Consider the following 72,089-nt stretch of genomic DNA (forward strand, 5'->3'; position numbering starts at 1 on the left):
AACTGAAGTTGTTCTGCACCAATTAAAAGCAGGCCAATGCACTAAAATCCCAAGGATCAAGGACTTTATTTTACTGAACACTAAATTATCGGACGAAAGACTTGGGTTTTATGTCTACATAAAAGTGGGGTTATACGTCACAGCCCATTGTTTGGTTAAGTAACCATGTGATAAAATTTCACAGCAGAGAAGACAAATTTCAAAAGGGAAAGCCACCTCTAACCAAAAACATAATAGCAACTGCAGCACAATACGCACCACAGAATTAGACCAGGTGACAAATTTCCTTGCATTTCAGTGTATTTTATTCATGTGAGTACTATCAGCATGTGGAAAAAAGTAAAGAAAAACAGGCATTCATGTGCCAATGAACTTGGAAACCAGTACAGGCAGACAGGAACCTATAGATGTCTCATATAGTGTTTTCTTGTGCTTGTAAAGCAGATTCTCAGTTTGGTAAATAATATTATTGACAATAACTGAATTGTTTAAGAGAAGGAAATTCCCAGAAGTAAGGAGCCAAAGACTGACTGCAGTTCTTATATCACAGTAAAGAGATAATACAATCAATCTCTTTTCATTAGCAACCTCAAATGATTTTCATAAATTGTTTATAAACCTCTGCTATGATACAGCAGCACTTTTACAGCACAGATTAAATACAGCTGATTATAACAGGTCCAGAGACAGTAAATCAGCAACTGAAACAACAAGGGTAATTTCAAGATGTAATCAAGCAGACATACACTTTTCACTGGAAAACAGACAAGGAATAGTCCTTTGCAACACTATCTTCAGACTGAGCTCACGGGAGCGGTAATGCCTTTGACTGACAGGTCGTGCAAGTGTCATTTCAGAAAAGATTTGGATTCCAGAAAAGTTTTCCTTAGCATCCACAGAAATTAAACTGACTCTGCAACCCCACTGGCTCTCTTCATGATCTCCAGGGTATATCATCATCTTTTCTAATCCATTCCTTCACTTTCCTGCCTCTCCATCCTCAGCTCCATAAAATTCTCATGCTGCACAGCAATACTCGTTTCCCACTCCTTTTTATAATCTGGCTGATGGGCAGCTTGAGGTAGGGTTAGGGATGTAGTAGTCCCAAGGGAAATATATGGTGCCAGTATGTAAATACATGGTGACAGTGTGTCAAATGGAGATACTAAATAAAGTGGCTGTGATCTCTATGCTCTATGACAGAAATGTGATGAGTATGTGCAATACATGACTGCTGAGGAGGTTCATAGATTAGGCATCTCTCAGGATTTAGGGGGATTTTATGCCTCTTTCTGGACTTTGCTGCCTGGACAGACTCTTCCTCCTGGGCACCTAAGAACAGTCACGCTAGACACTGCCTGGGCCAGGTAGTCACTCTAAAGGTACTTTTAGTGTCATTTTCTTGAGGCTCACATGTCAAGCGATGCTTCTCTAGTAACAAATAAACTGTGTTTAGGTAAAACAAACTTGAGATGTCCAAGATTCACCTCTTCATAGCAATGTTCCTCTCCTTTCCTGTCTCTAACAGATCTAACATCTTCTTTAATGGAAGGAAATGAGTCAAAGACTGACTACACTCTCTACTCCTGCAGTAGTGTAAGGTTAGAGCAGAGCTAAGTTTTTTCACTTAATTACGTATCAGGAAATATTTTATAAACAATCCAGTAACATGTAACTCCTTATACGCCATTTTTAAAACCTGCATCAACACATTGTGTACATCTTGGCAACACAGAATTTTCTGGATCCAAAAGTAAGCACTGACTTCTTTAGCCTGAAATGAAAGTCACTGGCATAGGGAGGATAGAAACGTTATTATAAATGACCATTACAATTTAAAATGGGCTTTTTGGTTCTGTCACTGAATAACGTATGCTTTAAAAATGTTTTCTTATCAATTTACAGTTAATAATTCACTTTGTTACAGATAATAAACATGCAGAGAAAGATACTCTGGAAACAATGTTCTATCAAACTTATGCTGATATAGTCCATCCTTTCAGCAGAACGTTAGCTTACTTCAACATTGCGCTAAGGCCATCAAGTGATTTCAAAGTCAGATGCTGGTGTATGTTAGTACAGCTTGAAGTGTGAGTACAGGGACTAAACAATTGCCATCAGTTGAAAGACGACACCTTTGAACCGCTTTTATATTCCTAATTTTTAAATCGCTGTGTATCAATCTGAAAGCACATACAAGCATGGACACAGGCTGCATGCATGGATGGATAGAGTTTGGGATAAAATAGAATTTGAAAAAAATGGCATGGATTTCAGATTGTAAAGGCCAGAGCTAAATCTCTTTGGAGAATTCCATCTGCTGATTGAAGAGAGGAACAACAGGCAGCCCCCACGAATCTGGAAAATCTAATAATCCCAAAAGAGGGACAACAATAAACATGCATTTTTTTAAAGTGATCTGCTTATAACTAGGTTGACCCATTTTACTTGGGAAGAATGAACTTAGTAGACTCAGAAGTAATGCCACTTTAGAGCTTCTTTAGTACCGACCTGTGAATGCTAATGGAACCCAGGCTTCCACAGACCTCTGCTAGTGAGTTTTCAATGCTTTCCATCCCAAATTACAAACGTCCCTTACTACTCTAAGTAAGCCTTTCTTATGCAGACACTCTCCTAGTCACATACACATTAATAGTAAATTAGGTTTTAGTTTCTCACTTTCCAGAACTTTAACTTAATCTATGATGAAGAAAGATCTACTCAGTAAGGCAAGCTTTGTCTCTAGATACCATTTTTAAAGTTCAACAGAAGATAATTAACAGACTGAAAATGTCAGTAAAAGCTGAGACTGAGATGCTTCTATATCTCTAAACTTTGTATGTGAAAAATACTGCATTAGAGCTTACATTCTATCTCACTAAATACAGTTCTGTTGACAACCTGAAAGTTACTTGCAAATTTAGGGATTATAACTGAACTGCAAATATCAGAACCTACTCTTTTAGCTTTTCTTAGATTAAGTTATGTTCAGGTACGATGTTCTAGAAATGTTATTGAAATTACGATATTAAAAAAAATACTTGCATGTATCTGCACGGCCAAAAAAATCTTCTGAAATATTAAAAAGTAAACTAACCATAGATCACAGCATGGCTATGTAAGCCATTATCCAGAGAAGAGTGAAATTTTAATAAACATCCGTCATTTGCTTTTGGTAACAGATATTTTAGAAAAGATACACATGCTGTATTCAAATTATCACAATTTCAGAATACTTCACTGAAATCAGCATATAAAATGTTTGGAAGGCTATTCCTTAGTAGGCTGTTTCTAAACATTCGTGAGTTCAGTGGTTCATTTCTGAAAACATCACTAGGAATACAGTAAGATAGGTACTTTACGAGCCCTTTGTTTTCCTGATCATTGCTTCCATCACATCCCACTGCTCTTTGGTAACCTAATAAAAGACAAGAGCATTTTATTAGAATTCCATATAATAATTAGACATCCAAGTATTTGTCTGAATGTCAAAGAGTAGGTTAGAAGTTTACTACCTTCCTCAAGTCATTGAATTCTCCTGCCATAGAAACAAATTCACCGCCATCCATTCTAATAACCTAGACAAAACACAAACAGTGTATTTAACAGTAGTTTTTCCTTAGACATTTGCTAGCATTCCCTTGTTCTGAACTACAGAAGTAATTTATTGATTCAGATAAAAAAAACTCAAAAAAAATGAATTCAGTCATTTTTAAAAGTTTTTTCAAAGCTACTAACTACCATAAAATACAATCAAAATGTTAATCATGATTGTAAGGAATTTCAATTGATAGTTTGTTTTGCTTAATTTCTCAAATGCCATATTATAACTAAGACTTTAAAAGAATGCCAGCAAAACTCAAACCCTCATAAAGGTTGATCGTATAAACAAGAACAATTAAAACTTACTGCTCCATTAACCCAGCTTGCATAGTCACTGCAGAAATAGATACTAAGATTTGCAATTTCTTCTACAGTTCCCAGACGGCCACAGGGAATCCTCTCAACTAATCTCTTCTCAAATGTGCCTGTGGGGTCAATACGGCTAAAAGCACCCTGAGAATCAAGAGAAATATTTGAAAAAAATTGTTGTATCAGAAATTAAAGTCAGGCAAAGATTCCTTAGTATGGATGATCTGATCTGGAAGCTAACATTTGGGGATAAACTGCACTACATCATCTTTGTCAGTAGAAGGAAAAAAGAAGAAAGTAGGAAACAAAAAGGCAATTTATTCCTGTTGCACTGCTATGTGTTCACTGAGGGTGATAAACTGGAACAACACTTGCTTGGCCTAGTCACTCATCAACCACCCATGAAAAGAAAAGGGATTCTAGTAATCTTTCTTTCCGAAATACCTGACGAACACTTGACGAGCATCTGAGGAAAATAAGCGAGCCTTAAAACTACTGCACAGACAGGGGACAGGAACAAAGAGGCTAGGTGGGGAGAGGAAGGGGGAAAGTGCCAAGAATAAATTATACATGACACAGAATAAGGAAAACTGAAAAGCCAAAAACCTTAAGTTTCACTTAAATTGAAACAACAGCTAGAACTAAATGAAGACACTGTGAATTTTAATATCTGAACAGCTTAGAATGTCATGGAAAATAGAAAAGGTTTTTGTTGTTCCTTCTGGCTCCTCCACAAAGAAACATCTTGATTAGGCAAAGTCAGAAGCATGTTATCACTTTTATGTTAAGTTATGACAGTTATGACAGTTATGCACACTGTAATTTATGGCTCTACACATGCCATTTAAGTATTCTATAACAATATTTTTTTAAATGCCAGTTTACAAGCTTAACAGTATTGCATTTGTATTCTTCTTTCTTTTCCTATCATGCCTTACAACAGTGCTTTGCAAAGACAGGGGTATACCTCACAGCAGAATGCCTCAATTTTCTGATGAGACCTGCTTTATATAAAGCGGGTCTCAAGTTTTACAGTTTCAGAGAAACTTTAATTCAGAAGAGTGTAATAAATGCAGTAAAGTCTGCTACTTTATTGAGAATATACATTATCCCAGGTGTGATATACTCCATTAGTTTACATCTAAAACAACTGTGGGAGGTAGCAATACTGACATTTAAAGCAGGTTAACTGTCCAAAAATTATTACGAGAGTCTATAACTCAAAAGTGGCCTTGCCACATGACACAGTAGATGCTAAAAGTCTACATGGATTAAAAAAAAAACAGGACAAAAAATGGCGGGGAAAACCACCGAGATAATTACACTATGAAAAGGTATCAACTATATCAAAATCTCTATGCCATAGATTATCAGAGGCTGTAAAAATAACGAGGAAGTATCATCACATGTTTTTTTCTTAACTAACCTCTTGTCTAAGAATTCCCTGCATACAAGGCCTGGAGGATTTTTGGTCTGATCTTGTAAGGTTGTTTCAATGCCCTTACAATCGTGCTGATAGTAACTTATCTTTCTTTTCAGTTAGAAAAAATAAAATAAAATAAAATCCCAGTTATCCAGTGTAGCATCTAAGACTGAAAAGAGAAAAAAATTTTTAAAAGTAGCAGCACCCCCAGAAACCACTACAGTAAAACTAAGTAACTGTGAAACCTTTTTAGAGGTAGTAATAATATCACTATTAGTTGTTACTGCTTCTAACTTTCATATTTAGACTCACTGTGAAACAGTTCCTCCTCTCTCTTCTTGCAGTGCTGCTTAGTTTTTTTTTTCTTCCTATACCAGCTGGTCCAGATGACCTCCTTCAAACCCTTCAATCCTTTTCATTCATACCTAAGCTTTACATTTCCTCACTACCTTATTTTTTCCTCTTTCTAGTTTTGTGATTTTCAACAAAACTCATAAGACTGTGTCGTCATATACCTACAAAAGACCGTGAAATTTTGCAGTTAATGAAGCGTTTATAGCTTAGGAGCTCAGACAGAAATAGGCAGTTGTACTGCACCAAGCATTAAGAATTCACTTCACTTGACGAACTGTCAAGTTGGATGTTTTTAAGCAACAGTATGATTAAAGACAGATGAGAGTTTTATTTATATTAGTGTGGCAGAAGGGGCACTGGCAGGTTTCAAAAGTTTGAGAAATCCTATTTTACAGCATTTTACAAATGAAGTATTGGGAAGTAACGTTCAATATTACAGCATAGTTTTGGACTTCCAAGGAAATATTATTTCAATTTAAAGGTTATAGAAAAGGTTAGACCTTCTTAAAAGCAACTCTGTACTACACAAAGCACATCCAAGGTTGTGTTTCACTCCATGCTAGTATGTACCTTTGTTTTTATCGGACCTGGTTGAATCACATTGAATCTCATGCCATATTTACCCCATTCAGCTGCAAGAGACCTAAAAATTCATTAACAAAACACATCAACATTTTAACACAGTATTTCATAATGCTATTCAACCAAAAATATAAGCAAAACTGAATCAAATACTAAAATTTGATCCCTGAATCACGTGTTTTCACTTAATATTGTTTTGATGTTCTTAACAAAAACATTTGAGAAAAAAAGTCACATTCACAAACTGAGGAATTCTGATTTAATACGTGCATCATAAATAACAGCAAACTGAAGGAGTGATTCTTTCTCCCCACATAGCATAGAGGTGATTTGGGCACCCAAACTCCTTGCAGTTAGGCCCCTACCTTTCCTCTTGTACTTAAATCATCCTACGAGTATGACAAATTTAGCACAGTTCCCGAAAATGCTCTACCCATTGGGACAAGCGGACAGTTTTGCTTTATGGCAACACTTTCTTTGAATAAGCACTACTTTATATAAATCATCTGTTACAGAGAATTAATAAGCCGGGTCATAAAGTCTTTGAAAGGTACACACTTAAGTCACACTCAGCTCTATAAAACAAATTATGAATCATTTTTTTCTTTATTTTTTTCTGGATAAGGAATTCTACCTACTAAAAGGCTGCAGAACTATTCAACTGTTTTGGCTAAAGTGCAGAGGAGGGACTATTTGTTATCACAGACTGCAATACAGTTAATAATGATAGAAGTCTTTCCACGTGCTGAATAACATGAATATCTGTTACATGCTATGTAAGTATAAATGCAGACCTTGATTTAAGATAGTGATATGAAATATTTCTTTACGAAACTAGATAGGTGAACTAATAGCAAACTCTGCTGAAATATAAGCACACCTTTTAAGCAAGTGAAAGGCACTATGAACTTTTAACAGTTCTCCTGATTACTGTTTGCAAGTGCTGGTTTGCCTATGAGAGCTAGAGGGGGGATGGGGGAAAAAAACACAAAGAAATAAAAAAAACAACAGAATGACTGTGGTAACTCTGTAATTGAAATTCCATAGCCCGCTACTGCCAAAAGAAGTACTTCCACTGATTTGTCCTTATCCTTCCACACAACAACTTTGCAGTTTAACTTATTCTCCTGCACTGGCTCTGACAGTCATGGGATTTTTCTGAAAAATGTATCCCACTCATTAACCAGAAGGAAAAATTTCACTTTTCTCATCGAGTTTGTTTAACAGTGAATTAGCAAGTTTAACAGGCTCACTGCAGTCTGATAAGTGCCACAGCCCATGCAGGAGAAGGGGCAGAAGCAGGCAGCTAGGAACAAGCTCTTTCCCAACTGATTGTTGCCACTGGGAGACACAGTGAAGTGACATAATTGTTCAATTAGTGGAAAGTGTGGCTAAAGGGGATGGGAGTAGGAAACAACACAAAAAAAAAAACACACCCAAGTAATAAATTATTTTCCAACTTCTGTTGCACCTAGGAATTCAGAACTTTCTACAGTCTTTGTAAATGAAAAGACTTGTATCAAAGAAATGCTACTCCACCATCACTTTCCTCTTCTAACCATAGGAATGGTCAGGTCCAACACTTTCGGCTAACTGTTCCATTCCAAAGTACTGCCAGCGTTAAAAGGTTACTGAGAAGGCTCAGGTGAAACACCTAAGAAGCAGAATTCCTAATAATTCCTAATAATTATGTGTGTGTCTACACATGCATACGCTCACAAATTCACTCTGATAAAAATCATCACAATAATGACATTTAATACTTCCTTCTTTAAGAAGCTGTCAGCATACTACTTCCTTGCCTGGATACCAAAGGCAGGAAGGTTTTCTTACGATAGAGTGGAACGAGGTGAAGTATACCAGCTAGGTGCACTTTTATATACCAGTTACTGCATCTGAAGGATGTGAAGAACAAAAGGTGTTTTTGCTCTCTTACTCACTTGCTCATTGCTTCTACACCAGCTTTGGCAGAAGCACTTGGCACCACAAATCCTGAACCACTCTCTGCATAAATTGTCGTAATAGCCAGGAACGCTGCTCCTGGAAGTTGCAAAAACATTACAATGAGTAGATAAACAAAAACCGCATACAAAGTTCAAACTCTGAATTCAAAGTGAAAAGAGCAACCTCAGCAGTACAGAAATCTGCAGCTTAAGTGTCAGGGAAACCACTCTGGGTTTCAAAAAGATTTTTTGAACATCTACTCTTGGAAGTTTGTCTATTAAGCCTTTTCCTTTCTATTCCCCCTTTTCCATCAATTAAAATAGGTGTTCGTTAGGCTCCAAAATACCTCGTACAATCTGAACCCAGAGATTTCACCGACAATGAACACAATCAATCCACATAGCAGAAGTGCCTAAGACCTTACAATGTCTTTTCAAAAGCTACCTCAGCCTACTGGTTACTAACCAGGTATTTTGCCCCCAATTTCATCAATTCCTGGCCAGAAAGACTAAAAATATCAGTATGAAAAGTTAAGTATGGCATAATCTGAAAATTACAGAGCTTAGGTTTGAAGTTACCTTAAAGTTCACTGTACTGCAGAAAAAATATGCTCTGGGAATTCTCTGCTTTTTCTGCAGTAGAATATATGACAACGTTAATTTGAATAACTTTTAAAAAAAACCTTTTTCCTACTATTATCATAGCAAACTTCTCTCTAAAGATAAAATATAATTTACTAGAAAAAGGTTGTATCACCGATTTAACTAAAACATTACGGAACAGAACGAAAAACGTAACTACTCTTTTACAGAAGCCTGCAAATTCTGTTTGATCAATTATTAGCATGCACTTACTGTAACTAGGAAATGGGGAAGAAGGGAGGGCAGTTCACCACTTACTTGCACCACAGAAACCAAAATAACTGTTCCAGTTACTATATTTTAAAAATAAATTAATTGGAATAATTACCTAAGGGATATCTCTAAAACTATGTGCTTTACCAATAGAACGTATGTGACAATGAAGTCACACGAGACTCAGTTAAAGATTTACGGTTAAGTTACACAAGAGAACCTAAAGAGAACCATAAACAAGAACTAACAGATATGCCTGCAGACACCATGAAACAATGGACACTATTTAAAGAAAAGGAGGCTCCAGTAAGAGACTTTGAATGGAAAAAATTAACACCAACAAAAACCACAAACTAAATTTGAGGTTATCTAGATTTGATTGTTAACTAGGAATATTTTGTAGATTAAAAGAGATAATTTTTAAAATACAGGTTAAATAAAGAGAGGTGAACTCAATACAGAAAGCAGAATGACTGACACATTTACATAAGGTCAGAGTCATAAGACACATTTCAGGTCATGTAAAATTTTTATTTCTAAACATTATATCTGTTAGAAGGACACTATCTAACGATTAACCTCTCACTTTTTAAAACTTCAATGCATAAATAAATAACGTAAAGTACTAGCAGACTGCAATTCGTAACTGGTAATATAACCCCCTTTAAGCACATTAATAGAAACTGGAACCATACTGTAACTAGGTATTTGCCGTAAGACAAGTTCCTGCCGCTAAGAATTTAGTCTAAAAGCAGAACATTTATGCTACTTACTAAAATAGGTTTAATGTAGCTCACACTGGCGATATAAAGTTTGTGCTAGTGTTTTAGTGGCTGTCAAATGTATAGCATCCTGATAGATTAAACCTGCATTGGGTAGCATCTATAACAAAAGTGACACTTTCCACAGTTTCTGAAACTAAGGGCTTGCTGCCCAAAGGAAAAGGACAAGCAAGCAAGAGAAAATGAAGGTGGAGAACGAGAGATCAAGCAGGTGACACCTGATTTACTCGCAAAATAGGCCTTAAAGACAGCCTTATATACAAAGTCTTGCATACAGAATCCCCTGGAAAGAAGACATACAGGTAAGAGCAAGAGAAATTCATGTGTTTTGGAAGCTTAGAAGAGAAAGGAAGACAGACAAAATGAAGGTAAATGACTGAGACAGGATTTTGCAGAACTTGAAGCCAGAGACAAGAAGAGTAGCTCTCATTCAGCAGCAGCAAAGACAGACACCTCAAAGCTAGACTTCTCTTTACTATAGGAGACAATGCCGGCATATGCAAGGCCATACAGCAAACTATTGCAATAGTTTGCTATAATGACAGAGTGAGATAGAGTGGGGCATACGGATTTTAATGTGGAGAAACTGGCACTACAATGTTGGAAATTATACTTGTATGTGCTGCTAATGTATTTGGGAAATATCTTGTCAGCCAACCAAAACTGTTGCAGACTTGCAGAAATCTATATACAACATTAACTTTATGTTGTTATCATTAATATTGTGCAAACCCCAGTATGAAACATGGAGTTTTTTTTGGAGGCAAGTTTTGATGAAACTCAACTAATTCACCAGTTAACAAAATACAGTGCAAATACAAAAGGATTATTTTAACACAGTGGCTGTACCTATAAAACAAGCATAAGAAGTGAGGAACAATTCAGTTGTTAAGAGAAATATAGTAAAAATACAAAAGAATAAGTTTCTACACTGCGCTGGACCTAGAAAACAGGCATGAAAAGTGAGGCCACATGGAACATCAAAACATACCTCACTGCTTTAAATGCTACTTGAGAAGATAGCACTCGGGTCAAAAAACAAGAAAGCTCAATATTTTTCAATTTATAACTAGAAGACAAAGCAGAAAAAAGTAGTTGTTTGTATGCAATATGTGACATAACATACAAAGGCATACACTATTCCTCCCCTAAACAGAATAATCTGGGTCTATGTAATTCTGTGTGTGTATGTGGATGAGTGAGTGTGTATACACACACATACACATGGGTATATATAATTCTTTGGTCAGCTAGAATATCAAAGAACTACCATATTTTTACGGTAAAGGCAAAATATTGGATTAAACACTTAGTCTAGAATTAGAATTTATATTCAGGAAGAATGTTCAAAATGTAAGTAAAACCTAATACCAATTTCAATTTTGAATTTATTTTTCAAATTACCTCAAAGATAATATTCTCCAGTGCTCTTAGTCAAAACTACAGCTGCGATTTTTATTTATTTATTTAAGTCTAGTATGGAAATTCAAAGCGATTTCCTGAGTCAGAGTTCATTTAAAACAACGCTACATGTTCAGTTGCTTAATGAAAGCAACACAGATACAGAACAGAAAACAGAACAGAAATAATAGCATACATTTTAAACAAACTCTTATTCTTTAAATTCTGTAGATATTTTACAAGTAGTACAAATTGTGCAATCAAATTCTTACATTCAAACTCACGGTCTCTAGGTACAATTTTAAGGGTCGATCCTGCAATAAAACAATTACCAATCAGTATCACTGTACTACAGTTAAGTATGATTTTACTCAAAAAGAAGTTCTTTCTAGAAAAGATGTAAAATGTTAAATTTTTTTTTTCCCTCAAAATTGTCTATCATACATAATAGCAAGGAAAACTAGTAATAAGAGTGCTATTGATTGTAGTAAGACTGTTGCAATGCTTAGTTACTGTTTATCTTAAATTAAGATACCTTTTTGTACTTTAATAAGTTCCTTTCCAATTTCCAGAGTTACAAAGGCAGTACCGTTAAGCACAGTATCAGTTATTGTTTTCCATGCATTAGCAGAGAGTCGTTCAGAAGGAGAAACAAAGTTTCCAGCTGCATTGTTTATCACAACCTGAAATACACAAAGAAAAATCTGAAAGTTACACTAAAATTAATTCTTAAGCCTACTATTCAGCATTAGTACTTCCTGCTACTAATACTTACTAATTGCTCTAGTACTTAAGTACTCTAGTACTTAAGTATTTTCCATACTATCAGAGCAACATTCTAACAGGAAAGTTACTTCCTTCCAAGTTCTGAGGTCACATACCGTATTTCAGCCAATGGATGCACACAAATAAAAGCGTAAAGAAGTTCAGTTAACCCAATGACAAAAGGCTAATTTGCTGACTACTGCATACCAATAAGTCCAAACAGTAGTCCCAAAGAGAGTACTGTGATTTAATGAACTGCAAGTGGCTAGTACAAAACTTTTTTGAACAGATGTATACCTGTCTTGCTGCCTTTCCACGAACAGTACTTTGAGAGAGGGTACTTTCAATACGTCTCCTTCTTAGCCCTCCAGACGAGCAAGTTATATGTATTCTTTTAGGGGGACTAAGTATCACAAAAACAGTTTTTAAATCAAAAATAGTGTGGCCAGATCTTGTGTATTTATTAATAACATGAGGTGCTGAAGCAATAAAACGGTGTATTACTACTTCGGGAACGTCACTTAGATTCACGTCTCTCTACACACCAAACAAAGTCTTTGTCCTGAGGAACTTCTTGGCTAAATTAAGACATTAGAACTTTCAATAACAAAGGCAGCACAGAATATATTGCAGGAATATAATCACAAATAAGATACAACAGCCATAAATTCTACATACAGCTAGCAAATACAATTTAAATACCTCCCTGTAGTTTGAAGGACACTAGATATTTCAAAGACAGAACACACATGAACCTCAACATACTGAGGAAATGACTTGAATCGCTAAATAAACACAGCAGGGATAAAGATACAGTAATAAACCTAGTGAATTAAGAACAGCGTGAAATAATCTTTTAGGAATGTAGATAAATATGATTGCCAAGGAAATCTATACAAAAAAAAAAAGAATGACCGCTTTCTAACTGGGAATAACAACTGGTAGAACAAAGATGGAAGGAATAGGAAGAAGGCATTCACTTCATATTTTGAGATCTCACCTTATAGGCCCAGTGGCAATGATACCCAGACTTGCAATATTCATAAACATACCTGTCATCTCTGTCACTAAAAAGAGAAAAACTAGATAGAAAAACTGAATATTCAATTCACTCTGCAGTCTCTCAAATACACAATATATGTGAAATTAAAAAAAAAAAAAAAACAGGAAATGCCTGTAAAGAACAAGACATGAGGAACATTTATTCAAAAAACTACTAGTATACTGAAAATGTAACAGAGAGTGAGAAATCTCCTCCCTCTCCCTACACACGCAAAACCCGGAGACGATGACGTACTTTGGCCAAAAAACATAATATCCAGAATAACTGTGAGTTAATATGTTGATTGCCTATGTATCAGGACAATGAGCGAGTTTTACAGCAGTGCTATAGCACATAGCTATAAAATATACTTTCTTCACTTCAAAATCACCACACGTAACATTTCAGAGTTCTCCTTCATGTCTACAGGAAGCTATATGGTGAATGCAAATCATCTAGAGTACGCAGCTGCCAAACAGTTTTAAGTATCATTGCATATACTTTAGATCAACATTAATATCCTCGTCATGGTTTTTAATCTCCTAGCAGAACCTAAGTTGCTCCTATCACTATAAAATCAGGATTTAGTGCCTATCATCGCTTAGATTTCAATGCACCACCCTTCCTAGGGTGCAGGCTGTTAACAGCTCTATGTTTTGTGCCCAACTATTAAAAAATGCTTAGCTCCTGATTGTTCACTTAATTAATTCAAAGAATCCCATCATAGCTGTCCCATCTGAGACCATTCACTCGACTCCTGCTCAGGCTCTGGGCCTAACACATAGCTCATGCTGTATGTTGGCATACGTGCCAACGTTCCTGATGTATGCTGGGAGCAGCACCATTAGGCTAAACCCAAACCCAAACCCCCACACACTCCAGACGCCAGATACTCAAGGACAAAAAAGAATAAGCTCTGCTATCCTTGCAGTTTTATAAGCAACTGCTTGTTAACACCTGCTAAGACTAAAATTCTTTGGAATTAAGCACATTCTTGCCTAGTAACCAAAACAACCACTAGGGATGGTATAGACCAAACTTCCGAGCCGGAAGGTATGAATACATCAAGCTCACGCAAAAAGCCTAAAAATAGTTTGTTTCACACAGTACACTGTGCTGTAAGTTTGAGAGATCACAACAAACGGTGACACCCATTGCTTACAGAGAAGCTGTTAGTCCTTAAAATAAACACAACAATGTTCTGCCTATTTGGCCATTATGTATTTAAGTAACTATGGGAACAGAGCAGACAGTACAACTGCCAATGTCAGCTTTATCTTGAAGTACTGCCACTTTTTGGCTAGTGTGTCTTTAGATACCATTGCTTTTCTGCAATATTAGTTTTCTTCATATCTAGTATGCAGAGTATTTTCAATAATGAAGACTGAAGTTCCTCCCTTTAACTAGAACACTTACATCAGGATGTCCTGCCACTTGGATTAGTTCAGCAACAGCATTCTTAACGGAAACTGGATCTTTCACGTTACACTGGACTGGATAAACCTATACAATAACGGAAAGATAGCCGTAAGACTTCCAAGACGTTCATAAATTAAACAACCCACAGATGCATATACATGCATAAAAACTGAACAATACTTTAATTATAATAAATAAAACATATTCACAATTCCGCCAAGTTTACCTTATTCCCTGTTTTAGAAGAAATTTCTTCTGCTGTTCCTTTCAAAACATCAAGATTCCTAGAAACAAGTACACAACATATCACTGGATTTCAATTAAATAAATTTCAATCCCAATCAATACAATCTGAAATATGACTTTTTTTCTGAACAAATATGAGCTAAAACTTAAGATGTCATTTGTGCGTGTGCATGCACATATTGCTGAGTTTAGTGAAATCTTACTTTTAAAATAAAACTTATACATAGTTACTAATTTTCTGAAAGAAAATTACCCAAATCTTGAGTCCTCTCTCCTGGTTACTGCTACTGAAAAGCCACTCAAAAGTGACAACAATGAGAGTATTTTATGCTAGTCAAATGCAGTAAGCAAGCAAGCATGTATGCATGAACTTAATTTTAGCTACTACTCTACCAGCATTTTAAAAAGGAGATACATACTGAGACTTTAAATAAATATCTAAATCACTATCCGGAAAAACATCACCATGCTTTTATTTCAATTAAAAATTAGACAGATTTTCTTTACTGTGATGTTACTCAACACAATTTTAGAAAAATTATCTCCATTAAGGGAAAAATATAGCTGTCCAAAGTCTTAAGAATTAAAAGGAATGGCTTCAATTATTTCTTGCAGTTAAAACTTACCATACAGGGATCATCTGCAGTAATAAATTCAAAATGATTAATAACGTCCATTTCAATTTTTTGTTCTATTTTATGCCTTTGTGGAATTTACGTCTTGACTTTTTGGGTTGTTTGTTTTACCACCACTTTTCACGTAAGATTTTTCTAGTTTGTTTCTTCCTACTGCTGGCTACACAGCAGACCTAACCATAACAGGGATTTTAGAGTTAGATATTTGTAGATATACCAGCAGTTTTTCTATATTTATAATATAACACTATATTGTAACATTATAACTTAAAGTTTACTGAAATAAATAGAAGAAATTATTTTCTATACTTCTTCATAAAGTTTTCTTATTTTCTTCTTCAAAGCTGGACAAATAGATCAATTCAGCCTTCAGCATTAAATTAAAGCTCTAAAATGTGTTCATTAGTATTTACCGGCTTGCTATAACACATGTGGCACCTAAACTGGAGAGAGCTGTTGTCATCCCTTTGCCAAGCCCAGTTCCTCCACCAGTTATAAAAGCCACTTTCCCTTGAAATGTATGCGGTGGCAACATCACTTTTTGAAGAGGTGAAAAGAATGTAGCCTGCGGTGCACTGCTCTCTTGATGCAACACATTTGGCCCACGGCTGAAAAACTGCAAGAACAAAAAGAGCAAGTTTTTCTTTTGTATATACAGTTCTCATTTCTATATACAAGACACTATGCCTCCACTGTCATAAGAAAATCTAAGTTTGAGTAACAACCATAACTGCTTTCCTATTATTATTAACTAAATGTAAAGCCAACTACACCGCATTACACGAAACCACAGAGACCTTCAAATTAACACAAATACTAAACTAGTAAAGCACCAGAGCTATTTTATACTGTTCCATTCCAGCTAAGGAACTACTGAAAAAATATTGTAATGGTATTTTTTGTTATGTTGAATGTTATTCTTAGGTTATTCTCAGGTTATTCTCATTCCTGTTATTCTTATCTTTGGGACAGTAGCACTGAAGTAACAACTCAGAAATTCAAAAATTATTCAGAACAGAAAAGTTAAATCAACCAGAAGCTGTGGAAACACTTCAAAGTATGAAAAAATCCAATGCTTTTATTTGTGAAGTGCACAAAATTAGAAGAATACAGGCTATAACTATGTTTATTTTCTTTAATATTAATTTGTACTTGATTCTTGATGTGTCTCATTAAATATAGAAATTCTAGTGTAGCTTTACAAAGACTGCTTCTTTTGTACAGCGTTGCTAATAACAGCACACAAGTATTCCATACTCAGTTTCCTACTGACATCAGGAAGAAAGGTTATATCAAAACAGCACAAACCTTAAAAGTTTTTGTTCTGTTTATGAAATCCTGTTTTCAACACAGAAACTAAAAGATTGTTTTCAGTAGTAGATGAATAATCACAAATGCCACACCTTGTAACATACAGAGATGTAGGTTTATACCACCTAAAGCCGAGCTGACAAGCTGCATGCAAATCTTTCTACGTGATAATACACCTGCATGCAAGTAACACAGGCAACAAAAAGACCAAACAATCATGGAATTACACTTCTGGTGCAACAGTTTATGTTTCAATGAAATAATTAAGCAAAAACTAAGAACAAATAAGAGTTGTGGGCACACTCTAGAATAAAATTAAGAAACTAAAGCTTAAACTAAAGTTAGATTTATCTTGAAAGCAAGACAATCCAGTCAGAACTATAACACTTATATTAAACAAGTATTTCAGGCATTCTTTGTGGAATGTGGACTCCTCAGCTATTTGCAATGAGTTCTTGTATTACAAAAACAAACAAAAAAAAAGAGCTCTAAGACATACAGACAGCTCAAATGGAGAGTCTAAAGGACATCACAATATTTTGCTGAAATGACATAATCTACCGATCAGACTTGCCACCAAATACCTGTATAATATTTAAAAAAAAAAAAAAAGCTTCCTCCAATGAATATCAAATTTGCATATTTTTACTGACTACCAAAATATGTAGAGCCTCCAGAAAAAGGGTCCACAAAGGGTCTCTTTGGGGTCTTTCTTATTAGTCCCCTACTCATCTAACCTCTCTTTGCGTACGTCAGGAGAGAAGGGCTTCCTCTGGAGAACTTCACCTGCCGGCAGGGACCACGCACCCAGGTGGCATTCGGGCTCCCCTTGGCACAAGGGGACAGCCCTTGGCAGGGCTCCCAGAGCCTCCCGGCTCGGAGGCTGCGCTGGCGAGGGGGGCGGCCTGCGCCTCCTGCCCAGCGCTAGGGAAGCGGGGCCAGGAGCCTTCCCCCGGCGCTGGGCGGGGAGGCGAGGCAGCAGGCCGCAGCGCGCAGCGAGGCTGAACTCAGAGCAATAAACCACGACGACACCAGCAACGGGCAGCGCTGGTCTCATCCGGCAGTCCCCTCGCAAGGCTGCCCTAGCGTTAGCGGCTCGCACAGGGCGCTTCCTTGACAGGATTCGATCAATTTAACCGCTCTGGCGTGCTAGCATCCCAGGGCAAGGTTTTAAATTAAACCTCAGGCCTAAATAAAGATATAAAGAAGGTGGGAAACGTGGGCGGGTGGGACCCAAACACGAAAAGCGCTCACCCCGGGGATGGCAGTGAATCATGACATTACTGCCGGAGGCCCCATCCGGAGCCCTACAGGAGCCGCACAAGAACCCGCCTGCGAGAAGCGGCGTGCGGAGGCCGAGCTCCCCAGAAACGGCCTCCAACCACCCGCCGCCCGCAGGTGAGCCCCGGGGCACGGCACGGCTCGGCTCGGCACGGCTGCCGGCTGGGCGGCGGGACCCCGGCCCTGGGCGCCGCCCGAGCGGGCAGCGGCGAGCCGCGGGGCCCTCCGAAGGCAGCAGGGCGCCTGCCCCAGCCCCGCGACGCCCAGCAGCGCCTTACCCGCCGCGTGCCAGCGAAGCAGACGGCCGCACGGGCACGCAGGGCCGCCCGCCCCAGCCTCGCCGCCGCCATGTTCTCTGGGCGCCCGCGGAGCAGCCTGTGCCCGCCGGCGGGGGCCGGGCCCGCGCCGCCCCTAGCGGCCGCCTCCCGCCGCTGCCGCTCAAGGCGCTGAAGCCGGGGAAGCGGCGGGGCGCCGGCGGTGTCGCAGAGCGGGCCGGCCCGGGCCGCCGCCGCCGCCAGGACTGCTGCGACACCCTGGCAAAAATAAATAAAACCGGGGGGGCGGGGGGGGGAGCTATACTAAAATGAAAACCAGCATGCCACCTGCACGGCCGTTGTGCAGCGGGTAGGTACCGGTTCTTCCGCCGTCTCGGTAAGAAAGACTGCCCGCTCCTGTCTGCCAGTACAGTGTAGTCGCAGTACTCAGGAGCGGAACAAAAGGTTCGCAATTAAATCTTAAGTCCCTTCTGATGCTGGGAGCCCGGCGGTTTCGTGGCCTGGGGTGGGCCCTGAGTCTCGCCTGCGGCGAGGCCCACCGCCGTTCCGGTCCTCGGCGCTCCCGCAGGGTCTCCTTGGAAGGAGGCAGCTCTGTTCGTCCTTCCCGCTGTCAAGGAAAAGGACGTTCACGTGAGAACACGCCGCTTCAGCGTTAAGGACACGGACACGCAGGCGGCGCCGAGGTGGCAAAGTTTGTCTGTCCCGCAGCCCCAGGACACGTGCACGGGCTGAGGAGGAGCAGGTCAGCTGTTGGGCGGTCACCAGCACCCCCCCCTCACCGGTCTCCCAGCTGGGATCACTGCCACTAGCAAGGCCTCTCTCAGGCGCTCTTGCCACTTCTTGGTGAGTGTTTTCAGAGGAGAAAGGTGTTTGTTTAACAAAGAAAAGCTGTGGCAAAACAATCTGATAGTTGGGATTCTCAAATCTGATTGGTAACACGCTTAACTGATTTGGGGTGAGATTATTTGAAGCATATTTGCAAATCGCTCCCTGACAATAGCAGAAAACAGGATCCATGCCAGCTCTACAGAATATACCAACCACCTTTGACTTTGTTGTGAAACAAGGTTTAGTGGAAAGGTCAACATTCGCCTTTGTTTCATTTCCAGTTAAACCCTGTCAGTGGAACTCAGAAAAGGCCTGAGCATTTTATGAACATTAAACCATGTTAATCTACAGGGGATTACTTTGAGATAACAAGAATTTACCTATCTCCGTTGAGAACATAGACTGGCCAATTGCAAAGATAATGAATGGTTTCCACCTTTTTGTGACGCTTACCTAAGTTAGACAAAAACGAAAAGTATGCAGTCATACCCAATTATGAAGAAGCACAGAGTAAGAGGGGAAGGGGAGGAGCAGCATGGTTGCTACAAGCATCTACAGATTCTAGCAAGTTGCAAGTTTTGAGCAGAAAGGACCACACAGCTGAATCTACGCAGTTAGAAAACTCAGTATCAAAACATATCAGTGCATCTACACTATCGAATTTTGAATTAAAGGGAAATTGAATACATAATGCTGCGGAAGTTCAGAAGTATCAGAATTAAAATCATTAGGCTCAGTCCTCAGCTTCCTATAAATAAAATGATCAAACAACTCAACATTCAACATTCAGAGAAAAAAGTGTTGATATTCTTGTTTGTTGGTAAATTCTACAGCACTTACCAAGATAGATTATTACTAGTCTTATATACCATACAGCAGCTGATGAAGGAATAGAACCAAAACACTTAAGTAGCAGTTGCCACAGTATCATTATAGTAATTTTTCAAATGTCTGGTAGGTGTTAAAAGAGTCGTCGTAAGTTTTGAATTGGAATATTTCAACAAAATCAGAACACACTTGAGTCTCAGGAGACATGTAATCACTGAACAAAAAGGGAAAGGTAAAGGAAGGGAGTGAATGTTGTTCAAGAGATGCTACAAAATAAACCTTACACAATTTATGAAGCTTCACTGTAATGAAGCTAATAAGAGGAAACAAATTACAAAAGCAAATCTTTAGTGTAGAAACACAAAAACATGCCTGACTTCTACCTCTGAAAAAATTGTTGTATTGTCCTGGTAAAAGTGAACAAGGGGATATGACCAAACATAATGTCAGAAAGTGCTTATCAGTAACTTTCACTGCTAAGGTACAATTTCTATATCAGACCTGTTATTTTCTGGTAATAAGGGGAAAGTTGTCTCAAAAGACTAGGAAGCAGACACATTTTTAAAAATGGAATATAACTTTGATGTCTCAAATAACAGTAGTAATGTTGGTCTAGCTGTCACGATATAAAAATATAAGTGAAAGAAGACTCTCTGCATTTTAAAAGAAAATGAAATTCATCTAAATAAGCTATTGCTCTGCTTTACCAGTCTTACTTCTGTTTAGATGATACTCATCTGGGAATTTAGGAAGAGTTTAAGAATGGATTAACTGATCTATTAAAGTAGATCAGACGGTTTAGAGAAGAAAATGTCTGCATTTAAAAACATCCTGTAGGATAACCTGAGAAATTATAAGACTACAGTCTTATAATTATAACCTAATAACCTAATATAATTATAACCTTATAACCTAATATCTGTAGGGGAAAACAATAATTAAACCCAGTAACAGCTAGAAAAACATGATCTGAAAGTGTCTAGCAGTAGTCTTCTGTAAAGGTAATAATGTCTCAATAATCTCTTACAGGAATGTCTAACAGCTACAGGAATGTCTAAGAGCTAACGAATATGTAGAAGTCTCAGACGTAATTTTGACTTTTGAGGGTTTGGCCAAGTGTCGTTCACAGGGCTCAGGACACCTGAGTCTTCATTGTAAACTTGCATCCCTACACAGTCTCTGCTGCCCACTACATATTTAAAGAAAAACATAGCACTCAATTACAAAATTTAAAAACAGGCCAAGAGACCTTTGACAAAAAATGCTACTAAGAAAAAATCCTGTCAGGTACAGACTATCACAAACAAGGAGAAAGCAGGCACCCATAGGATATGAAGGTAAGGCAGACACACGTTTCTGTTACGGGCCAAATATTAATGATAGATTACCTCAGTATTCTGTTTCGATACTATTTTGCAGGGGTTACAAAACTGTGGTACTATTGCACTAGTTGTATACAAGTTAACCCTATATGCCGTATAAATATCTGAAAAGCCTCATTCTGCATGGGTAGTTTCTGAGCAAACTGAGTTTGGGACTCTGATGAATTGTTTATTTATGATCTGAAAAAAAGGAACCAGTAGAGAACCAATGAATATTGGAGGACACAGTTACTTAGGTGAGTCAGGATAAGAGAGACTGCAAGAAACTTGAAATAGCCTAGAAGGTAAACAAGTGGGAAAACATGACAGCAGAAAATAAAATAAAATCTGATATATGCAGGGAAATGGAAATTATAAACATTGTCATATGGTTTACAGGATTCATACAGTTTCTTATGATGATGATTTGTCAATCTGAAGTTGTGATCAGAAAAGTCAAGCCCATAGAATAAATAAGACATAGGATAATGATAATGAATAATAATACAAAGAGTACCTAAGTACAGTTATGTCAAGCTGAGAAATAGCCTCATTTAGGATACACTGTAAATTTCTGGTCACCCTAGCTCAAAACAGAAATTGCAAAATTAGGAAGGACTGAAAAACAAAGATGAAGAAAACTCATGCAAAATAGATTAAGGAGGCTTTGATCATTTATCTTAGCCAAGTGTAGGAGGGAAAATATAAAAAGGTATGTAAGTGAGCATTTAATGACACAAAGAGTACTTAAAGCATTACATGTGGAGATTAAATTTATGGAAATAACATTCTCGATAGACATCTCATATTTATATTTCCATGTGTTTTAAATAAATCTTTTCCTGTTAGAAATATTTTATCTTGAATTCTCTCATTCCATTTCAACTTAGTTTTCTGAGTTACGATTTAGCTGTGAACGTACCCCCAAAAGCATCTGTTGTTTTGCAAAGCTAAAGGGCAAAGAGTTGGCAACACTCATTGGTTCAAAAGCAAACCGATTACATAGCAGGAAGAAATTTCCTCTTCACCTTCTGCCTAAATACAACTATGGACGTTTGGAGATTGGCACCCGGTTCCTTCTCAGCTGTGTAACACTAGTTACTGTGAGACACTGATGTTGGCACCCACAGACCAAACGCGCATGGTTTTTTCTCCATGCACGTTCCCTCGTGCTCCACGTAGGAACAGTACGGGCTAAAAGAAGTGGCAAATCTGTGCCGGTAACATGCTGAACGGAGTCCGAAATCCTGTGAGCCCAGGCCTTTTTTTCTTTTACTTGTCTTTCCAGGAAGTTTAGTAAGTAAGCTTATTCCTTGCTTATGTAAGACTTGCCGAGATTTCAGTTAAGAGCTAAATTTCTGTAGTACTTCCCATTCCGTGTGTAATGCATTCTGTCAGGGAATTTTCACGGTTTAAAGCATTATACGGACTATGAGTAAGGCAAAGGGAGACGACTGTCAGGGCCCTGGCGGCACGAACAGGCTTTAACCGGCCTCACCTGGGCCCGCACCCACCGCTGCCGTGGCCCAGGACCGCGGGGCACCCGGCCCCGCCCGAGCGGCGGGGAGCGCTGCCGGCAGGGCCTCGCAGCTAGCGCCCGTCCCACCGCCCCGCCACGGACCACGGCAGCCAGGGGGCGCGCCGCGCCGGGCCGGGCCGGACGGTGCCCGCAGCCGGGCAGGAGCGCGGCCCGGGCGGCCCCGCAGACCGGCGGGACAGAGGGACGGCCCAACCGCCTTCCCCCCGCCCCTCCCCGCCCGGCACGCACCGCGCATGCGCACCGGGACGCGGCTGCTCCAGCCCTCGCACCGCCCAGCGAGCGGGCGGCCCGGCCCCGGCCACGCTCGGGGGGAGGCGGCGCGTCCCAGCGGCACCGGCGGAAGCGAGCGAAGGGCTTTCCCCTCCCGCTGGCTTGCCGGGGGCACGGGGCGAGCTGCCGCCGAAGCGCTCTCCGGCATGTGGAAGCTGGTGCCCGCCGCAGGACCAGGTGAGGGAGGCCGGCGGCGGACGGGGCACCGCGGGCCCCCGGCCCTTCCCCCGCCCAGCCTGCGCGGGGCCCAGCGCCCTTGGCCCCGCCCCCTCCTCTCGGGGGGCGGGGGGGGGTCGGCGGCGGCCGGCGCCCCCGGGGCGGGGGGGGGGGCGCGGTCGGGCCGTCAGCTGGGCGACCGGGGTGTCGCGGTTAGAAACTAACGTTTCTGGTGGTGACTGGCCCGGCTCTCCCGTCCGTGCTCCTCGCGGGAAGCTGGATCTGGTCCGATTTGGACAAATGATGACAGAAACTGCTTCAGTTCTGGGAATCTTCCCAAGCCTGCGCCTGCGTTTTTCATAATGCGCTTTTCGTTTGCGCCCTGCACGCTGCGGACTGTATGGTCTAGTAGATTTGATAAGGCTTTTTCATTTTCCTGGCGCTTTGTACATCTGGGATGCCTTCAGATGTGCTGCAGCCGGTGAACCAAGTCGCTCTGAAGCACCCGGAGAGCTGGGCTCGGCGGCGGGCGTCCGTCTCACGAGTCTCTCCTCTCCGCAGCGGTGCGTGAGCACCGCAGTGATGTTTCAGGGACCCCCTGTGGGACTTGAGACCTCACGTCGTTTCTTGGGGGCAGAGTTTTGAAACTGAATCATCACTGCGCCTTTCTTCCCCTGTTTCCTTATCCCTAAGAGTTTTGGCATACTCATAGCTTTTGATGATAGGTGTCTTAGAAAATAAAAATTTGTTGTCTTAAAGCACTTTCTGTATAAAAGCAGTCGCATCGCTGCTGAGTCTCCTCTTTATTTCCTAAGCCGCTGTGAGCACGGCTAGGATGTCTGGCTTCATTCTTGGTGGCAGCAGGATCTAATCCTGTTGAAGCGGACAGAGTCTGTCCTTATGGCCTAGGAAAACCCTTGAGCAACAGCTGAGACGCTGGTCTTGGTTTTGAATTCAGGAGGACCAGCCTGTGGTGTTCATAGTTGGAAAGCTGTTTGCACAGGGCTAATGCCTAGGACTTAATCTGTAATTATTCATCTGTCTTCATCAAGAAAGGTTTCTGGCTCACTGTTGACCAGTAGGTAACACGCACCTTTTGAACGTGCTCAAGCCATTCACTGTGATGCCATCGTGAGCTCTAGATGGTGGACGCCAAAATGAACTCGAGGTTAGGTGAGAGCCTGAACTTTCTGGGTATGAGTGTAGTTGATGTTCTAGAGCTTCAGCCATTCATTAGGGGGATCTGAACCACTGTAACAAGTTACGCACCCTTGTAAGTTGTGTGCAAGAGTAATAGGTCATTGTCTTTTTTTCTGCGTGTAAAACTTAATCTTCAAGAAGTAGTAAAAAAGTTAGGAAATAAAGTTTCAGACATACTGCAAACTTCTGAATAGTTCCTAAGAGCTTTTGAAGGTTTTGAGGGGAGGCTTGTGAATTGATTACTTTTCTGTCTTTCTTTCAGGAGAGCCATACCGACTTTTAGTTGGTATAGAATATGTTGTTGGACGCAAAAACTGTGCAATTTTAATTCAGGATGATCAGTCAATCAGTCGAAATCATGCAGTTCTGACAGTAAGTCGTCCTGAAACAACTCTTGTAAGTAGCCAGCGTTTTATTGCATTATCAATATACTGTGTGTGTGTGGATGACTCAGTCTGCTCTTGACTATACAGTTTCACTTTTGTTTCAGTTTCACTGATGTATTGCAGCTGGAAGAGAACCACTGATCATCTGTCCTTTCTTAATCTTGAATTCTTCGGACTTGCTTGTCTGTGTTGAGAAATTTACTGCCATAATTCCACTGGTTCAGGTTCCCGTTTGGGCATTCCTTCTATCCCAGAGTGAAGATCCATTAGGAATTTGTGTTAAAAGAATCATAGTGGAAAATTACACAATATAATTTCCCTGTGTAGACAAACTTTAGGTCTTGGTTCTGGACAATGATTCAGTTGTCTTCTTCCAAGCCTCAAGACTTGCCTCTTGAGGTAATGTTTCACTCCACATTGTTAATTCCAGATTTGCTTAGAGGATGAGCATCCCAAGGAGACTTAACGAGTAGTGCCTTACTATCACTTCAATGTTGTAATTTCTGCTGATGCTTTGAAGCCCGTCGGTGGGAGTTTCACTTGTGTAACTGTACATAAAATTTGAAGTAAAAATATATGAAATATATTTGTTAATAATACAAGCATTGTATAACTACATAGCAGAATTTCATAAGAGCAAGCTGACTGTTCTCACTGGCTCGTGAACTGTTCAGGAAACATGACAGTGTCTAACCTGTTCCCAAGGAAAGCTGGTGTCACTATACTCTGCAGCTTGCAGAAGGCTAGCAATGCTTGTAGGAGGAAATAAAGGGAACCCCTTACTGGGCACCATAGGTACAAGTGACTTGGGCACCTATTCCAGGGCTGAATAGTAGGTAAAAGCATCGGTAGTAAGCCTCAGAGCCTTGCTAAATCATGCAGGCAAAGGCTTTGGGCTAGCCTTGCACAACCTCCAAAAAGACAGGATGTAAGAAGTACTAACACCCTGAAGCTAGAAATGCATTCTTCCTCCTCCTTTTGCAGTGGGAAAAAAAGATGTATAGCCAGCATCATTGTGCAAAACTGTTAGTGTAATATCTTGTGGGATTTTTCTTATGTATCAACTACTTTATTCTATAATAACAGAAACCTGTTTCTTTTTAACTAACGAGGCTTACTTATTCTTATTTTCAGAGCCAGTCTCTCTCAGTCCCTATATTAACAATAAAAGATACCTCCAAGTATGGTACCTTTGTTAATGGATCAAAACTGAGTGGCACTTCAAGGACTTTGCAGTCTGGTGACAGAGTCAATTTTGGAGTCTTTGAGAGCAAGTTTCGGTAAGAACTAGTTAACGCTGATTCTAAAATACCGGTTAGAAAACTACAGCTTTCCATAGGAGTACTTTAGCGCATCATGTAACTATATAAGAAGATAAAACAATAAAGAAATTCAAATTATAAGTTTTTAGAAAGCAAAGGAGATGGAAAAAATATTTTTTTCTCTTCGGCACATGCTTCTGACGTTAAAATTGTTTATAGTGAAACATTGGCTTTTTGGAAGATGTTGCCCCATGTCCATTGAGTGCCTTCAGGCTATCTTAAGCAAAGAGCAAAGTTTTAGTTGACGAAAAGTAATCTTAAAACATAAACGGTTCTGAAGAAGGGAGGGAAGTTTAGGGGAGGAAGGGAGTTCTAGTAAGCTGTTGCTAGTGTAACAAGAAAAGAACTGAGATAGCTGGAGAATGCTTTATTCAGCACTGGCCATTGAATGCTTGTTACTATGACATACGCTTGCATCCTCTGTAGTGAATGCAACTTAATATTCGTTATCAAATTTAATGTGCTAGCCAGTGCTATCCCTGCAAATATATAGCAACACTGCTAGAAGTCAAGTGGCAGGTAAATAGCACGTTTACTAGTAAAGACCACTAAAATCAGTACTAAAGCAACCAGAAGTTGTTTTTTCTTAAAATTTAGCTATTATGTTGTTACTGCTACTGCTATTATTTAATAGTAAAACAGCATTCTTCACCACTTCTTGCAATAATTTACTTTGGATGTTTTGGATAAACATACCTGAAACGTGGTAGAGGATCTCATGTCATAAAATCAGATGCATTGTGACTTTTGTACCTGAAAGATGATTTAAATCTTTCTGCTTTGTCAACTAAGGCAAACCAAATCATGGAACCTGGTATGCTGTAATTCCATATGGAAAATCTGCAAATGTAATAGGTGTATGGTCAAGAGTAAGGGAATTTAAAGTTACTTGAATTCACACTCTACGAAACTTCTAGGTTTTAAGTATTAATCCCTTTACTTTACAAACTGTTCTATTAAGCATACTTTTTGCCCATAAAAGCACACATAGGGTTTATTCCAGTATTCCTTTCATCTTGAACCTTGCAGCGTTCTGGAAGCAGTAATTCCATGGGATGCCTGTGCTCTTTCTTGGGACCAAAGAAATTTGGGTAGCCTCAGAAACATTGGAGACATCAAATCAAAATGCTGTTTAATTTTTCTGAGTAAAAAGCAGTATTTCCTTTCCTCAGGCAACCTTAAATCACAATCTGTGATCTGTGTAAGATATGTGGGGTTGTTATGGGACAAACATTGTTAACAGTCAGCTCTATCCATCAGAGTGCTTCACTAAAACTAAGATGACAATTCTCTTATCTTTGTCCTTTGCAGAGTAGAATATGAATCTTTAGTTGTCTGCTCCTCATGTTTAGACATGGATGGGAAAACTGCTTTGAATGAAGCCATCCAGCAGCTTGGAGGCCTTGTAGTGAACGAATGGACCAAAGAGTGTACTCACCTTGTGATGGTGTCAGTAAAAGTTACAGTTAAGGTATGTAGAGGTTTTGCATATTGATTGAGTTGCTTTGCAGTTTTCCTACAAATGAGAACAATTAAATTCTAGACCTGCTCAAGACCGTGGCAAAGACTCGTTTGACTTGAGTTGGACAAAATTTTCCTTTACAAAGCGATAAAGCCTACTCTTTGGGTTCCAGGTTTAGAAAGAGATGTATGTTTATGGGAGATTGGAGGGAAGAGAAAGTGAAAAAAGCTATTTAAATGAAGAAGGGAGTAGGAAGAGGATGGAGAAAATTAAACATGCATCTCTCTGTTTCAAAGCCAAAATGTCATTTTTAAATGAACTGGAAAACTCAAAAGGAGAAGTAGTTTTCTTTGAAAACTTACTAGGAGAAATGAGAGAAACTTACGTTGCTTTTTTTCCTTCCAGTGTTGCTCTATTTGTGGAAAAGCCAGTCTAACAATTAAAAAAAAGCTATTTCCTCCTTTTTTTTTAATTGGCTAATCTCTCCTTATATTTTTTTAAGTTTCTCTGCAGTTCAGTTCCAGAGTCCCTGAGTATGAGAACTGAGGGCTTTACCAGGAAGGGTGAATCTTTTTCCACTGTACTTCTGCTGCTTCTCCTGTGCTAGCCATACCTTTCATGCATCCACACAGTAATTTGGATGCGAGAACTCATCTAGAGGAAAAAAGTAACCTTGCAATGTAAGAGAACATATTTTTTGATCTAGTTGTATGAACATTAGTGCCATCCCAATGAGGGAGCTGAGAGTAAGCACTGGGATGGTGAAAGAATGAAATCTCCTTTTTTTTGGTGATAGCCCACATGAGTCTTTGCTTCTGGACTATGGAGCTTCACTTCACACCCAAATTAATAGAATTACTCAAGATAGTGTTGTTGTAGGTCTGTAAAAGAAAATTGTCTAACCAGGTAGTATTTACTTAGTTTCTAGTCTGTATTTTCATAGCCATTCTAATTATTTGCAGAGTATAAGATTTGATGCTCACTAGGTTGTAATTTCTACTGGTGTTTTCCGTTTCTGAACAAAGGACAGATTTCTTATTAGTCTTCTCATTTCTCCATGTCTTTCTTTTCTCTTTGATTTTTAAGTTATGGTACAGGCAGGTTAAAGGAAGCACAGTAGTTTATTGTGGGAGGAATCTCTAGCCTTTTGAATTTCCAGTTCACTTGCTGTACTCAGTATAATTGTGTACAAATTGGATATTAATGCTTATTTAGTCACTGTTTGATTTCTAAATACTCTTTTTCATGAGCTATTATGCAGGGCTTCTGTGCCCTCCTCACCAAAAACCGTATTGGCTTGTTTTGTGTTCTGGAGCTTTAGTTCTCCTTTTGAAGACTCTTGATTTTAATCAGTTGGCTTATTCATTTTCCTAACTTTGGTCAACGCAAAAATTAAAAGAGATTCTTAAAACAATTTTACTATGTTTCTCAAGAGCGCAGTCAAAGTTGTGCAACGTTTTCCACCTTTGAGATCTTATAAAGCTAATATCAGTTGAAGCATATTCTAGATCAGTTTTTCAATGCAGTAAATATATTTTCCGTCTTTTCAGACTATATGTGCTTTGATTTGTGGTCGACCAATTATAAAACCAGAGTTTTTTGTTGAATTAATCAAAGCTGTTCAGTCCAGACAACAGTTACCAGCTCCTGAAAGGTAAGTACTGTATTTTCAGTGTCACAGAATTAAATTTATAGGAATTAAGTTATCAAATAATTATACATTTGTTTGCTCAAATTTGACAAACTGTATGAATTGCAGTAAATTTAGTTGCAGAAGAATGCTTAATAGGAAACACATTTTAGTTTTCTGGCAGTCGTCTTGCTTTCATCTGTAGAGTTTATGTTTATAAATATGTGTGTGTGTATGTGTGTATGTATATATAAGGGTAGCTCTTGATATTTATTATATATGCAGAGAAATTATTAGCTCTGGGTAGGGATGTGTTTTCAGAGTTGCTATAGCAATCTATGTTGTAATGTTCGAAACAACTCTTGAAAGCTGATACGTTAAAACCAAGAAAATTAGATTTTTATAAAAGAAATATTGATAAAATACAAGCTTATTTCAATATGGAAACATATTTCCCAGCATGCTGTTAATTTCTGACTTCTGAGTTTATTGTAAGCTTTGGCCAAGAAAGAGTTAGCCTGACGATTAAATTCCCTGAAATAGCAATTTTTTTTATTTTCTGTCGAGAGTTGAAGTGAGACCAATGTGCATTGCACTACAGTATGTGAATATAAAATACTGTTTTCAGAGTTAGATTAACTGGAAAAGGTAATTCTTACATTGGAATAAATAAATATTGCAGAACAGCCCTTCTGGTCAGTTTCTCCTTGTAGACAAGTGTAAAATAATCCTGTTATTATGTGAGAGAATTTCACCTGAGCCTGTAATGCAACCATTTTTACCATGAGGAGAGAAACTGTAGTGAGACTCTCTCTCTCGCTCTCTCTCACTCTATCACTTTTTTTTTTTTTTTGTTAGTATGAGCACATGATTTATGCAGGTGAGAAATTCTCCTTATCTGTTTTTTTTAAAAAGTAAATTGCATAGGTACTTGTTGCTTTGATCATTTCTGTTCGTGTTATGCTTTCAAAGGCATTAAAAGAAACAGACGATGAATGAACGTGGAAAGAGTACTTGGCATTTGGAAAATAAGAAGTGTTGAGCCCTTATGTTAGTTAATAGGGAGAATAATTTGTGAAGTAAAGTTATTTGAAATGCATTAAAGCCATTAGAATTTTTCTGGATGTATTGTTTTAACCTGGTGGAGACTGGACACCAGATCTTTGAGTTGGGTGAAATGAGTGGTGAGGAAGAATAGAAATAGCTTTATTACTTTTATATATATTTATATATTTTGTTATTACGTATTTTATTATATTCATATATATATATAACATAAATACATGTGCATAATGTGCACCTGTACACATAATGGTGTACTTAAAGTATATGTGTATACATGTTATGACATAGAGATTTAATTAATTTTACTGAATGGGTCTGATAATAGCCATTGGTAGAATAGTTTAAAGGAGAGTGGAAAAAGGGCAGCTAAACAAACCTCGCTGGTGCATGCACGGCATTCATGAGAACCTGTAGTTGTTAGGTGGTAAACATATTTCACAGAATATAACAATGCCTTTTTAGAACAATACAGGTGCCAATCTGGAGCGATTGGTAACAAATATTCTTTAGTTTCTAGCTGCTGTTTTACAGTTGCAGAGGTTTATGTAATGCATCAAATTGGTCATCTCAGAGTTTCTCATCTTTAAAGCTCGTTTGCTCTTCCACTTCAGAAAGAAGGGAGAAACTTGGTCCACTGTAATTTTTCCTTCTACTTAAACTTCTGCATTGTTTTTGAAAGCATATGAGAAGACTAACCAGAAACTATTTAGAAGCCTATCTGGAACACTACACATCAGTTATAATGGCAGATTATTTATTTATTTTAATACAGATACTGCAAGCCACTGAAAGCCAGCCGTTGGTTGTGTGATCTGAGATGAGCTTGTTTTAGTGACAGCTACCTGTCAGGCTGCTGCCAGTGTGTTAGCACTGCTTAGGCTCTTAAAACCAGGGTGCGTATTGTCCCTTCCTTCAGTGTTAAAGTCTGAGGAGCAGACAATATAATTCAGCTGTTAAGTGCTCCCTAAATTAGAAGTTGATGGACATTTCCCTTTTTTTAAAACATTTTTGTTAATTATTGAGACCCTCAGAGGAACTGAGCTCAGTACATGTGATTGACACTAGCAGTATATCCGTTATTTAGCTTTCAGAGAGATAGTTATGCATCAAGTAAAAGAGACAGCTGGTGTAATAAACAGTTCTATATTTAAAATAATTACAGTATTTCAAATGGATGATCTTTTAAGATGTAATTTGTGGGAAGATACTGAAAATTTACTTAGCAACTGTTTGCATTTCATTTCCAAAAATGCTTTTAAGTTTCACAGGGAATCTCTACACTGCAGCTAAAGCTGGCCTGAGCTGGTACATCCACACGACGCTACGCAACTTGTGGCAGTGCTAGTTCGGATCTGAAATAAAAAAGATGCATCGCTGTGGTGATGCAGAGTGACGCTGTCAGTTAAAACCTGATTACTACTGTGGAACTGAGCCCAAGGAATCTTAGCGTTAAGAGAAGATAATCCTAAAGTTCAAAACCATTTTGGCTTATACTTTGCAGAACTGCAGACCTGCAGTTAATATAATGAATGTGGCTTCTTATTTGAGACTTCTTACCATGAAGTATTTACCCCAATCCTTTAGTACCCACTGGAACCTCAGGATTCACTACTGGCTAAGTGCAGCCCTGTATGTAATGACAAATTTTGTTACAGCAGTTGAGGGTATAGGGTGCTGGGCTTTGAAGAGGTAGGAAGGCAAAAACTGTTTTGTCATGAATCTGACAAACAGAAACTGTTTTGTCATGAATCAAGATCTTTTAAAGGAAAGATTCTGGACTGTAGGGGGGCTTTTCTGGATAGTGGTGTTGCTGTATTCAAAGATTTGGGGGAGAGTAGAAGGAGAGGTTCAGACTCACAGAATGGAAGGGGAGTCTGTTCCCTGGGAGCTCAGGTCTGGGCTGGGTGAGAGTTTCAGAGCAGAATAAGGAGCAATGTTCTTGAGGGGCAAAAGGAAAAAACAAAGGCAAGGTGATCATTTGAAGGTTGCTGCTGAAAATCAGAAAGATAGGTTTGAAATGTATTTCTAGGAAAAAAGGTAGTCGAGTTCTGAAGTAATGAAAACTGTTATTTGTTTGTACTTACCTTTTGGTTTTTAAAAATTACTCTGTCCCCTATATTTATTATAGGTTAATACTTGCCGCTGTAGGGCTCAATATCTGAAGTCTTTTGGCCAAGTAACGGAAGTACAGAGCAGAAGCAGAGTTTGCAATCAAAGGCTGAATCGGAATACAGTTCATCTGTTTTTATTTGCCTGAAATTTACCTGTACCGTGATTGTCATGATAATACTGCCAGAAAACGTTGAGATTAGGCGTTAGTGGAAAAGGTCAAGTTGCGCTGATCAGTAACAAAACTTGCGGTGAGATTCTCCCTAGGTTGTCTTTAAGGTTTTTTTTTCCTGATAGAGAACTACCTGATGTAAGACAGCATAAAAAAGGAACAAATAGCTGTAGCATAGCTCCTAGGAAGAAAATTCTTGAATTTCCGTTGTTGCTGCTAAGCAACGTGAAAAAACAAACTCAGAGGCTGGCTTCTGTGAAAATGACAAAAGCCTGCTACCTTCATATAGATCCAGTCGTATGGCTTACCTGACTGCGATGGCAAACTGAACAGTGTTACTTTCCAAGGTTCATCTAGAGCTAAATTCATACCTTAGGACAAAGGAGCCCTATGTTATGGGCAGTATCTTGGCTTCCCTTTTTTATTAAGGAAGCAATTAAAGACTTACCTAAAAAGACCATATTTTTCTTTCTGGCTTCTGATGCTTCAAGCAATGGATTAAAGACTTCTAGCTAATATGGTAAGATATGTTGTCAGTAGCATATGAGATATTCTTCAAGTTGTTTCCGCTCGTGACAAAAAAGTGACTGAAAATTTTCACTTTTCAATTATGCGAGAGATTTTTCTCAGCTTTAAATACGTTGCAGTAGCAAGGCAATAGGAGAGTTATCTCTGTTAGCCTACTAAAAGACTTTTAAAGAGCTTTCTATTTGTTGAAAGTTACTTATAGATTAGGTGGGGGTGTCCCAGTTGCAATTTTTAAGTTCTTTAACAGTGACAGTGCTGGAGACTTCTAATGACTACATATTTGTAATTGCATTGTATGCTTTAGCAAACAAGCAACCCCCTCTCCTCCCCCCCCCCATTTTTTTTTTTCTTTTCTTTCTGATGAAGCTCATACTCTTTTATATCATTGCTTGATTCACTTGTAAAAGAGGAAAAATCAATGGAGGATTTTTTTAACTGCAAATGGAACGGTTTCCTTTTTTCCCTTTGAGGGGTATTAGGCAATTCATTTGGTGAACATACTGGCTTTGAATAAACAGTCACGTTTTGACTTGAGCAAATAAACTTACTTTAATTTGCTTTCTTGTGCCTCTCCGAGGGGAATGAAATTCTTTGGAAATTATAAACTCTACTGAAAGATTGAAACTCAAGAAAAGGCTGGCTAGAAAATGTTTATATAAGGAATATTGTATACTCAATTGCAGTAATGTGTCTCTATGGGCTTCAGGAGTGACTTTGGAATGCACTGATATTCCCTATTAAAATCTGGGTTGCTTTATTCCTTAAAATTAGTGGAATTTATAATATCTATTTCAGCATCAAATGAAGTAATGGAAAAATATTTTGGAATACAGACTTAGGCAGGTTGCTGAAACTTATCAAATACGCATTTTTCAAAAGCTGAAGTTCGTGTTGGTTGCCAGTTTCAGTTGTATATGTAAAGCTTTAGGAACTGATAGAGAAGAACACAAAAGAACAAAGTTTATTTAAAGCTAACTGTAATATTTTAGTACGTTTTAGCCAATTATGATGGAATTGCTTGTTTGAATGCAGTATAAAATGTACATGTCTATTCATGTGTTCAGCTTTAAGTATGTGAGTAATCTGTGTCTCTGAGGGAGAGTATTGGTGTGCTTATGGATGGTGGAACTACCTATATATATAATAAATGCTTCCCTCCCCCCCCCCCCCCCAAAACTTACATATTTCAGCATTTCAGGGATTATATTGCATGTTTAGAAACTGATAATCTTTAGATAGATGTATAAAAAATACTAAGTATGTGTATGTATATAATTTCATGAGTAGTTGACCTCCAAATCTGGTTTGTGTATTCAGCATCTCTTCTTTCCGCAAAATAGCGTGAGAATAACATAAAATCAGCAGTCACAATAAAGATAGGTAGTTCTGCATTCATCCAGAGTACATTCATGAACTGCTATTTAGGTACACAAGGAGTGTAGCTCAGTTAAAATCTACCCACACTCTCACGCCTTTTTAGGCTATGCCTTCACCTTGTTCTGTCCAAACTGCTGTAGTAAATGTGCGGCTCAAGGATCCTGTAAATGCTATCCTGAAATTTGCGGTAAGATGTCTGTTGTAACTCCATGGGGTTTTTATGAGGTCAATATGCTGTCGTTTATGGATCTGAGATCAGTATATCATTTTGCAAATAACCAGAGTTATCCAGAGGTGTCACATGTGCGTTTCTGATTTGGTGTGAATTACATGACGGTACAGTTTGACTCTTACCTAATCTCTTCCCCAGCCACACTCTTGCTTATTTTCTTTGCGTTGGACAAAACAATTATGAAGCAGCAGAAAGAAAAGAGTCTTTGTTTTCTGCCAGAGTAACAAGCTGTGATCTAGTTTGGTGGTGCACGATTTTTTTGATCCGAAGGAGGGATGGCAGTCTCCACTTGAAGGACAGAGGAAGCAAGATGGTCATTTTTGCTTAGAGTTTACTATTAGCTAGAGTAAGTGCAGAATGAGATTGCAGTCTCATTTTTCAGTATTGTTAGTTGCAAATGTAAAGTGGTTGCCTAAAGTAGATAGGCTGAATACATTCCTAAAAGTGTTATGCTTTTTAACTGCTGAAGTAGAAAATCTTGGGCTTACCTTAGATATCGAGATGTGATAGGCTCTTTTTCCTCCTCCAATCTCTTGAAAAATATATATGTGAATAGTTTTAACAGAAAGACAGACATTCAGTATTTTACCTTTAAGGCTTTCCTCTGAAATAGAAAGGAGTATCATTCAGTATTGGTGTTTAAATCTGAATTTCATAACTCTGATTTTCTGTTCCTGCAGCTTTTATCCTCTAGTTGATGAGCCTTCCATTGGCACTGAAAAACTGGATCTATCTGAGCGTCATGAAAGGAAAAAGATATTCAGTGGAAAAACTTTCCTGTTTCTAACTGCCAAGCAGGTAATTGGGCTTTGCATTCCAGAGATATTGCAGAGGCAGTTTAGCACAGCTTCTATTCTCTGTGGATTCATATTCATTCAGGCGTCATCAGGAGAGAAAGATTTCCATATATGCATCTTTTTACAAGAAAATGGCCTTAGTAAGACTAAATATAATGGGAGAAACTGAACACATTTGCATTAATGCATCAGTGGTGAGCTTATTATGCTGATGGTTTAGTATGCTTCTAAGCTGACTAATACATTTTAACATTTGTTTTTTTTTTTTTTAATTGCATTCTCTTTAGCACAAGAAACTGAGTCCAGCGGTTATTCTTGGAGGAGGAGAAGCAAAATTGTTGACAGAGGGAAGAAAAGAAACTTCTTTACTGGTCGCTCCTGAAGTTTGTGTTGTTAATGTTGAGCTGACAGACTCACAGATCCCAGGATCTGAGTCTATGAGAAACTGGACTGATTCCATTCTGACTGTTCTGCAGAGGTGAAGCGTTGCTCTCTTATACTGTGGTGGGGTAATTTCAGAATTCTTGTTGTGATTTAGTCATAATTTTTGCATACTTAAGGTGTAGGATACTTAGGCATTTTATTCACTGCTCTAAGTATTTAAATAACGTAGAAATTAAATTTCTTGGATCAGGAAAGAAAGGACTTGAATGTTATATGAGTTCTTTTTTTTTTTTTTAAAGAGGATCCAGTTCTAAAAAAAATTACTTGTTAATGAATCTACTTTATTAAAACAATGTTTTTTGAAATTAAATAGCAAATGTTGTTATTCTACTATTTAAAAGAAGTTAAAAATGAATATATTCTAAAAATGGGGGCTAGATCATCTATGTTGATTTTGAAAAGTCAATATATATTTTACATATTTATTTCACAGAAACAGGTGAAGTGGCACCTTGAGGTCATGTCATTCATTACCCTTTAAATATTTGCATATAATGTTTTTGAAAAGCAGCTTCTATTTAATAAAAATAGATTTTTTTGATCTATCTATTTTGATATTGATTTTTTTAAGAGAACAGACTATATATTTTATAGCATCAGCAAAATGCTATCATCTATAATAATAAATAGCAAAAGAAAACAAAAACCCAGCTCTTTAAACCTAGTAGGTAAACACTGTCTAGTTCTCCTGAATTTCCTGTAAAATGGGGGGGGGGGGGGGGAAGGGAAACAACCCACTGTGCTTACACTGTGCTCATGGCTCTAATGCCAAAAAGGCACGTCTGTACTGAAATCTGTTTTGTCAGAAGTACTTGAATCTTTCATGTCCCTCTTCCATTCACATACATTTTAAAATTAGTGGAAGCCCACAGATGGTTAAATGCCTAGTTCTGAGATAAAGCAGTGGAAGGTGCATTTGCCAGATTATTGGGACTAGGCAGTAGCCATGGCTGCAGGAAACATGGAAGTTCATGCTTGGGGGACATGGGTATGACAGCGGGTAATGGTGCTTACTGTATTGTGGAAGACTGTAGTGCAGACTGACGTTTTTGCATGCAGTGGGAGTAGAGCATTTGTACCTTATCATATTTGTTACCATTTACTACTTCAACTTTGAATCTGTATTGAGAAGCGTTTTTCAGTGATTTTTCTTAATATTATTTGTGTGTTTGATAGCAAGGATCTGAGGGCTATTCCTGAGGCAGAAATTGGATTGGCCGTTATCTTCATGTCTACAGAAAGATACTGCAACCCTCGAAAGCAGCCTAGTAACAAAGGTAATGGGAGGAAGAGTACTAAAATGTTAACCACATTGAAGAGGCAATATTTCTGTGTGTGCAATCTTTTTTTTTCTTTTCTTTCTTTCCTTCTTCTTTGGCTTTTATATTTTTCCTTTAAAAGACCACTAAAATAGAATGATACTGTATGAAAAATATGTGCAAGTCTGAAAGGTAACTGAAAAGGTAACTATTCTTTAATGGTCTTGCAGTAAATCACGTTGAAAACTCTTTGTCCTGTAGATGTAAACAAAACAGTAGAAGACCTAAATTAGGTTAACAAGCAGACATAAAATACAATGACCTGTAAAGGAAAGGGGTGTTTTGTTTATTTTTGTTTGTTTGTTTTGTGAATCTTCTGAAGTTCACATTTTTAGTGGCCACTGGAACAGTACTATATAATAGTTTGCGAATTCTGTGTTATTCCAGCTGTTGTGAAATCATGGGGGTCATAAGGAAGTAAAAGATGAATGTTAGAAACTAAGAGAATAAGCAATGAATTAATTTGTAAAGGTTTGCCTTATTTGCATTACAGGAATTCCTCCCCTGCCCCCACCTCCATTGCAAAAGCAAACATAACCTTAAAAATAACAATTGAAACCACTGAAACAGCAGTTCCACTTTTGCTAAAGTAATAGTTTGGGGGCAGACATTTCAAGTTTTGTTTTGAAGCATAGCGTGTATTTGCTAATTAATAGAATAGGAATGAAAAGGTGATAGACAAAGTTTTTATTTTGCTGTTTCTCTTGTCATGTCTCTTCCAAAATTATTAATATGTTTTGTTTCTATAAAATTGTTGAACAGAGCATAATTTAAGATTCTATGCGTTACTCAACAAAGTGTTGCATCAGGTAGCAAGTCCTTAAGAAGCTTTAAAAAACTTGAACCAAATTAAGAACTAAATAATAATCCCAATTATGGCTGCCACATATTAGAGATCATCATGAAACACTAAGTGCAAGCTGATATTGGATCTTGGGCTCTGACAGTTTGGCATGAAGTATGTATTGTATGATTTTTTTACAATTAATTAAGTCCATACTAATTACACTGATCCTTAATTTGTAAATCAGTAAAGTTCCTTAACTTAATTTAGTGCCATTTTTAATTAAAAATGAGCCTCAGAATCCTGTCATTCAGACAGTTTCTTTGAGTTTTTAAATGACTGAATCTGCATGATTTTGTGATTAAAATAGAAAAATAAATTACTTGAAGAACAATTTACTAAAATTTCACCTGGTCGGTTACCAAGGATGATAATGTGATAATACGTGCAGAGAAAAACAGAATGGATGTTAACCTTTTAATTTTTTTCTTGTATTGCTCTCGCAGCTGCAACTAAAACTACTACTGCATCAGCTGTTCTAGGACCAGCTGTTTCTCAGAGTTTGGCCGTGGCTGAAACCATAATGCCAGCTACTGTGGATAGCAGCACAATGTACATAGCTGATACAAAGCTAGAAGAGCAGATATGGTAAGCATGAATGGAAATAGTTTCTATGCTAATGCTTGCAGATAGAGTGAACTTACGTGGCAGAGGAACTATATGATTGCCATGGACAATGATGTACAGTGCCTGAAATGACAGTTACTAAATTGCTGTCACTTGTCTGCAGTGAGCTAATTCCTGCTTTCAAGGGGTAGATAGCAGAAAATAGCAGACAGGGCTTTTGACTCTTTCGGCTCCAAAGTGAATATTGAATATCTGACTCTCAAAACTGTATTCAAAATTTTAAAGCCATTTAATAATTATTACAGCATTTTATCATAACATATTTTACAGTTTATATTGTTAACATGCTCACGTTGTTAATCAGTGTGTTCAAAGTACAGGTACAGCTTTAAGAAAATGATATTCTACAGTGTTTATCTGTATTAATTTTTTTTTCTCTTCTCTGATACAGTATGGAGATAGAGAAGACTCCCCAGATGGACAGAAAAGGGAAAATGGCTTTAACCACTGTAAAGGAAAACCCTAGCACAAGTGGCAATGTAAACACAGGAACATTGATGTCTAGAATGAACAGAACATCTGGATTTAGCCAAAAAAGTCAATCTCTCTCACCATATAACATTTCAGAAGTTGGTAAACCTTCACATCAGCAGTCTAACTCAATTACAAATTACTTCTCAGTAGCTAGAGGGAAAAGGTATGTTGAGGTGCTCTTGCTGTTAGTTCTTATTGTTGTGTTGGTGCTGTTTCTGGAAACTTAATTTTAGCTCAAGGGTGTACATTTTAGTCAAAACAAAGACTTAACTATTGTAGTAATAAAAGGTGGTGCTGTATTTTATTTACGTTTTAAAAGTTAATTTTTAGATCAGTATCCTAAAATGGAGAGCTTTGTCTCAAGGTTATTTATATTCAGATTTCACAATACAGTCGCTATTATGTTACTGATGCAGTTAATCATAGTTAAACATGCTTTTGTAATTCCTTTTTTTTTTTTTTTTTTTTTTTTGTAATCCCTTTCTGGATAAGGGAAAGAACTGAAGAAGAGCAAGAAACGTCTGCACCTAAACTAGCGAAATTGGAGGAAAGGTTGTCGCCTCTTTCCAAGCATACTCAACCCACAACTTCGATAATGGGGAACAGCGAAGCTGAACAGTATCAAAAGGAAAACAACATCCTGGACCAAAAACCTAATTTTACATTAGAAGACACAGGTGGAAAGCTTTTGAGGGAAAGTGGCAAACCAGCAAGTGATAAAACTGACAATAATGAAAAGCATGCACCAAAGAAGAGAAAGGAGTTGGATGTTTTATCTGAAGATACAGAGGCACTAGAAATTGTGTTTGGAAGCAGAGACCTAGACTGGGAAGATGAAATGGGAGGTCATGGCCAGGAATGCCAAGGCAATATACGAAAAAAAAGATGTTTGGAAGCCAAAGGAAGCAGAATTCAAGAAGCAAAGGTAATGCAAGGAGAGGAGAGTGAAATACGGGTAAGTTATTTACTCAGGCGTGCCTGACCTCAGAAGTTAGAGCTTTGTTAGAAGGATGCAAATAGCTGTTTTAAAGATGAGGGTTTCTGCACACAGAAAGCTGTTTGTAAAGCTTTTTTTTGCTTAAACCTCTCAAATCATTCTAAACTAGAAACGGTTGTAACGTAGATACTAGCTGTGAACCGTGCAGTGTTGCACGTGTCTAAGTATGGTTCTTTTCATTCTTCAGGACATGGTTTCTTTGTGAATTGAAAGCTGCTTGTATTCTGATACTTTTCTTATCTTTTTGCTCAAAGTAGTAGAAGTAGAACAGCAGAATATCACTCTAGTCCAAGAATTTAAAATATTTTTAAAGTATAATTATTTTTACTTAAATAACCTTTCTTAAATTTACTGGAAGTTTCTTGTATTGGATACTGTAGTGGTGTCCAACATCTTTCCGGTCAGAGAATCTCTGGATGTGCCACATTAATGATTTGAATTCCCTTTAGGCAGCAATCTTAAGAATCTTTTATATCCTTTGTTTAAAAAACAAACAAACAAACAATACCACTAAACTGCATATACAAAAAGTCTGGTAAGCTTTTGAGAAAGAATGTGTTTTCAATCTTAAGCAAACAAACTAAAAAGATGGAAGGTTTCCTGTCAGGTCAAAATAGGTGCAAATCATCCAGGTATGAAACACAATTGTACTTAGTCCTGGAAGAAGGTTTTTTTTTTTTTTTTTCTTGGACTGTTTGTATTATTTCAGTATCTAGAAATCCCTTATAGTAGTGAAAACTATTGTTTTTGAAATAATTGAAACTTTTATTTGAATATGGCAGTTTATTTTAACAAAGCTGCTACAGTGGAGTTAAACTGATAATTGATACACCTGGATCCAATATATGTGGATCTTGCGAGTTTTTGTTTTGGTTTTCTCCTTTGGAAGTAGGTTTCGCTGACGACGGAATTCATTCTTAGTAAAACTCTATTTTTGGAAGGATTTTCTTTTAAATTATTTTTTACTTTGTAACATATTCTTTTATAGAGTGTCTCTGTACATTAGGCTTTGGACTGACACTCTGAGTGGACTGCACTTGCACGCACAACAGTAAAGTAACTGACTGACATTGCTAACTAACCAAGTAGCTGTTCCAGAGAGGAGTTCTGAAGTTTTGAAAACATGCCACTTGCAAAAGCCAAGAGCCTGGCAGCAAAATTCGACTCGTGTTAGTATGCTGTAACCAGATGCTGAACGTCGAATGCGGAAGTGCCAAAATTTTACGCTTTAGATTTGCACAGCTTTAACGTACCTTACGTATTCTGATTTCATGTTCATCGGTATGTAAATAGTAAAACTGGACTTAAATAGCTTAAAACAAATTGGGGAAAGAGAGAGACTAAAGAGGAAAAGAGCTGTTGCATATTTTTTTCCAGTCACGAAGGAGCTTGTGATTAGCTTTCTTGTTTTTTGTTTTTGATTTTTTTTTCCCTTTGCTTGTTTGTGTGTTCTTAAGAATTAGGTAGTGTCCTAGGAGAAACCAAGAGAAGGACAGCTGTGGAATTAACAAGTAGCCACATTATTTAAATAGGAAAAAAAAATCCCCCAAAACTGGTTTGGGGAAGACAAGGAGAGCCATAACAAAGTAGCTTGTTAAGAACAAAGAAGGGAATAAGAGAGGAGCAGGTTTAATTGCTGTTTATTTAAAACACGCACAAAACGAGCTTGCTGTCCAGGCAATTGTTGTGTAGCATAGGCAGTGTTTACGTGCTGCAGTATTTACGTGCTGTAATCCTAACGGGGTATCTTTGCTTTGCTTTGCTTTGCTTTGGATAACTTGCCGCATCATACAGTAAGAGCTTTCTTAAAGTCGCCATATTGCTGAACGTAAACATTTGAAATTTCTAAAAGTGTGAATGTATGACCGAGTCCGTGGCGTTTGCTCCCCTTGGATGAGGAGAGCGTCAGTGACTGTCTGCGCGTGCTTCGCTCAGAGCAGCCGAGTGCTCCTCTGTTGATACTTGACTGGGGCTTGCTTCTGGCTGGGTGTGAATCTGGGGCAGCCGGTTGCATGAGCTGAGCTGTGGAGGGGACCTGTTAAGCTGCGGTGGTTTTGTGTGCCTGAGCATAAAGGCACGTGGCTGTATGGAGAGTGAATACTGCGGTGTAGGTCTCGGGAACAGTCTTTAGAAACAAACACTAATGAACTTTCTAATAATTTTTGATGTTGATGACAGGTAAGTTTTATCTTATCATTGTAGAGAATCTCTTTGATTCTTCCTCTTTACGGTATCAGAAGAAGTATTCTCGAAGAGGCCTGATTGTCCTCAGGGTCTGAAATGGCTGCCTGGATCATCTAATGACTTTTATTATGGTCAGAGAAAGTTTTCCTAGTGTTTTCCTGGTGTAAGTTCTTGTCAGGATTATAAAGGAAAACAAATCCTTACGTCTAACACCCCCCCACCCCCCCAGCAATTAGCTATGCATACTTAAAAGTTTTTTTTTCCCCTGAGGAAAAAGTCTTCTAATAGCATTATTGATCCTGTACGGTATTTAAACCAGTTCAATTAATAAAGATTTATTTTGTCAGATGAATTATATTTCCGGTGGAATAGGCAAGGAGATTTCCTGATAAAGCTCCATAGGAATAATTACATATCCCGTTTTCTTCAAGTATAGGTGCACCTTGCTTGTCTGGCATGACAGAGCGTGGGGGTAAATGACTCAGTCTAGAGGGTGCATAAAGCTCATCTGATCATTTCAACCACTGAAAGTAATTTAGGAAATATAAGCTTGATTTTAAATTATGGGAGGAAAGGCACCTGCAGAATGCTTTCCTGTCCTAGTAAAAAAATGTCCTTTTGGGCATATGTGCATTTAACATATGAAATTGAAAATGCTGCTATTTGTATTTGGAAGCGCTTACAGTATTTTTTGGAACCTGACGGGACTTTGAAGGTTGTAGCCATGGACAGAGCTTTTGCTGCCTGTGTAAGACAAAAACATGTGAGCAAATAACTGTGTGTTTTAACAGGAAAAAAAAAAAAAGCTAAAGTGTACCTAAACCCATATAATTTTAAAAATACAATACAATCGCTTTTGTTACTGTCTAAATATTTATATCTGTTTGAAAATGCTTAATCCATTGGAAGGAGCAGAAAGCAGTCTCATGTACTTATGTAGTCACAATTTACATTTAATTTCAGAAATGTTTTTTAATAATATTTTGTCATATAGAAAGAAGATGAACTTGGATCAGTTCCAACTTCAGAAAAGAAAAAGGAGATCAAGCAAGAGTTGCCAGTCTTGGTAAGGAACCAGTCGGTTGTAACTTTGAACAGTCTTGAGAGGTGTTAACAAAACACATCTAAATTTTGCTTTTAAAAAACATAACATTTGGGGACTGTATTTCAGGGTAAAGGAGGATCTAAAGATCATACTCCTTGAAATAAGCCTGTGTAAGTTTTAATAGTACAGTCTAATTTCTTAGCTGTCTAAGACATGGAGAACTGTAGTTCTTCTACACATTCATGTGATGATGTTCACTTTGGGTAGTTAAGATGACTGGAACTACAGAAACCTAGTGTAATTCTATTAAATCTTCAATGTGGTTAATACGGGTACTGGTGTTTTTGTTAGGTAGCTACTTAAAGACCAGACAAGAATGGGATCTTCTTGTCTGCTCTAAAGAGATCACAGCTAGAGTGGAAGAGATGGATCACTGGGATAATGGATATAACGTACACTCATTAACAGTAAATAGCTGGCTAACTGTGTGTTATAGATGAGATGACTAGAGGATGAATGAAGAAAAGAGGGGAGCATAGCTGGGAATGACAGTCAGGCAGAGGAAAAGAGGAGGTGAAATGAAACTGAAATGGAAAGGTTTTGAAAGGAGACTGTGTAGCCAGTCAACAAGGGGCAGGATAAACCCTTTCATGTGTGTAAGGAGAACAATCCAGGAAGGGGAGATGCTGTGCAGGTAAACCGAAGTGCAGAGTCAGCTCGGATTATGGGACTGTTAGTTTGTACTTTGTTGTTGACTAGCTGTACTGCTTCTGTGCTGGAACTGTTTCAAGTAAAAGATAGTTTAACTGCAGTTGTGTACCTGACCTGTGCTACTCCATGTAGATGGAGCCTCCAAGAGCAAAGTGGACATACATACTGGCTGACTTAGGAGCATTCCCATGCCACATAAAACTGCTTCATTGATCAGCTTCAGCTTAACAGGCAAAAAGTTGTTTGGACTGTACTAAATCTTACGTTTATTGTAAGGCTATACTTCAGTATTTTATTATATATTATAAGACTATACTAATGTATGCTATAGTTTATAGTCTAAACTAAATCTGTCATCTGGAATTGAGCTGAAGTTGTTCGACCTTGGAGTCAAATAGAGTTGAGTAAGCGATCTTAATGTAATTAGTCCAAGTAGGAGGTGGGGTGAAGGGAAGGAAGAGAGAAATAACGCCTAGATAATAGCTTAATTGCAAAAAAGGTGTTCCTTTTTTACATCAAGTTTTTTGCTGAAGTAAAATCCTAGTTAAATGAAGAGCCTTGACACTGTGCTTATTACTGCAGTTTTTAATAATCCTGTTTCTTTGGCAGATGTATATATGAGAGAAATAAGTTCACAGAGCTGCCAGCACTAATGGTAGTATAAAAGGAGGCCTAGAAGTACATCCATCTTCTGCACTCCTAGCATTGTTGCTGCTTCCCCACGCCCTTCTGTAATCCTCATTTTTACCTCAGCTGTGTTCACTGTCTCTTCTCTCTTCTAAAGTTTATATTGTTAGAATTTAAACCTTTTTCTTCCCACCCAAGAACCACAGCAAACTTCAAGATGACTCCAGTAATCTTCCTAGCAGACTTCTGTTGACTGAGTTTAGATCACTGGTGGTCAGCCATCCAAGACTAAACAGTCAGCTCATTGCAAATACCAGTTATGGGGGGCAGAAAAATTTCAAGATGTTCAAAAAGGTTAGTGCATATTGAAATGGTCACAAGGTGGCACTGTTTTAAATATTTTAAAGTACTACCTTAATGTAGAAACTAATTATGCAATGTTTTAAAAATTTGATAGTAACTATAGAAAAAAGCACTTTAAATAGCAGGTTACATTATGAGCCAATATTTTGCTAACTGATAGAAAAGTACCAGGCTGACAAAAGCTTACCTCATGTTAGATGATCCATGTACTTGTGCTCTTTTATTCCAAGTTTATTACTTGGAATAAGTCCTTAAGTGGTGCGTATCATAAGCTAGACTAGAATTGTAAGTTCAAGTTGTGCCTCCAAAAGCTCAGCGTTTTATTTTGCAGAAGACCTACACGGAGCATATGATGAATCCAAGTGTTGCATTTTATCTAATAAACACAGGATTTCTAAATAATACTAAAAATTGGCATCTTATGAAAGAAAGATTATTGCTTACTTGGCCCTTCAAGCTAACTTTTAGAAAATCCTTTGGTGGTCAGTGTGAACAAAAATACCACTTAAGCTCATATTAGAGAAATAATACGGTACAGCGTAAGATTACTAAAAATGTATTTCAATTTAAAAAAAAAATCAGAGAGTATCAGTCAAATAGTGCAATTTTAAGCTTTCTAGGAGTATGCTGTCACTTTCAGATGACACTTTAAACTTCTGAATAAACCTTAACATTTTATTTCCCACCTTTTTGTAGTAGTTACTCATCCATTCTGATGTAAGTATTAGTAAATATCAACTTCTAATGTTTTAAAACTTCATTTAATGTACTACAGTATTTATTTAGCAAATGTAACTTGTCAGCTATTTTGATTTTTTTGAGTTTTTTTGTTGTTGTTGTTGTAAAAGGAGGCAGTTAATAGTTTGCCGTAAATACTTTTTTCACTTCAGTCTTGTTTAAATACCATATGTGATGAATTTTATTCCAAGAAAGAAAGAAAGACTTTCTTTCATGATATCTCAGTAGACTTTCTGAATTCATTAAAACAGATCATTTACTTCCAATGTGCTTGCCTTGTGTTGTAATTGTAAGCATTTATTGTCAAACAGGTAGCTTATCCAGGGGCAGGACAACTTCCAAATATTATTGGAGGATCAGATTTGATTGCTCACCATGCTAAAAAGAATTCAGAGCTGGAAGACTGGTTAAGGCAAGAAATGGAGGTAAGAAATTCTTTCTTAAAGATGAATAAAACAAGACTTGACACCTGTCAAGTGGTCACACCAACATGCGGTCATTTCTGAAATATGCTTAAAAAACAAAAAACGTACTTCTGATGAAAACTTAATAACTTACCATCTAATAGATCAGTTTGTGTAACAGAGGCCAGGTTGGCGTAGTGAAGTATATTATCCACCATGAATATACAAGGAAGGGGGTAGTTGGAAAAAAGCTATTTATAGAGGAAACCGATGCTAGCCCTGGAGTATATTATTTGTCTGTACTGTTCATTAGCCTCATTGTTAATGTCAAATATTGAATATTCTCATTTTGTCAGGAACAAAATCGACATGCAAGAGAAGAATCACTTGCTGATGATCTCTTTAGGTAAGAGTTTTGTTTGTAGTTAGAGGTGTGTATTTTACATCACATCATCTTTGAACAAATTCCTGTTTTGTAATAGAATACTCTTTGGCTATTCTCCTCAAAATTCCTTATACTCCCAAGTCGTGAATATACTCATACTGACTTTCATCATCTTCTCTGTTTTTTATGTCTTAAATTTCCAGTTTCATTCAGACTTGCTACAAATTTCTAAAGAAAGTATTCTCAAAAAAAATACTGCTGTGTCCTATCTCACATTCACAAGCTTGATTGTTTACATAAGCTGGAAGAGATTCTAGGGCCAGGGTTTCTGCCATCAGTGTTTGCCAGAGCCTGATGAAGGGGTTTGATGTTATAGCTAAGTCAATCTCCTAAACTTCTAGTCCAACCAAAAAGTTTTGGGGCCTGACGCTTCCTTTATGCTGGCTGTGGCACTTGTCTATCTCTCTGCTGAGTCACTGGAGGGAGCTAAAGCAACACAGAAATAGTTCTATGAAAACGTTATTAGCAGGACTGCTTTATTTTCTGCTAAGGTCTCTGGCTGAGCTAATGACTCCCATTTCCAGAATTTAAAACAAAGAATTTTTTTTTAAATCTCAAATTCCTCAGTATAGCCCCTGTGTTGTCCTTATCTTAAGAGTGCTTCTTAAGCTGCTTTCAAAGCCATTTCCAATAAAAAAGATCCTATCTGTTTTTGTTAGAAACTCCCTGAATGCCTTACCCTCTTTCCAGTCTTCAGACTTAGGAAAGGTGGCATTTTTACACCCATGATGCTATGTTTAGCAGTTTGGTTTTCTTTTGATAGTGCACTAGAGTAAGTCGTCAGTCCTGTTTTAGTCAGTACTGAGGTCACAGGAGTGTGTGTGCTTCTTTTGGTAGGTCCAGGTTTCCCCTGAGATACTTCTATTTGCCATAATTCTTTACAGTATTCATCTCTAAACTATAGACTTTCACCAATTTTCCTTCAGTAACGCACACTTCAGTTAACCCACTTTTCCTGATCTCTCTTTCATCCTGAATAATCCTATTCAGTTGATTTCTTGTCCAGTTCTTTGCAACTGTAATCCTGTTTTAATGATTTATAACCATTCTCTGATTAAAAAAAATGTTCTAAGCTGAGTTTGCTACTTTATTGAGCTTTTACCTCTGAAGTACAGCATTGAAATATATGACAGTTAGGAAAACATTTATAAAAACATTGTGCAGTTTGATTGCAGTGCTAGTCTAGGATATCAACTAGTTCAAAATATTTTGATTAGTTCTAGACTTTCAAAACACAGCAGTGGAAATTTAAGCAAGTCATACACATTCATGCTTTTTACCTCAGGAAAAAAAAAAAAGAAAAGCTTTTCACCTCAACTCCAGTTTGTTTAGGATAGTTACGTGTATAGAGGTTTCTACAGCCAAAAATGTTAAAACACACAGATCAATGTTCAGCAGACTGCACTCATTAAGCTAGCGTTACGCTCAGTGATATCACTCAGGATTAGGGACAAAATTAGGTTACAGTTTCCCATGAAAACTGCATTTGAAGGTGAACCCAGAAGCACATGCGCAGCGCTCAGAGGGAAAGATGAGTTGGAAGGAAAAGCCATACCCTCAATTGCTGCTAACTCAGTACAGTACGTGCTAGGACAGAGGAGGCTACGAAGGCATATCGTACTTCCTGATAAGAGTATAGATCAGATCTAAATCAATGCTCAGTAATAGCCCTTTGTATTCGTCCTTCCCTGTTCCTAGCAAGCTCTTTTGTTTCTCTGTGCATTCAGTCACAGTAGTGGAATCTGTGCTCCTCTTCCCCTTTCAGGCCATAGACAATGTACAGTTTCCTTTCTCACATAATGTTTGATTTCTTTCTGTCTGGAAAACATCATCCAGGATTCATTTAACAAGGAAAATGGTTGATGGGGGTGAGATGGAGGATTGCACAGAATGATATTCAGGACTGCCAGTGTCTGTTCTCCATAGACAGTCGCAGACAGGGTTGAAGCTGTGGGTGCACTGATGGCAGGGTTTCATGTGCCATCCCCTTCTCCCTTCTGTTTGTCTGATCTTTTTTGTTATTACAATTTTTTTCCCTCTTCTCTCCACAAAAGTACAATTTGCTGTCCAGGACGCTCTCTTAAATGCTAGAACTGATTTGTTACAAAGCTTTAGCAGTAAAGTCAAAATGCTCTCAGACTGAGTAAAAGGATGTTGTTTTGGTTAGAAAAAGGTTTAAGTTTCTTTAGTCTTTATATGTGAAGAAACAAGCCACCATTGTGTGACTTTTGACCTCCCATATGTTTGGCTAACATGCTAAAAAATGTGCATTTCAGTAGAAAAACGTGTATGATGATGAAGAATGCATTTGTCAGAATCACTATTAAAGAGAGATGATACCCTATGTCAACATTTAAGAACCATTCAGAAAACTGTAGTGCGTTAATAGCTTGTAGTTAACGATACAGTGACTTCTAATACCTTTCTCATTAAGTGGTGATGTAATTTGGCTCACAAGTTACGACATTTTCCTGTCTAAGCAAAAAAAAAAAAAAAAGTTTGATGAATGAGATCAGAATTAGTGGAAGTAAAGCTGCCGGATCATTCAGTTGTGTGTGTGTAAGGTATTCATGTGTGAATACAAAGCACACCAGGATTTCAAAGGGACGCTGGATCGGCAGGGCGAGGTGGGGGAGGACGGTGATGCACAAACGTAGAGAGAGAAGGCCAAGGGATAGCAGTGTAGATTCAAACTATAAACGTGTTGAAGTAAATCAGATAAATATTTAGTGTCCAGAAAGTAGCTGTAAGTAACTAAAAAGCAATTGGAAGCAGTGTAAAGGAGAAGGAAGGGCAAGGAAATGCTTTATGGGAGCGACAGCAGAAGGGTTTTCTGAAAGAGTCACGGCTGAATGTTACACACCGCTGCGAGTAATTGCCTTGCTGTGCCCGCCCTTCCCACCCCCTTAAATAAGGAACTTATGTTGAGACGTTGCAAATTTGGAGAAGTTTGTTCATGCACCAAGTAGTTTTTTAGGTTTTAAGTAACTAGGAAGTTGATGCAAGTTTGCTTTAGCTGAAGTTCTCTTTGGTTCATGCACAGGTTCTAGCTTCTGCACCCTTCAGGCCAAGGCCAGCTACATAGTTAATCAAAGATGTGCAGTCCAGGAAAGAATTGAACACCATCCAATCCCTATTGTGAATGCCTAATAAAACTACTTGTATCATATTCTTAACTTTGAATATCATGGGGCTTTGCTTATTTATGACTTTTTTTCCTTACAGATATGATCCTAATGTGAAAAGGAGAAGATAAGTTGTGACCTGAATTTACAGTACTTCTCTAGCAAAATCTGCTTTCTGCTCCTTATAAATATGTTTGCTGATTACAGTGTGTAATATATGCATATACATGACCATTTGAATTGCATATTATTGTAAGACTTATTTTTAAGTCTTGCTTTTATTAAAGGAAACAAAACCATTTTTTCTCCACAGTTTGGTACTTATGGATTGTGCATGTTTTCAAGACTTCACATTTTTGCTTCAAAGCAATGAAAACTTCAGTAAAATACCATAGGTATTTAAGATTTCATTTCAGACTCTTTCTTTCTAGTGTTAGCTTTTTAGTACTGTTATTTTTGGTGGAGGGAAAAGAAACTAGCATCAGGCTTTTTTCTTCTTAATTTTTAACTTTTAATTAAAAATTTATTTTTTAATTCTTATTAATTCAATTTTTTTGTATATTGTTACTGTATTGTTCTGATGTGGGGATTTTTGGAGACTTTTAAGTTACACAGAACTTTAATAAACTTGTGTCTGAGTAGACAGAAAACATTAATATTAATGAGCTCAAACTTCTTCCCATTTTTAAAGCTGGTGACATTGTTACTATTAGCCAGCCACCACAGATACTGAAACAAACGTTTTAATGTAAAAACTCAGTTATTTTTGCCACATTATCAATTTTTAAATAGCCAGTATTTGTTTGAACAGTCTACTGTTAAATCAAATACTTACAAATTCAGAAAAAATATACTGCCTCTCTTTAAAATTTTGCAGCAGTTAACAAGCAGTTTAATTTTGGTTTGCTGGGAAGAGGAAGTGGTGAGTGCAGTTTCTTTCTTTGAATGTTTTCTTTCCTGTGTAAACAGAAAAGAGCTATGTTTGAAAATAATTGTTTAAGAATAAAAGATGTACAAGGAAAGCCCAGAAGCTACAAGATGACAACCATCAGATTTTGTACCATTTGCATACTTTCCTGTAGTATCAAATGAGAAACAGATATTCCTCAGAAGTGAGAAGTCTGATATAGCAGTATCTTAGCTACTGTAACTACTTTTCATTTGTAATGCAACTCAAATTAGAAGGGAAGAAATGTGATGGAAAGGTTTGATATTTTCCAGGAGCCAAATTGAAAGAACAGAATAAAACTTAGTAATTAAAGGACTCTGACATTTGTCCACTGCTAACTCATAAAGTGTATTTTTTTCCACCTGAGGGGCACAGCCACCACTGCCAAGTGACAGCTCCTGGCTTTAGAGACAAAACTGCAGACTCTTATACTGTTCTACCTTCCCCACTAATCAAAAACTTTTTTTTTCTTTGCAATCCAGTGACTCTTGGACTGAAAATCAGCATGCTTCAGGTTAAGAACCATGAACCAGTCCCCTCTTTGAGTGATGCTGGTAGCAATTATTATTTATTTTCAGTAAGGAAGTAGAGAATTTAACTTTCTTGAAATTAACCCTCTGTCCTTCTGTCAGTAGGAAATGCCTATGCAAATACTCTTGCTAGAGACCTGTCTGGATTTTTTTGTTTTGTGTTTTTTGTTGTTTAGGTTTTAGGTTTGGGTGTGGTTGGTTGTGGAGGTGGGGGGGGGTTGTTTTTAATTTTTGCTTGGAAGAGGTCTCTCCCTTTCCCCCTTTTAAACTGGCTCTTTGGGGAAAAAAAAGAAAAATTTCCCCTGAAAAGGAAAGAAGGATAACTTGGAAAAACTCCAGGATGGGGAGTGGCAGGGAAGCCAGATAAATCTGTTCACTATTGGAAATATGCGTGTTACCCAGGGTTGAAGACTCAGGCAAAGAAAGGCTCACAGGAGCCTGCCTCTCAAAAGGAAAAAAAGAAGTTAGGTGAGCTTCTTTAGCACATTTGCAGAAGTACTGTCTTAAGAATAGGGAGCCCATGGAGAAAGACTTAAACGCAGCTGACCTGTGATTATGGCAGCGTTCTCTGTGCTTCCTAATGTAGACCAGATACTATAGTTTCTGCAACAGCAGATCTTGGAGTTGAAAAAAAGACCTTATAGCTCTTATTCAAGCTTTTTGAATTTGCAGCTTTAAATCAATTTGTTTGAATAACTATTTGTTTAAAACTACTTCCAGGCCAGAGACAAAGTCCTGATGAGCTGTTGCACTCTAATTTGGGATTTTGAATGATTTGACCCTCTTCTTTCTCTCCTATACCTGTATTTTTTGCAATCACTGTATAAAGATCTGCCCCTCAAACGAGTGCCATCATCTCTACCAACAGTGAAAGCTGCCCCTTTTTTTGGTTAGGAGAAGTTCATTTTAATGACCTGAGAGCTTGGAATTTGGAGGATTCACCTGAAGTGCAGTGAAAAGAGCGTTCCAGGCTTTCTGCTCACAGTATGAAGCTGTCACATACAGACAAAGATGGACAATAGCTCCATCACCTCCTATCTCAAGAGGCAGGATGGTAAGATTGCCTTCTTATGTATGTGAGGCAGTAACCTGGTTGATGCGATGGAGTTTGAATACTTATTACCAAAGCTATGGCTACCACCTCTGGCCAGGGCTCGGAACATGCAAGCAAGGTGAGCTGAGCTTTTTCAAGCCAGCAGGTCATGGATCAGCATTGAAGAACAGTGTTCTCAGATCCATGTACTCCAAGACAGCAGATATTCTGTCGTCAACCTTGCTGTGATGGTCTCAGTCACAAAATACTTGGTCCTCCTAGTCCACAAAGTGTGAGATGATACTTCCAAGTTAAGCACTAGCCATGGGGTGTTTTGGTATTCACTGGCAACTTTTAGCACAGAATCCTTGAATCCTGCCTCTAATTTTAGACCTTTTCATATTTGGTATAGGTTAGGTGTTTCACTCAACCTTCAGCTGAGCCTCTGCATAGATGAGTCTCATGGTGAGGGTACCTCCTAAGGATATGTGGACAAGATTTGACCCTTTGAGTTTTTCTTGAGCTGTATTTGCTGGAAGAGATGTACAGACTGCTATTTATTGCACCCTCAAGTGAGTTTGTTTACTGTCACAATGAGAATCTCTCTTTTTCTGCTAAAGAAAGACCCACTATTTCAATAGGACAGCCTTTGTAGACGGCTGAGGATGGTCTTTGATGGTTATCATTAAATTCAAGCAAATAGCTTGGACAGCAGAATATCAATGGTCAAGATCCTTCAGGAAGGTCACATCATTGTGAAAAGTGAAGAGAACTTGTCCTTTCACCTTAGAAATTCCCAACAGCTATCTTAAAGCGTGTGGTCCTAGTATGAGAAAGTAAAACGAAGTGCTTTGCTGGAACTCTTAACAGAACACACACAGTGTAGCAGTGTTGGTGGTATCTCTGAAACTGCTCATATCACACCCTTTCTGACTCTTCAAATCTCATCCCCCCTGTCACTGGAATTTGCAGCTTTGATTTTTCTTCTTTTTAATTCAGTGTTTTAGTACTGAGGGGATTGCCTGTCATGTGACTGGGTGAGCAGCCACAAGCAGGTGCTTGGAGGTTTCCTCATAGCTCTTGAGATGTGTTCTCCGTAACAGCAGGTCTACCATCATCTTCAGATTCCTTTGAAGTTGTTTGTAGGCAGCTACGTGATCTGGAGAGAGGAGGGCCTATGGGCATTTTTACAGTACTGCTAAGAAAAAAAAAAAACCCAGCATTTGGATTAAGACACATCCACTGTATGTTCTTGCTCTTGATCCAGCCTGACAGATAGCGATTTGGTTTGTAATGCAGTTGTCTGGTTGATGAGAAGCCTGCAGACTTAGTGACCCTGAGCCTTTTTTCACACTTGCTACTTCAACATGGCTTGCATCGAAAGACAAGCTTAAACGTCTAAACCTACCCCTTACTCTGACTTGAATTATTCCTTCTGTTTCACATTATAATCCACATAACATACTATTCATAATACTGAAATGTCTTTCTTCCATTTAGCATTGTTTTATTATTTTCAGCTCCAGGCATTAAAAGAAAGGTGCTTGTTAACTTACTGGCTTACACCTTCTGTTTACTGATGTTTCCTAGGTAGATGATAAGCTAACAAAATACATAATTACTTGATCCAAGTCTTAAGAGCCTGCACGTCCAATAAATGATATCAGTTTTTCTTACTGACTGCAACTATACTGTAACCTAACCTGATGGCTCCTAAATTTACTGTATGAAATACACTCACTTGTGCTGTTCATAGATTCCCTCTCCAAGGCCCTGTGATACACACTAATGGTATCGTACAGCTCCTTTTGCAGAATCCTAATGCAAAGTCTAGCTTTTCAAATGTATTAGAACTAGTATTTTAATTTCCTTTCACCTGGAGTCATTTAACGGATTTTATAGTAATTAAGATTTTCAGTAAGCTCAGTTTAAAGCTTTCAGTATTAATGCTGCTTATAAAGTTTTAGAGAGATTTTTACAATGACCTACCTTTGCAGTTCTTAACTACAAAGAGATAAATGCCTTTATTGTTTAAGACAAACATGAGTGAGGACAATATTACTGTGATGCAGGTGAAACTTTCCTGTGGAGTCAGTAGAACGGTTTACTTGTGCTATCAAATTTTGGTACTAGGTCATTTAGGGGAGTACTCTTCTCCTTGTTTGCATACTGTAATTAAAAAACAACAATACCTGCTCCACTGTGGTGGCTGTTGTGTTCCTGGAGAGATTTTTCACTAGTATGCTTTATTTCCTCTGTCTTATTTCTCTGCATGACACGTACGTGCCGAATGGCTTATTTGGTAATAATTCCTGAATACTAGAAATTAACTTTGCATGCTGCACTTTAAACTTTTGCTATATGCTTCATTTTTATTGTGTGTGGCTTGTGCCCTATGACTTCAACATTCAGGGTCCCAGTTTTCTTACAGAATTTGCATGGAGTTGATTCTCTTTAGAAGTGTTAACAAAAAATGGTAATACACATGATATTTAAGCTTTTTCCTTATCTACTTCAAACCATGATCTGCAGCATCCGCACCTCATTGCAAAATGATGCTCCTTATCTAAAAATACATCTGAGCAGAAACTTAGCTTCAGATCTCATTTCTTGCATTCGTCTGCATAACAAAAGGATCGTTTGAGGGTTGGGGGCGGGGGGGCGAGTTGCCTTTTTATACCGTGTGTTGTCTTTGCTCACAGGAAGGAGATGCACACAATATATAAACTAAATATACTTTTTATTAGCAAGGCTTTTATAATACAGTCTTGCATTCAGCAGCTTAGCTGAACACAGACAAAAGCAGCAGAATTTGAATTACTTCATGCACCACTTACACAGAGGATGGGTGCAGCATCTGCACAGGAACATGCTTAACTCAGTTTAACTGCAACAGTTTCAGCAGACTTCCTCTCTTTCCCACATCACTTCAGGAAGCCACTGCCTTTTTTGGAAAGACTAACAAGGTATTTCCTTTTCACTGCTGAAGTTTTTCTGCTTCTGTCCACTCACATTCGTATCCTGACTCCCCCTCTTCTCTCAGGATGAAGTGTAGCTGGCAGGGCTGGCCTCTCCTGTCTCATCGCGCTAATTCCTATACTCTGAAAATGCACTTTTCTCCGCTTCCTCTTTTTCATCGACTTCCTCCAACGCTCCAAACCCATTTCACTAACCTCCATTCCTGAGTGTGCGATAGGCTCTATTCCATGTTTACCACCCAACAGCAGTTCTTAAGTGACACACTAGCTAAAGTGCTTGCTACAGACTTAACCCCCCAAACCTCCACACATGCTTCAGCTCTACCATGATCCATCTGTTTTTTTCAGATGATTTCTCAGTCCTCATGATTACCATGTCTTTCTCTTAGTATTTTCTCTCCCCCATACAACTAGCTCTGCTCTTGGTCTATTCTATTTCATGAATCTATCCACTGTCACCTTTGGCCACGTCTCTGTGTCGGGAGTCACATATTTACCAATTCTGATGCATTCTTTGTTAATCTCCTTATAATCTAAGCCAAAGATGGCAAAACCTGAATTCCATCTTCCCTGCCACTCCTCACTTCTCCTCTTTTACAATTTTTTGATGACCACCATGACCACATTCGAGTGCGGTAAGTCTGATTTGCCTAGCATGTTCATACCATTCCCCCCCTCCCCCCCCCCAACAACTTTGACACCTGCTTTAGTAATCCACACGCATCATTCTGCTCCAGCTGTGGCTATCCGAATCCTTCTCAAGCATCAGCTACAGCACCAGGTCCATTCCAAACACTTAGCAGGTTTTTCTTTATTTTTCTTTCACTACAGCTCTCTAAATCCCTCTTTGACACCATCCAAGGTTTTCTCTCCTACCCTCTCCTGCAGAGTGTTTCTCCAAACTGTAATAATTGACATCTAAGTGAAATTGGTTTTATTCCTTTCGCCTTCCATCTCAGTCATCAGTCTTCACATAAGGAAATTCAACAAGCTTAGCATGCAAGCCTCGGTCAGGTTTATCATCTAATCAAAGCTGAGGTTTTGCTCACAAGTTGCTTACAGCTCAGAAGGAGGATATATTTCAGCTGACAGTAGATGTTTTCTGAAAGCTATGTTTACGTTGTTCTCATCTAGAAAAGAGTATGGCCCACAGACTTCAGCAGAAGCAGAAACACTGAGGTATGAAACCTGAAAGTTGTGTTTTCATAGTATCTCAAACTCCAAGCAGTGCATCTCATAATATCTTGCATCCATACGTACAAACCTTTAGCTCATTTTAAACTGGAATTCCACACCCAGAATACTAGAAAATGGGCAAAACCAGAGCGTTGTCTTCCCAGATTTTCCAGATAGGCATAAGATAGCAGGATCAGTTCTTGAACAGGAATACCTCACTGTTCATACAGAAGCTGGTCCTAAATCCAAACTTACAAAAAAAAAAAATTATTCCGCTCTCTTCAGAGCATTCAATGCATCCTCACAACTATGCCAATTCTATTCAATATCCTTGTCTCTAGCTTTACATTTATGGATGACTATTTTTCTTTATATACCTAGTTTAAAAAAAAAAAAAGAATCTAAAGATGCCAAGATTACAGAATATTTTGAGAAGAGATAACAAATCTTTTTTTTTTTTTTTTGATTTTCTTTATGCTGGCATATAAACCTGTAGAAGGTATCCAGGAACATGAAGCTGAATTTTAGCTTACTGAAGGCAGGGTAGGTTGATACCTACCCATCGTCAGTGATCTCAGAACATAGAGATGGAGGGGAAAAAATGCAATTTGTATGAACTTAGTCTCTAGAATTAATTGTTTCAAAAGTATAGGAGAGCTGAGTATGAAATATATTTTTTCTGTGTTTTGATGATTACTAATGATTGCTGGGTTAAGAGTCAGACTTAGTATGGCCTATATTAATTATAAAATTATCATTGCTAGAAAATCATCTAGTATGTGAACAAGCTTAATGTAAGGCTAATAAACTGAAAAGCCCCAGAGCAGAAATGTTACATAGTGTCTGCACACACAAAGCCACTGTTAAGAGAGTGCTTAGCCTCACTACAATTACAAAATTATACTGAAACACTTGTTTTGTGCCATAATCCTTAATTTTGTGCCTTATGCCAAATTCATCCCTGGCCTCAAAATTCCTAGTGTAATTCAAGCTTCAAAGATTAGCTAGGTCCAAACTCCCTAAATGTACCACATTCCACAAAAGACAGTGTTGTCTTTTTCAGAAAAGTATCTATTTATAATTCAGAATCCTACCTTCAACTTTGTATCCCTAATATCACTAAAGCCTTCCTTTCTCTGTCAAAGGGCATTTCACAGTTCCCTGTTTCTGCTAAATAATATCAGGTATCATAGCTATTTAAAGCAAAACATATGCTTTCTTCCAAGATGCAGGAGGAAAAAAACAAAACCAAAACAACCATAACTCATACCAGCTGAAGTACTGTGCTTCAATCTTACTCTCACCTTAAAAAATAATCCAATATGACGACAGAACTATAAAGTATTATCTAAATTAGAATATATAGTATAAACCTTTAGCATTTTTTTCTGTAACTTTTTCAAAATGAAATTATTACTGTATAGAAGATAATAAAATCGAATAATCAGCAGCCTTTAAGGCATAGCTGTGCTTCCTGTTGCACAGTGTAGAAATGCTTCTGAGCCAGCACTGTTACAGCACAGATTCCATTATTATGTGAAAATACCAATTTTGTTTCTCAGAAGTGGAAAACACGGTATTGTACCAAACCAGCGAAGCCTCATCTGTCAGCACACCATCTTATTAATCCAGTTATACTGCTTCTGGAGCAAATGCAATTACTACTAATTCATGGGCCTGTGTTGCACTTCAGTGTAACTCCATTTCATACCTTATTAAAAAAAAAGGCAACACATCAGACTAACAAATCCAGCACAGAGAATGAATCCAAAGTTACAGTATGTGGATCTCGACAGAAGAGGAGGAGAGACCAAACTCAGCCTAGAAACACTGCAGTGATTCATTTCAGCACCTACAGCTCTGCAGGTACTATTGCTCATTCATTTCTGCTCTCCTCCTGGCAGTCCTCACTGGTCATCACCTGTATGAGATCAGCGATGACCGAGCAGAAGTTGGCAAACTCTACACCCTTTTACTTCATGAAAGCTTGCTTTCAATAGATAATTCCTTTTCTTTCCTTCAACTGGCTTAACGGCTCTTTGTGCAAATCAAGCCTGCCTCAAAGCTTGGTTCTTAATTTAATTTCCTCCAGCTTTGGACAAACACTCTAGGTTTCCAGGTCTAGCCTTCTTTTTCACAGCTCTTGAGCTGCTACAGAAAGAAGCTACAGCCTATAGGATTAGTATTTTTCGTTATGCAGCCATCACCCTATAGAATTCTTTTTTTTTTTTTTTTTTTTGTTTAAAAACTCCCTAAGAGTTGAGGACAAGGGACCTAAAACTGCAAGGTGCACTTCAACGTCCCTTACTCAGTGTATAAGCACTGTTTCGATGCTAACTCTTTCCATATATTCTCTAGCAAGCCCAGGATTTCAGCTCAGGGCAATGCCATTTCCTAAGAGACAAACAAGTTTTTGTTCTCGACTTGTTTGTTGTTACAAATTTCTTTGCGGATTTAGCCTATGATGCAGAAAGGATTTCTGCATTTTCTCACTAGAGTAAAAATCTTAGCCGCTGTTTTGTTCAAAACATTTTAAGGAGAAGTCAATCATCTAATGGAAAACAGTACGGAGCTTATTTTGGTTATTACTGCACAGTCAGGTGCCTTCTTTAAAAAGTGCCCATTGTTAAATAATCACACACTAGACAGATTGTTAGGGAGATCTAACTACAACAAAGCTCAGTCGCTATTCAACAGAGTTGGAGACTCATTAAAATAATCTTAGCAATAATATGGTTAGGAGATAGAGTCAACATTAAAAAAAAGAACCAAAACCAACTATGAAAGACATTTTCCCATTACTCTATTACAAGATACACACTATGGTTAACATAGTATTAAAAATTCTAGAAATCCAAATACAACTCCTTTAAAATTGTATTTTTCTTGCCTGTGTATCATTAATGCAGCTTAAGCAGCAATCATTGTTTTTGAACGTAAAAATCAATTGACTTATACCAAAATTTTTCTCACTGAAAGATGAGCTGAAGGAAGCAGTTTCCCTTTTGAGAACAAATATAACCTAAAGGAAATTCAAAATGGTATTTTTTGAAACCTGAGAAACAAAGCATTTCCAAAAACAACTATTCAGTGCCAGCATCTAATATATAATAAATGTAATAACTATTATATAATACTTCAGATTATTTAGGATAGCTTTAACTGAATTACTAATTTATAAAAATTTTATGCTCTCAAAATACCTAGGATGAGAGAAAAAAACCCTCAGAAGGTGAAGAAGATGAGAAACCCACAAGTCAGAAAATCCAGCTGCAACTTTAGAGCTAGCAACTCCTAGAAGAAAAAGGACAATTTTTCAGTATAACTTCACTTTAAAAAATTATTTTTATATTGGCAGCTTAACTGGGAACATGGCTCTGTCTAACTAACTCGTCTCATATCAGAATTTTGTCTTACAAACATGCTGGCAAGAATGGTAGAAGGAAAAAAAAAATCAGTTAAAACTCAAGGTGCAGTAATGCTGCAGTAAAAGAACCACTATAATGAATAGGAAAAAAAAAAAACCCAAAACAACCCCCCTCTGCTACAAATTTGTCATCACAGTGACTATATGGTGTGTAAGTAGTTGCAGCAGCTAAGGATGGAGGTTTGGTTGTTTTGAGCTCTGCTTTTTGTGGGGGGGGGGGGGGGAAGTGTTTCAGCAAATTTTTTCCTTTGTTTTCCTTTGTTTTGTTGGCTTTTTAGAAGTTTGATGTGACACACAAAAATACTATAAAACTGGAATGGCATGTTGTGTTCAGACATTTATATTGACACAAAAATGAAGGAGTTTAATCTCAGTGCAGACGTATTCCCAATACAGTAATTGCAATGAAGTTTTATGATCATATGTGACACTAATTCTCAATTAAAATTATTATGCATCACAGGTTGAAGTTAGATTTATATATACACACTGTTTCTGCTAAAAAAGGCAAATTATTTACTTCGTAACTGAGCTGAGATGGTGTAAGTCTAGAGCTCAGCATAATTAAGATCACCTCAAATACCACTAACTATAAAAAGTTAACATCTTTCTTATTGACAATGCATGGTTCAATTCAAACCACGTAGGCAATGCATAATATAAAAATTGCCATTTATATTTGTGCAATTAAGTTGGCTCTAAACTAATTATAAGTAATTTTATCCATTCATACATGAGAAAGAAATGAAAGCTTTGGACTTCCACTGCAAATGATGTCATTTTAACCCTTTAGCTTTCCACCTCTAACTTGTACGTCCAAAGTCTAAGTAACATACTGAGATGCTTAAAAACCTGCAGTTGGCACAGAAAGAGACAGGTACAGCATAAAGGTATCTCTACAAATTACGAACGTTAGACAGCTGGGATACCAGCATGCACTAGCAGTTTCACAAAGTCTAAGCCTAAGCCTAATTTCCTTTTTATAATCTGCTCAAGGTCTAATACGGAGATTTTAATCATGCAAATACAATACCTTAATCTAACATGACATTCTCCAGCAACAACAACAACAACAAAAAAAAACCAAACACAGAATTTAATTGGATAACATCTATTCCTTCACACTAAATTAAAGTGTTTGGTAGTGAATCAATCAAAACCAAGCACTTATCCACTGAGAGTTCTAAAAGATACCCTAACCGCTTCCTAATCAGGTGTTGCTTACCTCACTACAGTGAGTAATCCTACAGTATGTTTAGATAAATAAACTATGCTTAAACCCAGCAAATGAATCCCAGATCTTACCTTACGGAGCAAAAATGTGAAACTCAAGCTCAAGTTCAGAGGTAGGTACAAGTTAAGTTTTTCTGTTATCACAAGCCATAAAAGATTTTATAGGAACTACGTTGTTTTTCTTAAGCTGGTTGTAAGATTCAATCCTCTTTCATAATGTCTCAAAAACTGCAAACTAATCTAGTTTTAATGTTATATCTTGCTCTAGAAAAAAAAGCAGAAATAACCAATGCTTGGTCAAATGGAAGATGAGAATATCTATCGTTTATCAGTCAGGTGGTCTCCTTCAGTCTTCCTAAATTATGAGCTGAAAAGATTGCTTATAAGTATTTTTGTACTTGTCTTTCCAACATTTTTTTCCGTAGAACACTGGATATTCAGTATATTGACACTGTAATAAGAGCACTTACATCAGCACTTTATTGTTTACGTTAATCAGTATTCTCAGAATGTACATATCACTGCAGGGGAGCACATCTCCTGTTATGGTCTCTCTGCACTTACCCAACTCTTGACATACCATTGAAAAAACCATTAGTGGATTGTCAAATCATGCATTAAAGGGGAAAGCTCATTCTTTTATTCCAATTATCAAGTAGAATGATTTATAACTGTTGAGTAACATGCCTCTGCTTACAGAAATCCTCCTTATACTAAAGACCATTGACTAACTGCTCAAAGTATTACTGCATTACTATGGCAAATAAATAAAATCCTTGTTTCAGACAGAAGGCTCTAAATTTTCTTTGGGACCAAGACACATTTTATACTTAAAGAGCCTTCTGAAGTTAGATAGAAGTTAGCTGAATTTCAAGATAAGAAAATTGTGTGGAGTTTGACACTAAAACGTAAAGCCACTCTGGCAGGCATTGTTTTTCCCAGAGGGAGTATGCTCTTTTAGCTGAGCAAGAGACGACAGGCAGGTCAATAAAAGTTAGTCTCATTTTCTGTTTTATCTGGAAGCCATTCCAGTTGAGTAAAGATCAGTTGCAATAGCAGACCAATTTTTGTATTTTGAAAAGGTGAAGCATTGTAGTAACAGCATCCTTTACCAAGCAATACAAGTGCAGGTTACTTGTACATAACAAAAATGTGACTGCTAATGACTTTTGTTGTGAGGACTGTTAGACTACATCTGTAATTCCGTATGTGACAGTTTCTAATGTCTCACTTAAGGTACCCCATCATCACCTCCTCCATCCCTGCTTTCAATCAGTTCATGTTTCTTCTTTTGTCTTATTGCCAAACATCGTGTAATGCCCAATGCACCTCCTTTCAAAAACCGTACAAAATTGTCTCCAACCAGAGGACCTAAAGCAAAGAGGTTAGCTTCTTTAGTGCACTCGTAAGTATATGGATCAATCTCAATAGGATTCCCCTTGCATGTGATTGGCTGATTTGAGTGATGCCCTATGCCATGTCCTTGGTCCTTTAGAAAGAAAAGATTTGGGTGAGAACCTATCAGAACTAAGGCTACAGAAAACTTCAAAATTTTCTTCAGTCCAGAGGCGCTCTGAAGAACACATTTCATTTCAGGCTTGAAGGACAGTACGTTGTGTTCAGGGAAACTAGTGTAAGCAGAACGTAGACTAGAATCTACAGTATGTGACTGAGTACACATCATATGATAGACTTTGTGGTATTCAGGATAAAGCGTTTTAGGTAACTGTTTGAAAATTAGACTTGTATCAGTAACTCTTCTACGAAACACATGGATTACTGGGATGTTGTTGTTGTAGGCACACAGTACTGCATCAGCTGCTGTAAGTCCAGCACCCACAATTAATACAGGGTCTGCTTTCCCACGTAATTTGCCTTTGCTTATAGCAGCCCCAAAGTCAGACATGGAATGAAGCACAAAAGGAAAGTCTTCTCCCTCAACTTGTAGTCGGCCAGGAGAATCAAAGGTTCCAGTTGCAAGAGCCACGTTCTCAGCAAAGAGGCAGAAGGGCACATGAGAACCATCTGTTGCCCTCTGATAACCTCTGACTTCCCAGTTTCTCTTAACTAGTGATTTCTGTCCATCTTCCATTTCCATTTGCAAATGCTGCGTTGAAATATTTTCATGTAGCTGACTTTCATCTTCATCATCCGATCCTCGATAAAGTCTGGATACTGATGTTATGTAAACATTATCTCTGAAATTCTTTTGGAGGCCCATTACTTTAACGTAGTGTTTATAGTAACAAGCTATTTCCTCTGGCATTACTCGGTCACTCTTTATGTTTCTAAAAGAAAATTGAAAGGTTTCAGTTAATATTTAGACCGTACTGCTAGTTTGAACATCACACTTCACAAACTATATGACTGTCACATTTCAGAAGCCTGACGCTGCTCAGTGTAACTAACAAGCTTTACAATGCTAAGACAGAAAAACTTTAAAGTGCTAAAGTGACAAGCAAAAGAAGCATAAAAATGTTCTACAGTACCACAGCTGGATAACAGCTCCGTATGGAGGGATTTTACAAAGCCAGTTTAACCTCATTACAGTCAGCAACACAATACTAGAAAAACTGGACTCAGTGAGAATACCCCTACTTAGGATAAAGTAATTAAATAGCACAGTAACTTTTAAGTGTCAACTCAGAAACTCTACGTTTGCTACATTACTTGCCCAGTACAACAAAGAACACTTTACTCAGACATCCCTTGAGTTTTAAATCTAAGTTCAGCAGGTATCAAAATCAATAGTTCCATATCACAAAACTTTAAGTCTCACAGAAATTAAAAAGCAAATGTTATATAGAATCTTAAAGTGAATATATAAATAGGATTAAATGTTTGAATACTTAATAGAAAAAATTCTTTCACTTTGATCTGGTATTACATCTCTGCCGTTCTCATTATGTTTGTTACCTTATAATTTACTAAAAAAAATAAGTTGAAAACAAAGTTATTCTCAACAACTGTATGAATTTTGCTGCTGCACCTTTTAAAGTGAACTCTAGAAGGAAGCCAAAAGAAACACTAGTACTGAACATCAGGGTTGCCACTAAATTATTTTTAAAGAGCACATTTACAAGAGGCCAAGCTACTCACAGATTAACAAGATAATAGCATATGTAATTGTAAATGTTCAGCTTACTACTCTGAAAACCCTGTGAGATGTTTATTGAGGAGGATAATCATGACCTGTTATAAGGAAATTCATGAAACTATTTTACACGACTACAAGTTTTCAAGTGCCATCAATACTTTTAAATATGCTCGTTTAACCGTAGTAAAACGGGTCAGCATTTTTGTTTTTAGTATTGTTGAAATTTAAAATATAAACAAATTAGCCTCAGAAAATAAGAAGCTTATAGGATTTAAGTTAATAAGGAGGCAAGATTACTGTGGTTATCTAAGAAAGTGATTAAAGAACAAAGGTACAATTTCTTTCCTGCAAGTGTTGCATTAAAAGAAGCAACAGTCTGCTCTTGAAGATACACCTCTAATTTAATTCTGTTCCTTTAGTTCTTACCACAGATAGCAAAAAAACAATTTCCTTTAATTTTGATGGAATAAAGTTAGGACTATTCAGATTTTAGAAGAAATTTACCTAGAGTGCCCGAGTTCCTGTGTCATCACATTGGCCTTTTAAAACACTGAATTATTTTCTTAAAATTAAAATCCGTATATAAAAATATTTTTAGATGTAGCCGTGTTTGTCTATAAAGCAAATGCTGAAATATACTGCTAGCATGCATAGCAAATTAAATAAACGATGTCCAAGTTGAAGGAGGAACTTACAGTACTTCTGCCGATTTTAAATTCCTCCCTCAATCTTCCCTCAACTCTGATCAACACTGTTTATAGTAACAGCACTGCTTTGAGAAACGCCACTTGTAAGCATGGTACTGCTTTATGGGTGCTTTTGATACACTCAAAATACATTATTCTGGCCAGCCATTGTCCATTTTCTTCCACCAGAGTGCACAGGCCAGAAACATTTCCAGTGCCATCAGGCAACTTATTAAACAAAGCCAGAGGCATTCCTGTAAACAATAAGGCTGTTTTCCAGTTTTTAAAATAATGATATCTGGATTCTTACAGCAACTACATATTTTTCAAATATGATAAGTAATATTTTACCTGCGTGCGTTTGCTGCCCACTCTTTAAACGCAAGTCCAGGCAACTCCATCCAGTCTCCAAAACTGATTGTTAACATAGAGCCTTCCATAGACTATGGTGAAAAACAAGATGTGTAACCAGATAGATTTCAAAGAGATACATTTATGTAAAACATGGAGAAGTTGTTCTCATTGTACTCATTTAGAGCAATAAAATACTAGAATATAACAATATGTGACTATTATGTGAAAATCTGTTTCCTCAGCACTTCATATTATAGTTAGATACTATTTTAATTACTAACTACATGATCTAATAAAGTTACTGGAGAAAAGCAGAAGGTGAAGAGAGAACAAGAGAAAAGGCACATAACAGCAAGTTATTGAAAACACCAAACTAGACACAAGAAAGTGGTTAAACCAGTGGGATAGGAACACTAACGTTCAAGACTTAGTTTAACAGCACCTGGAAATAATGCAAAGATAGGAGAAAAAGTCACAGAAAATACACTTCAATATTTAAACCAATGGGGAAAAAAAAAAAAAAACATGCAAGACAGCAGTTATGGTCACAAATTCCAAAATTAAGGGCAAATTTTTTCCCTTCCTTTTTTGTCTCTCTAACACATTTGGGCTTAATGGTAAGCTGAACAGCTGGAACTCCAACAGCCGTTACTATCTAAACAATCGTCCTTAGATAGCAAGAAACCCCCAACACTACAAAATTTTAAAGTTACTCTATAAGTGACATGAAGAATTTACTCACATGCCAAGCCCCACCAGGCGGTCCTTTACCAAGCACTATGTGGGGAATATAATGATGCTGTTCTAGCTTCCAGTGCAAAATTGGTGGGTAGTCATATCCAAAGTCAGCATCGGGATGAAGCAATGTATCAAAAAGCACTGCAACTGGATTTGAAGAGCGTCCTTCAAGGCCTTCCGACAAGTACTCTAGATCCTACAGTATGAAAGAAAGTTTTTCAGAGTCATAAAACTTTTACTACACATGATATTATTCTGATGTATAGAGGATGAACTTCAACAAGAAGCAGAGAATTAGCTAAGCTGAAGTTTAAATACAGATAAATATTTAATGAAGAGATGCACTCAACATTTTTTTTAGAAATAATTCATGATTCAGTATTTCTACAACAATGCAATGACAAATACTTGAAGAGAATATGGAAGCCACGAGGCCAAGTTTTGCTGACAAAAACAAGATAGTTTAGCCTCCCAAATTGGCAAAAGGCTCACGGAGGATAGGTGGGGAAGAAGTACATGAAGTGTCTGTAGCCAAAAACTACAGCAACTTACTCTCCTGCCCAAGAATAAGACTTGAGACTTAAGGTCAACATCTTATGCAAACAGCACGGTAGAAAAAACAAAAACCAAACAAATAAAAAACCCCCCACCACACACAGCCAAAGACTCATACTTTTCCACTATGCATATATATGCGTGCTTGTAGTCTAAGCAAATTAGAGTTCACACACACAATACAGTTAACGGCAGCACTGTCAGTAATCGTTCAGGAACACAGTGGGACAAGCAGAAAACAACAACATGGCAAACAAAAGGAGAAGTGAGGAGAAAAATAATGGAGGAGATTTAACTATTCAAACAGGACAGAAAAATTGGATATATACAAGGATAACAAACAGCACAAGAGCCACTGTGACTACAACACAAACAGTGAATGATGTAGATCTGTAAAGCAACTCATTTTTCTTTTCTGAACAGCATACATCTCTAGTGTTATTGAAAATTGAGTCCCAGTAAGAACTATATTATTTAGGAATATTTTAACTTGAAGTATGTGTACTTCAAACACGTTAGTAGCATGCGTTCTTCAGTCCTTAATGATAGTGCCCAAACACTCCAGCATGTGAAAGCTGAAATCCCTTTTATCAGCTACTCCCTGAAAAACTAAGTGCTGCCTTAGACAGTTTTGGCAAGTAATAAGGATATGACAAAGGGCAGACTGTAAAAAACAGCCCTTGTCTAGTGATAGCCAGTTGATTCCACTTAAATTAACAGAGAAACAAATAACTTGGTAATGCACTACAAATAGGACTAGACAAATGCATTAGTTCTCCACGATAATATATGTTATTTTGGGGATAAACAGTTCCTAAAATGCATTGCTTTTCACCTGAAATATATAGATTTGTTAACAGCTGTTGAGGAAGGTATATACTGACCTTTATTTTACAGGTAAGAAAAATGAAGTCAAGAAATAAAGCTAATTGCCTGAGGCCACTCAGTTACTGAGTGTTAATGTGGTCTTAATTCGTTGTGTGTCACGAAAGTTAAGACCTTTTTTGTGCATGGCACTATGGCACTACTTTTAGGCAAGTTACAAAAGCATTTTAAACAGGATCATAAAAGAAAGCCTACTGCTTCATAACCTAGTTTGTAGAAGGAAAGGATCTGGATAAGATGGTAACAAAAGCTTACTTGATCAACAATAGAAAGATGTCGGGCTTCTTCTAATTTAGTATGCAGAATGGGGTTCGGATGTATAGCTTCAGGAGACAAATATGGCCTGTATCCAGACAGCAGGTAAGAAAGACAAATTCCTGAAGGTCCATTTCCTATTAAAGAAGGAAATTAATAAAAATGCCAGTAAGCTAAATTTTGTATGTCATCAAATAAGCAGCAACAAAATTATACAGTAATATATAAGGATGGTATCACATTATACTGAAGAAGCTTATAATCTTTGCCGTAAAACAAAGTCTGCCACTAGGAAGTTCCTCCAAATAAGCTCAGCTGCATCTTTTTCATGTAACAAGAAATTAGTTTAAAAGTACACGTACAAACATAATATTTAAATCAATCTTTAAAATAATTATTTTTTGTTTACACTACCCAAAAAAATGCAATACAGGGAAACAAAGTCATAGGACTTTGCATCATGGAACACAACTCATTAAAATTTTTTTCATAGTTTAGTATGCCAAATTCACTACTGTTGTATGGAAAGGATCCAATGGATAACATTTGGTCTACCTGTCAACCACCGATATCTGAATAGTTTTACCATCTTACAGCTTTGTGTTCTCACTTACATTGGGTACTGTAAAACAGAACAGAAAGACAACAAGGAGTATATGCTGTTTACACTGACCACAAGAGAAGAGGAAGAAATAAAGAGACAAACAGAAACAAAGCTGAAGATGGCGCAAGTCAGAAAGAGAAGCTATAGACCTAGCACAACAGAAATGTAAAAAATGAGTGAGGACAAATATATACAATATGTAAGTGCTAAAGAACAAGAAACTCATTTAAGACCATGTTCATCACTAAGTATAACAGCAACAATATCAATGCAAACATCTTCCTATATCCTCATTTGTTTCATACCATTTTATAGTTTATTTATATGAATTATTGTAATTTTAATATACTATTTTTCAAATGTTGAAAGCTGTGAAATAGATGGGACAAAAATATTACTGTAAGGTAGCACAAATATCAGGTAAATATTTATGTTCCTTTTACTAGTACTAAACAAAGCAGGGGATCATATTCATAACAGGCAAATACTCAAGGTATTAAAGGAATATTCATATTGCAAGGTCAAACAGCAAAAGTTAGGTAAAGCTAAGTAAAAAGAAGTATGTGTTATGATACATAACGTAAATGCGTGACTATGTACTGTTGTTTCGATAGCTCCCCTTCCTCATTAACCGAATGAAAAGCACACTGTTCTCCTAATGAGACACTATTCAATATTTTGTCTTTGTTTTCCATCTAAAGTGGCACACATGGTATTTACTACATGATGTTATTCAAATTCTGAGCTAAAGATGAAATCACTAATTTCTTCATGGCTTTTATATAGCGTTCATTGCCAGGATGTTAATTCTCACTTCCTGCCCTTTCAACTCTCCTTTTGATCTCAGTGTTCGCCCTTCATTCGCACTCCCCCATAACCTACCCACGTACTACTTCCATCACTAGTTTCCAATTCTACTTCTCCGATGTCTGTCTCCTCCTCTCCCTTTTCCAGTTTCCCAGTCCTGCATTCCCTGGTTTGCCTAGCCACTATTTTTTATTCTGTTCCTCCTGTTCATTCCCACTCTCTCATACATTGGACATCTCTTTCCTCCTCCACCAAGTTACACTCACTCTGGTCCCAAGCAGTAGTATATACCATACAACGGTGCAGGCAGAGACTGGCCACGAGCATGGGCTCCAGAAATTGTCAGAAGCTGAGACTGCTAAGATAAAAGAAGTCTTCAATAAGCATGTTTTTCCAAAAGCCTAAAATCTGAACCATTACATGAGACTATACAACGAGTCCCTTGCAGACTCTCTAATCAAATACCTAGTTTTTGCACCAATACATGTAGGCAAAAGCATTAAAGTGCTTGAAAGAAAACTGTATACTGCAAGGACCACTAAGCACTGGAAAAAGACTGCCTAGGGACATTGTGGATCTCCAACACTGGGATCTTAAAGTTGGAACAAAAATCTGTAAGGAATACTTTAAGTATTTGTGACCCTGTGCGTCTGTCTCTGTCTGTTTGTCTGTGTCTGTCTGCACGTGCCAAACCACTTCCATCTCCATTTTTCCATTTCCAAAGAAAAAGATCATAAAGAGACTTCCAGATAGTGAAAACTCTTCCTTACTCTCACTCTTAAACTGTTCTACCCTCCCACAAACACATGTCAGCATGAGATTGCAAGTAACACTTCAATTTAAACCTCACCACAGATGCAAGCCCCTCTTATCCTCTACTTGCCATGTCATAGAGTTGGATGTGAGAGAGAACCTTAGCAACATATTGAAGCCACCTATACTAAAAATCACATGGAACTGTGAAGACACTCTGATCATATCTATAGTTCAAGAGCATTCTCATGACTCTCCATTTGGGAGAAATTTGTATACTTCTGGAAGAATTATATATCCGGTGCATAATAAAGAAAGTTTGTTTTGTTTTACAAACGTATAACTAGGGTTTTTTTTCCATGTTGTGGTGTAACCTGTGAGGAAGTCTGCAAAGGAGGGAAGAAACATATACCAGCATACAGGAATGCTGTGCTAAGGATTATTCCCACTGGATAAGGCTAAAAAGAACCAACTGGAAAACAAAAGCTGCCAATACAAAGGCTAGCAAGGGCCAAGATTGTTTTAAGGTGAATTACTGAGTCCCCTAGTCACTCCCCTAGGACTATCCAGACAGCTGGTTCAAACTCATTCCCTGTTCTTCAAGCAGGCCCAGTCCAGGGAAAAGAAATTCCCTCATAGAAATGCTCTCAAGAATATGTAAGATGAAGTTTCTGCTGCAAGGTATGCAACAAATTTTACTATGATTCTCTCACAAAATCATGGGGGGGGGGGGGGGGGAGCTTTTTAAAATGAGAAGTTTAAACCTGAAGAGTTTGCTTTTTATTCACACACAATACTTCCCATAATGGCTCTCACCATGACTGAGAGATTAGACACTACTATTATATACATTTTAGATTTGTAATTAATATATCCCCAAACCCTAGAGCCCTACTTAAAAAGTAGTTAGCATTTTGCTTCAGCAGTGGAAGAAGCTTCTGATCAACAGTAATTACAGCAGAATTAGCTTTGCATTACGTGCCTAAATTTAAAGCAAATAACTAAAGACTTGTTATTTGGATGAAAACTTAAGACCATACTGTCTTTACCCAGTGACAACCAAAACTAGCGCAGAAGATGAAAATGTTGAGCACAGAACATCCTCTAGATTTAGAACTCCAGCATGAAATTTTCCATTTCCAACTCATTCAAATGGAATTTATCTGTTTCTTCACAATTTCTTGGGGAAAAACAGATACAGTACAGTACAGAAGTTACCTAAGATTATCACAGTTACACAGCACCCTATGCAGAACAATCTATCCAAGTAAAAATCAAATCATAAATTAGACAATCATATAGAAAAAATGGAATGGTGAAGCTAAAGGAAGGGCAATATAAACTAATGTTCAATCATGAAGTCAACTGCTTATACATATATACCATCTTTCTCTGATTATTAAAACGGTAAGGCGGCAGCACCAGGAAACTAAAAGAAGAAGGTTTTAACATAATGGAATACAGGAAACTGGAGACCGCCAAGATACTCCAGATATAAAAGAACAGCACAGAAGGGATCAAAACAGTAGTACATGGGGCAAGTGGGAGAAGATAACTTCCTTTTGTTTTCTTCTACAGTATTATATCATTTTAGGTCCTTTCTAGGGCTTCTTCAGACAGCCATGAATTAGAGATAATAGGCTGTCAATGGAGAAAATCAACCTGAGAGTTTTTTCTAAGAAAATCTGAGAAATAAAATTTGAGAGAAAATATTTCTAAGAGTATCTGAGGAAAAAACATTCAGACAATTCGGATGACGTATTTGTTTTCCACTAGAAATAGTCAAGGCAGCTGTGTTTGGTGTGAGCACACAGAAAGGAGTTCTAGACAAAGTAAGTATTGAGCACAGGTATTTGCATAATGCCTATTTACAAAATTAAACAGTGAAAATTGAGTCATTAACCATATGGCAAACTTATACTGAGGTTGAAAAAATGCCAGGAAACTGTTGCTGTTCAACTATGATGCAGAATTCACCAAGTGATTCATGTCTGTCACATCCACATTAATATATTACATGAGCACTATTTTAAGCTATCACTGAATACAGCTTTGAGAATAGGTATTCACAAACACCAATATTTCAAAGTAGTGTAGGTTTACTGTGAACATATTTCCTGAAAACCTCATTCTCTGGATCTCTCTCTGCTTGCTTGCTGTTGGTTTGCTGTAGCCCCAAAAGCTTTGGGCCAG

The 72,089-nt window shown here is 37.7% G+C and overlaps 3 protein-coding genes across 5 annotated transcripts in view; 1 reads left to right on the forward strand and 2 right to left on the reverse strand.

Moving 5' to 3' along the window:
• Nucleotides 1–282: 282 nt before the first annotated feature.
• DECR1 (2,4-dienoyl-CoA reductase 1) lies at nt 283–18,365 on the reverse strand. The gene is made up of 10 exons (XM_068933082.1): nt 18,230–18,365; nt 15,773–15,975; nt 14,705–14,762; nt 14,476–14,562; nt 11,788–11,935; nt 8,212–8,311; nt 6,260–6,332; nt 3,910–4,056; nt 3,516–3,578; nt 283–3,418 (listed from the first exon to the last, which is right to left on the reverse strand). Exons 1-10 carry the CDS (start codon nt 18,299–18,301, stop codon nt 3,359–3,361), a joined length of 1,011 nt encoding a protein of 336 aa, XP_068789183.1. The 5' UTR covers nt 18,302–18,365; the 3' UTR covers nt 283–3,358.
• Nucleotides 18,366–23,008: 4,643 nt separating this feature from the next.
• NBN (nibrin) lies at nt 23,009–50,492 on the forward strand. The gene is made up of 16 exons (XM_068933084.1): nt 23,009–23,230; nt 24,672–24,805; nt 25,930–26,075; nt 27,429–27,588; nt 29,130–29,233; nt 35,373–35,490; nt 35,777–35,967; nt 37,110–37,210; nt 38,543–38,684; nt 39,115–39,360; nt 39,690–40,152; nt 43,373–43,444; nt 44,960–45,115; nt 46,174–46,287; nt 46,623–46,672; nt 49,937–50,492. Exons 1-16 carry the CDS (start codon nt 23,017–23,019, stop codon nt 49,965–49,967), a joined length of 2,442 nt encoding a protein of 813 aa, XP_068789185.1. The 5' UTR covers nt 23,009–23,016; the 3' UTR covers nt 49,968–50,492.
• An 11,127-nt stretch (nt 50,493–61,619) lies between these two features.
• OSGIN2 (oxidative stress induced growth inhibitor family member 2) overlaps nt 61,620–72,089 on the reverse strand; it is a 14,152-nt gene continuing 3,682 nt past the window's right edge. For all 3 annotated transcript variants that reach the window (XM_068933085.1, XM_068933086.1, XM_068933090.1), the window contains exons 3-6: nt 67,733–67,869; nt 66,042–66,233; nt 65,297–65,388; nt 61,620–63,450 (exon numbers count right to left, since the gene is read on the reverse strand). In XM_068933085.1, coding sequence (XP_068789186.1) covers nt 62,394–63,450; nt 65,297–65,388; nt 66,042–66,233; nt 67,733–67,869 — 1,478 coding nt within the window. In that variant the 3' untranslated portion in view covers nt 61,620–62,393. The remainder of the gene's footprint in view (nt 63,451–65,296; nt 65,389–66,041; nt 66,234–67,732; nt 67,870–72,089) is intronic.

Source organism: Struthio camelus, chromosome 2 (assembly GCF_040807025.1).
Source record: "Struthio camelus isolate bStrCam1 chromosome 2, bStrCam1.hap1, whole genome shotgun sequence".
Classification (NCBI taxonomy): Eukaryota; Metazoa; Chordata; class Aves; order Struthioniformes; family Struthionidae; genus Struthio; species Struthio camelus.

Bases quoted from the DNA above. Each gene is read 5' to 3' on its own strand.
- NBN (XM_068933084.1), top strand. From the start codon at position 23,017: ATGCGCACCGGGACGCGGCTGCTCCAGCCCTCGCACCGCCCAGCGAGC. The intron at 26,076-27,428 runs GTAAGAACTAGT...TGTCCTTTGCAG, and splicing joins GTCTTTGAGAGCAAGTTTCG to AGTAGAATATGAATCTTTAG. The intron at 46,288-46,622 runs GTAAGAAATTCT...TCATTTTGTCAG, and splicing joins GGTTAAGGCAAGAAATGGAG to GAACAAAATCGACATGCAAG.
- DECR1 (XM_068933082.1), bottom strand. From the start codon at position 18,301: ATGGCGGCGGCGAGGCTGGGGCGGGCGGCCCTGCGTGCCCGTGCGGCC. The intron at 14,763-15,772 runs GTAAATACTAAT...ACTTGTTTCTAG, and splicing joins ACATGTGTTATAGCAAGCCG to GAATCTTGATGTTTTGAAAG. The intron at 4,057-6,259 runs GTACATACTAGC...CTTGATTCTCAG, and splicing joins CAGGTCCGATAAAAACAAAG to GGTGCTTTTAGCCGTATTGA.